At 42.1% G+C, this 72,089-nt stretch overlaps 1 protein-coding gene, 1 long non-coding RNA gene and 1 pseudogene across 7 annotated transcripts; 1 reads left to right on the top strand and 2 right to left on the bottom strand.

Moving 5' to 3' along the window:
- Positions 1 to 5,783: 5,783 nt before the first annotated feature.
- LOC311116160 (sodium channel regulatory subunit beta-1-like) lies at positions 5,784 to 15,812 on the top strand (the record flags this gene model as incomplete). The annotated part of the gene is made up of 5 exons (XM_084157385.1): positions 5,784 to 5,832; positions 5,996 to 6,162; positions 6,728 to 6,962; positions 7,108 to 7,249; positions 15,743 to 15,812. The coding sequence occupies 5 exons, from the start codon at positions 5,784 to 5,786 to the stop codon at positions 15,810 to 15,812; spliced, it is 663 nt and encodes a 220-aa protein (XP_084013511.1).
- On the bottom strand, positions 9,324 to 13,767 carry LOC311116170. Of its 5 annotated transcripts, none has more exons than XR_014611370.1 (6): positions 13,360 to 13,767; positions 13,061 to 13,161; positions 12,839 to 12,888; positions 12,140 to 12,233; positions 11,288 to 11,383; positions 9,324 to 10,372 (listed from the first exon to the last, which is right to left on the bottom strand). It is a non-coding gene; the product is annotated as an uncharacterized lncRNA (long non-coding RNA). The 5 variants fall into 5 exon arrangements; XR_014611371.1 differs by having other exon boundaries at positions 13,052 to 13,158; positions 13,360 to 13,765; XR_014611372.1 differs by having other exon boundaries at positions 13,052 to 13,161; positions 13,360 to 13,764.
- A 12,680-nt stretch (positions 15,813 to 28,492) lies between the features above and the next one.
- On the bottom strand, positions 28,493 to 61,602 carry LOC311107165 (NAD(P)H-hydrate epimerase-like; annotated as a pseudogene). The gene is made up of 5 exons: positions 61,594 to 61,602; positions 29,878 to 29,988; positions 29,536 to 29,646; positions 28,991 to 29,130; positions 28,493 to 28,697 (listed from the first exon to the last, which is right to left on the bottom strand). The product of its transcript is annotated as an NAD(P)H-hydrate epimerase-like (transcript).
- Positions 61,603 to 72,089: the final 10,487 nt, after the last annotated feature.

Genomic DNA, 72,089 nt, shown 5'->3' with positions numbered 1-72,089 from the left:
ACCCTTTTATGTAAGATGAGACTCTCACAAACACAAGAGACACACTTCAAAACAAGCTTCCTTTTGATTTATTTTTTGACTATCTGTTTTTCCATGTATGAATATGTTATTGAATGTGTTTGTATGGGATAATAGAAGTAAGTTTAATCAAATATACACTACCAGTCAAAAGTTTGGACACACCTACTCATTCAAGGGTTTTCTTTATTTTTACTATTTTTTACATTGTAGAATAATAGTGAAGACTTCAAAACTATGAAATAACACATATGGAATCATGTAGTAAGCAAAAGAGTGTTAAACAAATCAAAATATATTTTAAATTTGAGATTCTTCTAGGGGTGTAACGATTCGTTTTAACAACGATTCGATTTGTATCACGATTCGTGGTTGTCGATACGATTCAAGGATGATATTGGTTCATTTAGAACGATACGATCCGAAACGATTCAGTGACTTGAAATCGATTCAGTAACCTTTTAGCCAAAAATTCAACCAGTGTGACTGAAATAAATACCTGGATACTGGACAGTGCAGGTGAAGTTTCCTAGATTCCTGTTTCTTGTAAGGACCGCAATGGTGGCTTGATAATTTCTCGCTCGTCGGCTTCTCCTCTGTCGTCCGCCATGCTATGTTTTGTTGTCTTTGCGCCTTTGCGCTGCTGCTGGCGCGGGGCGATGACGTCACGGATAGGCAGACTGAATCGAGTAATGTTTAAAGCCTTTATCATTAAAAGTGCTAAGAAAAAACATCCATATAAAGTCTGACGTGCTTAAATCCAATGGGTTATTTCCTAGTATCGATACAATCGATTTTTTACATTTCAAAACGATGTTAGATTGATATATGTTGTCCAAAAGGCCAACTCGCCGAGCACAGATCGATGTAGTTGGATCATAGGAATATAAATCGATACATCGATGTAGTAGATGGATCGTTACACCCCTAGATTCTTCCCTTAATAGCCACCCTTTGCCTTGATGACAGCTTTGCACACTCTTGTTTTGATGTTTCTATGACAAAAGTTACTTTACCTCGGTTTGAGTTTGTAGCTGCTAGTTAGTACACTGTTGTAGTCAGACATGGTTTAGCTAGTACCACCATAGCTGCATCCAATATTTATTCGTGCCCTAGACATGGGTTGCACCTGGGAGGCGTGACTGTTTTGTCTAAATTACACTAACTGTGATATGGAAATACGATGACATTACTAAAGTAGGCAAATAATTATTAGGAAACAACTTTGTCTTTAGAGAGATGGCAATGTTGTCATTACTGTTGCTAGCTAGCAAAGTTAATCAAAAATAGCTAGTGATGTTAATGTTAGCTAAAATACGGTGCTCCCCTCAATCTTAGTTTGCTGGCTAAAGTTATACTGCATCTAAAGTCAATCTGGCGACATCGCAATCCTGACAAAAGGTTTTCGTACTAATTATTTGTCTTCTTTTGAAAGGTTATTGTATTTCCAATCCAAATCCAAGTTGTATTGAGGTAGGCTAATGTTCGGTAGCTGGCTAGCTCATTAGATAGCTAGCAAAAAAATTAATAAAAATAAAAAGAATATTAAAAAGCAAACATACGAAGACAGAAAAATGTAGCTAGCTAGTTAGGTAGCTAGCTAGCTCACGTCAGCTATGCCAGCGATGATAATGATTATCAAAATATACATAACCAGCAGTCTATGGTCTAGCTACCGGTATACTAACCCCCACATATATGGCTTTTCAGTCTCAAACGGCTGTGATCCTTTGATTTGAATGCTTTGGGGGTGGTCTAAGTGGCGCAGTGGTCTAAGGCACTGCATCGCAGTGCTAGCTGTGCCACTAGAGATCCTGGTTTGAATCCAGGCTCTGTCATACGGGGAGACCCATGGGGCGGTGCACAATTGGCCCAGGGTAGGGGAGGGAATGGCCGGCAGTGATGTAGCTCAGTTGGTAGAGCATGGCGTTTGCAACGCCAGGGTTGTGGGTTCGTTTCCCACGGGGGGCCAGTATGAAAAATTAAAAAATAATGTACGCACTCACTAACTGTAAGTCGCTCTGGATAAGAGCGTCTGCTAAATGACTAAAATGTAAAAATGATTAAACAACGGAGCCCTTTATGAAAAAAGATTGCTGTCAGAGTGCAGGCTGTAAATACTGCGTCCAAAACAACACCGTTTTTTTTACTGCAGTAATTTTGCAGTGTAACTGCAGTTAGAGTGCAATTACTCCTTCCAAAATACCACAGTTGACTGCAGTTACTGAACTTTTATTGTAGTTTCAAAGCCCGGGTTACCCCGGTGGGAGGACTTTGAACCGGGTGAAAAGTGATTGCATTGGTTTTGGAACCGGGCTGCCTCCCGGGCATGAGACAGGTGCCCCGCTCTGGCCGACGGCGATGTCGGCTGAAAACAAAAGTGACATAATGATGTGATGAGTAGGATTCTGTGTTTTCACATGCAAAAGTGATTGCTTTTGATAAAAACGCGTTATCTGCCTTCCCAAAATTCGATCCCGCTTTAAATGATGTGCAGCTTATAAAGGCTTCATAAAGCCTACAGAAAGCCTTCATATAAACTACATAAATGTGTCACAAATAATCTATAACCGTATGTCATGCTCTATAAAGGGTTCATAAATGTGGCAAAACTGTGTGACATAACCACCGATGTTAAATGTGACATAACCCACTATGTCACATATGACCTGTGTTTTATAAAGGGTGGCATAAGTACTGCTTAATAAAGGCTTTATAAATAATATTCAATTGAGGCTTCACAAAGCATTTATAACTTTGTCATGCATCTTGGTAGAGCATTGCAATGCCAGGATAGTGGGTTGTATTCCTGGGACCACCAATACGTAAAAATATATGCACGGATGACTGTAAGTAGCTTTGGATAAAAGCGTCCGCTAAATTGTATATATTATATTATATTACTCTAAAACATTTATAGGATGGCCCAACCTCTTTCCCTCTTGGGTGCATAGCCAACATTGGACCTGACGGACCTCAACTTTCCCCAAAATGCTGTGCTGCAGGATGACACACACTTTAAAGGGCAGAAATGCACAGCAAAAAACGTTGGTAGGGCCTTTTAAAATCAGTTTGTATTTTTGCCTAATTCAATTTTTTTGCCTAATTCCGTTTTCTCTGTTTTGTTTTTCCAGGTTTCGGATTCCATACACATTTCATAACAATAGTTCTACAGGCTCCGAGACACGCAAACTTCAAACACAGGACACTATGGAATATGGAAATAAAGAAACGTATTTGTTGTCAGTGTAGCAAGTGTTCATGTGCACCTGAACATCACATCCACTGGGAGGATTGCAAAATGGTAAATTATTGCATTTAAATATGAAACTGAAATGCTTCACAATGCAACTTCACCAAACATTTCCTGTACACAAAATTAGCCTTGCGCACAATAAATACCCATGATACTGGCAAAAGAGGAAAGGACAACAATATATACATTTAAGAGAAATCAATTACTAGTGTAGCTTGGAAAAAGTGGGCAGGATTTGTTTACATAATTGTAATCCAATCTCAATCTTCATTTACTCGCTGTGACGCACTGAGGTTCAAAACTCTGTTTAGATAAGACTGACTTTATGACCAAAATTATCCTATTTACACGTTGTATTCAATTTTGACAGTAGAATGTTTTCAGACTCATATCGATGCACATAGGCCTTTTTCAAAGGGATTAGTTGGTTTCTAGGGGCAGTCGCTCTTCAAAATTCCCTAATATGAGAAACGACGCTAATATTTGTGTAAACTCTTCACAGTTGTGTTCTGTGTGTGTCACTGAGTAGGCTGATACTCCATTTCATGAACCCAAGATCCATATGTAAGGCTGTACATTGCAATATGAATGTCAATACGCACAATAGGCTGTATAGTGAGGTAATTTCCCACAGTTAAAGTTCCCTAATATAATATTTGTGTAAACTCTTCAGAATTGTAATCTGTGGGTCACCAAGTAGGTTTATCTTGTCCAAATATGGCATGATTCCACTATTTGTATCCGTTTGAATCACTTCCAATTGGGAACTTTTATTCTGAAGGCGAACCTCATTCCACTATTGTGGCTCATCCTTATTGTGGCTACTTTCACACAGGTGTCATGTTTGGAGGACGCTGCAGTCAGATGCACTGCGGTAAAAAGAACGCCAGACAGGGAGCGAGAAGTGTGTATTATTCACAATGCAAGCCCGGGATAAACATCTCTTCTAGGCCTACATGTCCAGGGTCATTTGATGGGTGGAATAATTTTTGCAACTCAAAAGAACTTCGCTTCATTAAATAATTTGTTGATCCATCAGAAGGAAAGGATAGCCTACATTTTCCCCCAGAGAAAGGACAAATCGGCATAAGGAGGCTATTTTTTTTTACACAAGGGACAGCGTGAGGACAGTAAAATGTGAGACAATGCAAATGATGATTATTTAAACCAAATAGCGCAATAACACATTTACAGTGTCCCTAAAAAAAGAAAATATAATTGGTATGTTTCTTATTTAGCCTAGGCCTTCTTTCTTGTGGCATGCAATTCATTATTAATGTAGCCTATGCAGTGGCTTGCAATTTTACAGTAGCCTATTTAAACCATAGGCCTACAATGTCGATTATTCAAATAAGCATCATATATAACCATGTCAATATAATTTAGAACTAGGCCTATTATTGTAATAGAATATCAGATTACAGTTGGTATAAATAGCCTATAAAGATAATAGCCCAGTACATTTGATATTAAGACTTCAGGGAACTGATAATCCCAGGCCAGTGTTTAGATTTGTAAACACTGTGTGTCAACAAAGATCTGGAACAATAGGAAAAACTGACCATAATCATAGCTATAGTTTAGGGATGTGTAGGCTATCTTGTAGCAACAATAATCAGATCAATGTTGCAATAAACATTGTAACCAATGTTTAACTTGTTAATTTAAGCCAAAGAACTGAAGCACTTTTATTTGCTAGATTTAAATGTAAAAAAAAATGTAAAAAAAGAAGAAGTGTATATTGGCTGCAGTGATCTTTTTAAGGGAGGCTTTTAAATAGGCCTACTGTATATTAGATTAGCACTCTTAGCCTTTATTGTGTATTCTACTTGTTCTCTAGTAAGTCTCTCCTTGGCCTATTGGCCTTATCTTTGCACTTTATTGAATTGAAATTATCAAGCTCCAGAGTTTTCCTAAAACACTTGAATTTTAAACAAATATTCATGGTAATACTTGCATGTATCCTGCATGAAAAAGCATATCAAAACAGTAGCCTATGTAACATAATTAATTCATTAATGCAAAAGTCTTTGATAAAAAGATTGTTTCCATTTAAAGAGAAGTGCATGGCACTAAGAGCATGGCGCCTGCAACGCCAAGATGGTGGGTTCTATTCCCGGGAGCACCCGTGAGTAAAATGTATGCATGCATGACTGTAAGTTGCTTTGGATAAAAGCATCTGCCAAATGGCATATATTATTATTATTATTATTATTATTATTATTATTATTATTATATCAAGTGTTGTTTGAAGGAATTTAACACACGTCAAATGTATTATTGATGGTGTTGGGATTCCTATTTTTGTTATTTCTAAGGTCATTTCGGAGGAAGCAACTTCAGTCCCTACGATTTCTTACTTTGCTCAAACAACGTCTTTCTGGATAACATCTCAAACGAATATCTTACTCTCAAGTGTTCAAAGACACTGTTGGGATATTTTTTGATACCTTTTGAGGCTTCTCGGCCCTAGGATCTGTACTAACGTTGCTACATTACACCCGAGGACATGTCTGCTGTGCGGCTGCTGCTCCTGTCTCTGCTTTGTTCCCACTTTGGTAAGTGGAGATGACCACCTTTGTAGATTGACCATTTGTGGATAGACAACATCTTTCAATATATGGATATTCTTCTGTATACTGTTGAATTATGAAGCTACCCATTTCTAATATCAAAATATTAAGCACTAATAACATCTCTTCTCTTTCCTGTAAACAACAGTGTCCCTGTGCCATGGGGCCTGTTCAGAGGTGGACTCGGACACTGAGGCCGTTGCAGGCAAAGGGTTCAAACTGGGCTGCATCTCCTGTAAAATGAGGCCCGAGGTGGAAGCTTCTGCCACAGTCGACTGGTATTTCAAGGCCAAAGGGGAAGCTGACTTTGCACATGTGAGTATCTGAGATGGATTATGATTGCTATAGTATTCCAAATTACTACCAACTGTAGTAGATTGTAGGATTAGGGTTGGGGTTTTGTTTGTTCTGGTGCCACATAAAACATGCTGCCACTATAGTCCACAGTCTGTTTAGAGTATGCCAGCGGTAGTCCTCTAGACAATGCTGTCTTACGACACATGACCTAGAGCCCATCCCTAAGCACACAACCACAAGGCACAACACACAAAGTTATGCACGCACACATGCACACTCATGCACACACCACAATGCCCAACCATGATATGGCAGAGTGTTGCGTGTGGTTCAGATGGAATTAATCTGGATGACATTTTAGATCTCAGAGATCCACTGGGACAGCCGATAGGCAGATAGGCTCACAGCTACTTTATGAAACTTTGAGTATACTTTCCTACTCAAAGAACCTCTCTCAAAACACAGTTGTATCCTTTTGAGTCCATTATCTTGGATGTTGCCAGATACGGGTGGCGATCTAGGAAATGAAACCGGAGAGATTTTCAGTGCCAGGTAAACGACCCAGATGTCATTGTGTCATTAGATATATAATTACAATGAGGGCCCCCACATTGTGGATGAGCGCTTCGAGGACCGCGTGGACTGGAACGGCAGTAAGAGGAGCCAAGACATACAGGATGCGTCCATCTACCTCTTCAATGTCACCTTTAACGACTCAGGCACCTACAGTTGCCACTTCCACCGGCTCCTGACGTACGAGTTCTACGAATACCAGACCGTTGTCAGCAAGCTTGTGCACCTGAAAGTGGTGGCTAAAGGTTCAGTATTACTATACAGACAAATACTTTTGTATGCAATTTGAATTCCAATGTTATTTATCCCAATTGTTAAGTGCTTTGTAAGTGCTAAGAGCCTATGTGGTGCCTTTTGAGAGCTTTGACTCCCCGCTCTCTCTCTCTATAGCCACCAGAGGGACGGCCTCCATAGTCTCTGAGGTGATGATGTACGTGTCCATCATCGGGCTACAGGCTTGGCTCTACATAGAGATGGTATACTGCTTCAGAAAGATCTCAGCTGCAGGAGAGGAAGCAATACGAGAAAGCGCGTAAGTAACACTGTATCCCTACTTCCTCTCCTGCAGCTGTATCCTTTCGTTTTAGGTCCTCTATTACTGTCTCCCTCCATATAATCTCACTGTCCTTTTCTTGTCTGTTCTGTACCTGTCCATCCTGTTGATTTGTGTTCTCTCCTCTCTCTTCCAAAGTGCTGAGTAGTGCAATTCCTCTGTTCTTCCTTGTTCAATATTCTCTCCCTGTACTCAGTCTTTCTCTCTATCTTCGTCTTCCTTGCCACTCCCATTTTCTCTCACTCTTTCCTCCCTGTGTCCCGCAATCGTCACATTTGCCACTCTCTAGAAAAGCCAAAGAAGGTACAACATTTGTTTGCTTGCTTCAGCAGTCTAGAAGTATGTTTTCTAGTTGTGTAAAATGTTTAAATTGCTTAAAGGCTCATGTACAATTAAAGCTGAATAGAAGTTGAAGGAGTTAAATATAGTTGTGTCAGGAGGAAACTCATGTATTCCATTGACATCACATTTAATTGAACATATAAATGTGTATGATAATAGATTTGGCCTTGGTGTTTAGGCTGTGCTCCGCGGGGTAGTACCAACTTGGGGAAAGTACTCAGTCAATTTATATGATCAAAACCAAGCTATAGGTAGGGTTCTAGAAGAAACTAACCAAAAGCAGGTGGGGCTGGGGGGCTGGTTGGCAAAAGCGCAGCAGTTACAAGCGATGATGTTTGCTGAATGGCCAAACTGAATAAGCTGCCATTAAAATAAATGATGTTCAGTCTCTGATTGGATGTTAGCTCAGCTGACACTGCTTGCTTTGCATCGCTACATTAAAGCAATAAGTCTGGTTACTTAAGTTGGATGGATGGTTGCTTGATGGAAGGATAAAGGAAGCTATTATGGATGGATGGATGGATGAATGGAAAAAGGAGTACTGAATGAAGGTTAGAGGGGTTGTTGGATGGATATAGAGGTTAGAGGGCTAAGTGGATTGATAAAGAGAGGTTATGAATGAATAGATTAAGAGAGGTTGAAGTGGAATAGACGTAGGAATAGTAGGAGATATGCAGTGTAGTTATTACTGGTCACTTTAATCAAGTTTACAGTGCCTTCGGAAAGTATTCAGACCCCTTGACTTTTTCCACATTTTGATATGTTACAGCCTTAATCTAAAATGGATTAAATAAATAAAACTCCTCAGCAATCTACACAATATCCCATAATAAAAAACAGAAATACCTTTATTTACATAAGTATTCAGCCCCTTTGCTATGAGACTTGAAATTGTGCTCAGGTGCATCCTGTTTCCATTTTTCATCCTTGAGATGTTTCTACAACTTGATTGGAGTCCACCTCTGGTAAATTCAATTGATTGGACATTATTTGGAAAGGCGCACACACCTGTCTATATAAGGTCCCACAGTTGACAGTGCATGTCAGAGCAAAAACCAAGCCATGAGGCCGAAGGAATTGTCTGTAGAGCTCCGAGACAGGATTGTGTCGAGGCACAGATCTGGGGAAGGGTACCAAAACATTTCTGCAGCACACTGTAAACCCTAATAAGTTCACATAACTCAAAAATTATTTTGTAACAGATTACACAAAAATATTTTAGTGATGTTTTTAAATGTTTTAAGTTTACATAAAATAAAAATTATATTTACAGTTGCCTTAAATTATCTCAATGTTATATTATAAATATTGATATTCCTCAACTTATAATTATGGATTAATTCACTTAAAATTTTCAATATTTTTCAACTCATATAATGTGGGAAATACACTCAAAATTTTCAATATTTTTCAACTCATATAATGTGGGAAATACACTCAAAATTTTCAATATTTTTCAACTCATATAATGTGGGAAATACACTCAAAACTTTCAATATTCTTCAACTCATAAATGTGGGAAATACACTCAAAATATTAAATATTCTTCAACTCATATAATGTGTGAAATACACTCAAAATTTTCAATATTCTTCAACTCATAATGTGGGACATGCAATCAAAATTAATTCTAAACTGAAATACTGATGTCGGTCCATTACACAATTATAATCAGCGAATAATGTTAGAAAACATGAAAGTGACACCACAGTGACAATTTAACTTTTTTTTTATTCAACACAATGTGCTTTTAAAAAGGCACGAATCAAAAGGAGCTCAGTCAAAACAAAGTGCTTGTCATAAATTAAAACAAAAAAGGAAGTGACTCCATAAAAACAAAATGTGTTTTAAAGTACATTAAGTGTTAATAGTTCCATATTCTGATAGTGGTCATTGCTACAGAGGGTAGATTCAGTATTTTCGGTCTCCATATCACATTATTCAGAAAACATTATGATAAAAACTCACAAAGGCTTCATGTTAAAATTCAATAAGATTCTAATTATAATCCATCCTCAACAGCAATAACAACTATTAGAATGTGGAGCCATTTAAAACGTTTTGGCACTTACTGTACCTTGAAGGCTGCAACAAACTTTTTTAAAATAAAACATTCAAATAAAAGTACTGGTTTCTACTGTGCCGTACTTCAACTGGCAACATCAAGGTAAGCATTAGGTCACACAACATTAAACATGTATAGTGCATGAATTCAACAGTCGTTTCCCACAACTACAGTGCAAAAACTTGGGCTTGGCAATACGTCAATGTTGTGATATTTATCTATTAACAATCAATGTATTAAATCTGAGGTAGTAGAGGCAAACAGTGTAACATATTAAACATGAGGTAGAAGAGGCAAATTATTACATTTGTAAAGAGGGGAAAAAAACAAAAAACATCCTCAATACTCAGCTCAACAAATAGTCCATTCTGAGTGATTCACTCATTGAACAAATCATTCTTCAGTGTCAGTAGACGCCCTTTCAGTGGTTTGTTGTCCTCAAGACACATCACAACTTTTTGGATAAATGTGAATGTAAGCTCGAGATTCTTTGGGTACTGTAGGTCTAGTGCATAGACATACCCAAAGAGCAGGATAAATGAGTCAGCCAGGTTTGTGGGACCACTCACAAGTATTTCATCTTCCACGACAATACAGATGCTCTCAGGGCTGAAGAGGGCCGCATCAGTAGTATCATCAGTGACAACTGTCAGGAGAGCCACCGGAGTGTCAGTGAGGTCTGGACCATCTGCTGACTATAAAACACAAATAATACAAAAATGAGTTCAGCCCCTCAAGGATACAAATCATGCTAATGATGTCTAGACATTACGGTCACTTTGCACTTAGACTGCAGCTAAGCTACATGTTTAAACTATTTTCTTTACACATGCTTATTATTTTATGTTAGTTTCACACCTACCTGTAAGCATACTTTTTGTTTAGTGGAATTCTTTATACTTACCTTTTCATTTATGTAATTTCTACATGTCAGTTTGCAGAATAACAACTCAAGGAAACTTCATAAACAGGTTCTGGGGGCTATTCCAGAAAGGAGGTTCAACAAACTGAGCCTAACCCTGAACTCAGAGTTGACTTACCCTGTGAAGTGAAACTGAGTTTTCAGTTACAGAACAGCTGATCTGAGTTAGGTAAGTTGACTCAGAGTACGTTAACTCGGAGTTGAGCTTGTGCCTGACGACTAGTAAAAAGCCATCATCAATGGAGCTCCGATACGGTTATTCACCATGGCAACGGGAGAAAACAGGAAGCAGACATTTTCTGGCTGCGGCTGTTATATAAATCACTGACAGTTTCAGATGCAGTCGTCTTTTCATTTTGAATTTAACATCACTTTATTTTATATTAGCCTTTAAGGAAGTGGTTGAATGTTGTTCAATGTTTTATTTTAGGCTATTTTGTTTTATTTAAAATCGGCTGAAAATGAAATATAAAAACATTTTATCTCATACTCAATGCGGCGACAAACTAGAAACACGGACTTTGAAATTACGTTGTTGGAAAAAATACAATTGGCTATACTGATGGTTTTCACATAACCTGCTTTCTGGAATGCCCCTCTGGTTCTCCTATAGTTCTTTGAGTGATGTCATGTTTAAGCTGACTGAATAGCTAAGCAAAGGGATTGATAGTGAGGCCAGTACACTTACATTACAGGTCCTGAAAAACTTGGAGGCATCTTCACGCAGGTACACAGGAAGTGCACGAAGGACGAGGGCCCGTCTCATATTTACATCACGTTGTTCCTACATGGACAAAAAATATCCATTACAATAATAATTACACAAATATCAAAAACATTCATTGTACACTAATTATAGTAAAAATGAAAATGTTAAAAGATAAGCAAGTTAGTTATTAACAAGCAAAGCATCAAAGTTGTGTGCTTATAGATCTGCTATTTCTGTTGTTGTTCTTTGTATTTAACAAAGTATTAATAAAGGGTTCAAGTGATCAACTGTTGACCCCACAGTTGAGATAAAAACATTTAGAGAAATAGCAAAAGAATGACTGTGGAAACACATAAAATAAAACCAATTATTAGTGTAACCCTCTCACCAGGCTCGAATTTGACTCTCACGATATTACCTTATTTAGAATATCTGAACAGCATGGGATATTAGGTGAGAAGGACATCTCCAATAAGAATCCCTATTGTAAACTTGCTAGGGTGAATGACAAATAGGGTATTAACTTCAGATAGAATGATTATAGACTTGGTTATTGTTATAAGGATATGCTTTCCCATGCATTAAATGAAACTGAAACAGTAAATGACTCCACCAATACAACAGACATAAGGTTCAAGATCTATATTAATCAAATGTTCAATGTATCACATCAAAAGAAATACAAATTATAAACCCCAATGATTTTTCCACAACCCCATGTCCAAATTATTTGCAAGCTTGCTTAAACCCTGGGCGCGCGTTGGAGCTCATAAAAAAAAATGACGACATACATAAAGTCCCGAAGTCCACCCCACATTTGTAGTTACTCACTACTTGTAGATAATGCCTCAGCAAAATATAGTAGTTCTGTGCAGGTGTCCTCACAAGATCCACCGCGAACACAGCTATCAATGCAGCCAGTACTCTGTAGCAGAAACAGACATCCGTTGGAAACCCGAACTGATCGTCACAAGCAATTCTCTCCAAGTCTTGCACGATGCTAGGCTAACCTCTAGGATGTCGAATGTCTCCACAATGCGACGGCAGCTTCAGTCTCCACTTGGTCTTTCTTAACTAAATAATAAACACTCTCTTATAGAAATAAAATCAGGATTTACCTTAAAAAAAAACTCTGTAGGTATGGTTTTGTTCTCTCTTTATCGTTTCCTTTGGTCGTTTTTCCTTCACCAACCCCACTAACGTCTCTCCTCTCCCTTCTTTCAACTTTTCCCTCCCTTTTCTTTCCCGGCAACCAGTCCACTCTCCCATTGGCCACAACTTAACAAGTTAGCTCATTGGTCAAAACTTTAACGAGATACGTGGGAAATTTAAACTTAAAAGTAAACCAACCTATTCACTTGTAAAACATTTTTAAAACATTGCTTCAAAAGAAATGCATTAATGACATTACAAATCAGGAGCTATTCGATCACCTTTTAAATCTAATACCAATGAATTATAACAAATACACTCTATACTTGGTTTTAGGAATGTATTACATTAGTAACACTATTTCATAATACATCCTACCTGAACTGTTAAAAGGATTTCGAGATGATCTCACAACCACACACTTGAGCCTAGGAAGAAATACAAACACAGGCCTGGTTAGCATCATGATAAAACACTCACATTATGTTGTTTAGCATTGTTCGTTTCACGCTAGCACACACGTACACACAGCTCGATAACGTAAAATATTTACTGTGTAAGGCAGACACTTATTGAAATAAGGATACTCACAGTACGCACTTGCATTACCGGCGAACAGCGAAAACTCATGGACCTTGCTCCACCGTCAATATCCCGGGCAAACATGCATTATGGGAAATGTAGTTCATCCAGGAAACCTGCTGATAACGTTACGTTGTAAGATGAAGTAACGTAACGTATTTATCACATATTTAACAACTTCTAAAGTTACAATTACTTGGATTTTTACACTATTTACAACGAATATTCACTGTGCACATTGTACAAATGTATTCCCAGTTCCACATTTAAGACTATCGAAATTCAATTGAAAAAAAAAAAAAAACAGAGTTACTTACCAAATCAGAGGTGATGATAAGATGGCGCTTAAGAAAACGAGGGCAATAAGACTAATGATAAAAACGGAGGTGGTGGTGGTTTCAAGCGGGCAGCATAAAAGTGCGCATTGCAAACAAATTAAAACAAATTAAACTGTGTTCCACATCCACACGGGCGGCCCAAACATCCCCGCATCTCGGCTAAATTCAAGATGGCTGACTCAGCTTTCCTGAGAGAGAGATGACCCACCCACCAGAACGTCATGACGTCGATAACGTCATGACACTACCTAAACTTTTTGAGCGTTCCACACAAATTACCTATAAAATATTGAGCCCTCTTCAATTAAAGTGGCATAAATCTCAACAGAGCTCAAAACTTTATAGTTTGGTCAACTGCATAACGACATTTGACTGTTATGACCTTATTACTTATGAGCTAGTACAACTGTTTGGGAATACAGTGCATTGAAGGTCCCCAAGAACACAATGGCCTCCATCATTCTTAAATGGAAGATGTTTGGAACCACAAAGACTCTTCCTAGAGCTGGCCACCTAGCCAAACTGAGCAATTGGGGGAGAAGGGCCTTGGTCAGGGAGGTGACGAAGAACCTGATGGTCACTCTGACAGAGCTCTAGATTTGCTCTGTGGAGATGGAAGAACCTTCCAGAAGGACAACCATCTCTGCAGCACTCCACCAATCAGGCCTTAATGGTAGAGTGGCCAGACGGAAGCCACTCCTCAGTAAAAGCCACAAGATAGCCCGCTTTGAGTTTGCCAAGAGGCACCTAAAGACTCTCAGACCATTATCTGGTCATATGAAACCAAGATTGAACTCTTTGGCTTGAATGCCAAGCGTCACGTCTGGAGGAAACCTGCCACCATCCCTACGGAGAAGCATGGTGGTGGCAGCATCATGCTGTGAGGATGTTATTCAGTGGTAGGGACTGGGAGACTAGTCAGGATCGAGGGAAAGATGAACGGAGCAAACTACAGAGAGATTCTTGATGAAAACCTGCTCCAGAGTGCTCAGGATCTCAGACTGGGGTGAAGGTTCACCTTCCAACAGGACAACAACCCTAAGCACACAGCCAAGACAACGCAGGAGTGGCTTCAGGACAAGTCTCTGAACGTCCTTGAGTGGCCCAGCCAGAGCTCGGACTTGAACCCGATCGAACATCTCTGGAGAGACCTGAAAATAGCTGTGCAGCAACACTCCCCATCCAACCTGACAGAGCTTGAGAGGATCTGCAGAGAAGAATGGGAGAAACTCCCCAAATACAGGTGTGCCAAGCTTGTAGCATCATACCCAAGAAGACTCAAGACTGTAATCGCTGCCAAAGGTGCTTCAACAAAGTACTGAGTAAAGGGTCTGAATACTTATGTAAATGTCATATTTCAGTTGTTAATTTTTTTTATGAATTAGCAAAAATGTAAAACAAAAACGGTTTTAGCTTTTTCATTATGTCAACTATTTAATCAATTTTAGAATAAGGCTGTAACGTAACAAAATGTGGAAAAAGTCAATGGGGTCTGAATACTTTCCGAAGGCACTGTACATACTGTTTTACCCACTTCATATGTATATTCTGTATTCTAGTCTCATCCTATATACACTGTCACTACTGCTGTACACACCTTTTCTATTCATATACTGTCCATTCTGTCTATACACACCATCATATACATTACAGTATATTTATATTCTGGACTCAACATTGCTTGTTCTGATATTTCTTAATTTCTTTCTTTTGGGGGTGGGGTGGGGTGGGGTGTATTGTTTGGTATTACTGCACTGTTGGAGCTAGAAACATAAGCATTTCGCTGCATCTGCGATAACATCTGCAAAATATGTGTATGCGACCAATATAATTTTATTTGAAACGAGAGTGGTTAGAATGGTTATAGATGGATAGATAGATGAATAAAGGATGAATGGAGGGATGAATGATTAAGTTTAGGATGAAACATAGAGATAGTTAGAGGAAGCAACATTGTATCTGTCCCACTATGGCGTCTATGAGAGCATGGGCAGCGCCATTGGGGCCATCTCCATTTTGAAGTAGTCAATCTTCTTCTTCTAATACTTCTATGAGTTGGTAAAGAAACTGAAAGGGTGCATACTGCCACCTGGAGTGGGATGTTTGAACATGTATAAAGCCAAGGCACCTGCAGTTATGGAATGTTTGCTCACAAGTATAATTAATTGGCTGATCCCTCCTGATGGAAATATGTGATCCTTCCTTAACCAATGGTGAATGTCCTTAATGGCTCTGCCCATGCTAAAATTGTATTTTGGGCACTAAAGTCCTCTATCTATGTCTATGGGATGAAATCGCTCAGGTTTTTAGGTAATAAGCAGACGATATTCTAACCACTTATATCTTTCTCCTTTCTTTCCAGGAATGCAGAATATTTAGCTATAGCCTCGGAGAGTAAAGATAACTGTGCAGGAGTGCAAGTGGCAGAATAAACCAAGTATATCATGAAAAAAAACTGTTATCAGCAAGTAAAAGGATAAGTAAACTCAAAGCATAAACAATGTAAATGCAGTACAGTAGCCTACACAATTCAAGTATCGGAGTGAACATTGCTATGGGCACAGCCAAACAACGGACGTGATGGATTCGACTTCTGCTTTACATCCCTACTGCAGCGAGCTGGAGTCAAGTAAACAAGTATAAGTCAGTGCAAGTGTATAAGTGTCATTTAATTTTTATTTAATTCAAGTTCGCTAATGTTAGCTAGACCTACTAGTAGGCTACTTCTGTTGTGGTAGAGTTAACTAAGGCCCGGGCCATCCACCAAGCCAATAACTCTAACGATAACTATAATAATAAACTATAGGCTACATACCTATAAAACGTTGGTGAGCTTCCACCCTAGAGGAAAGTTTATAGTTTATCGTTCTAAAGTCCTACACCTGTTAATCAACTGATCAAAGCATCCTACTGCAGGCTGCCTATTAATAAGGTGGTAGTAACACAAGACCATTCATGAGGTCTCTAACGCACAGAGAGGCTACTGGTTCAGAGTGACCATTCAGTGCTTTCAGGGTGTGTTCATTGTGAACTGCAAATAATAGGCTACTTCAATGTACATGTAGGCATAATGAAAAATGATATAGTAAATTGTATTTAAATTTAGTGATTCAACAACAAACGCCATTAAGCCTGCACATATTTTACTGCATGCCATTGCCTTTTTGCTCAAGTGGTTTGCAAGTGATTTCCATTTTCCTAAAGGTTGTCAATTTCTTTGGGTCTTCTTTTTCACTGTGCTCATCTCCGTCTGTCCTGTGCAACTATTTGCAATGCTTCAGTGCAACAGTGTTATCATAACTGGCCAAAAGTGATCACACCAATGCACTTTCCCACCTCAACTTTCCTCGACATGCATATTCTATGCTGCTGTAGGCCTGTTTTACATTCAGCAATTAGCAAGAGCAAGCCTGCTTCTTTCCCCAAATAGGCTATTAGGCCTAATATAAAAAGGTAATCAAAATAGCTATAGCTTTTGTAGCCTATAGCTTTCACTGGGATTTCTCGCGAAGAGTAATGTCCTATTTCGGAGAGGCTTGCAGCATATAGCCTGTTGCGCACCGGAACAGCTGGAAGAGAGAGGCTAGTGATATGTAGCCGAAATAAGAAGCTAAATATTAGCTAGATATTAGGCCATTCACTAGCAAAATATTAAACTATAGGCTAAATATTGTTCTCAAGTGAATACGCAATTATTGTCCCTGAATAATTTGAATAACCGCTCACACATCCTGTTTTGTTTCATGCCGAACTAACTGCATAGGCCAACAGCATAGGCCTGATTATACAACCATTTGGATCTCCTTTCCAGTTTATGTCTATCCTCAACAGTGTAGAAGGTCCAGAAAGGTACATTATCAGGCCACTCATATGGTGTAGACCTATTTTGTCAGGATGTAGCCCGGTGTTAAGATAGGCCTAGGCATACTATAGGAAAATATGGACTTCTCCTTTCCAACCGCCCATTAATGCTGTAGCCTATTTTACATTCAGCAAGCATGCATCGCTCCACCAATAGGCTTTTTGTAGGCTAATGAAAATAAGTTGAAATACATGTCCAACAAGCTTTTGGCTTTTACTGGGACTCCACGAGATTTAAAAGGAATAGCCATGGCTGCGGAGAGGCCAGGTGCATAATTGCGCACCAGAACAATGAAGACAGACAGGCTTGACATGTAACCTAAAGCCTAAGTTAGAAGCGTATGCATATTCAACCATAATTCATAAGCTCAATGTTAGGCTTAATACTGCAGTAAATATATCCAGTCAAAGGAAAAAAAGTTGATCATTAAAATAAATAATAGGTAGCTTACACTATGTGCGCGCTCCCGAGGCTGCGCTGAGCGTGCTCCCTCCCAGTCCTCAGGTAAGCAGCTCGAAAATATACCCTATTGTTTAAGTTTTTTTGGGACAAGAAATGTATCCTACCTAGGCTACAACAACACAATGTAATGAAGAATGTTATTGTTTTCAAGTGAGTGCAAACTCTGGTCTAGGCTGTAAATTGCAGAATAGCCTGTCATTTGTGGTCCTCTGTAGCTCAGCTGGTAGAGCACGGCGCTTGTAACGCCAGGGTAGTGGGTTCAATCCCCGGGACCACCCATACACAAAAATGTATGCACGCATGACTGTAAGTCGCTTTGGATAAAAGCGTCTGCTAAATGGCAAATTATTATTTGAATAACCACTCAAAAGCCTGTCATTTAGAATGCATATTCATTTCGAAATAAGTGCATCTAGGTTGCCTGATTGGGCAACCATTTGGATCAGTTATGTTTTTTTTTCAAGGCAGTTTAGCCTATAAAAGTCCAGGACAGTAATATGGTGTGTTTTGTCATCATGTATCAGCTAACAGAAACCTGCTATTAAATACAGGGATTTCTAGTGGTGCACATATGAATTATGATAATGCATGAGCATGGAGGAAGTTGTATCCATAGTTTCTGCATTTGGCTTCTGTGTTTTAAAAGTGTTCGAAAATTAGGTGGATATCGGTCAGCTAATACAGGACTAGTAAAGGCCCAGTGCACTACTTTTGTGAGAGAAAAAAGTAATCTATAAAAAAAACATATATAAAAAAAATATTCTGGTTTTTCGGGGGGTGCTGCAGCACCCTCAGCACCCCTACTTCATGCGGCTATGCCTGCACCTCTGTATGTATTACACACAAAAGCATGTATCTAATTCAACTAATGAATCATTATGTGTATGAATCCTGCATCAAGGTATTTTTCGGTTGTAATGATATCCGTCTCTAAAATGTATGTACATTTATATTAAGAGGTATTGTGAGAGAATGAATCTGATTGAATGGCTATCAAGATAACTTTATCACATATTGTATTTAAGTTTTTTTTTTCAATAACTTTGGTGCAATTTTCACAAGTATGTGGTACATTTCCACAACTCTAATCACAAAAATCGCAACAGATCATCAAAATGTCATGTTTCAAAACTCTAAGCACATTTTCAATTGACTGAGTACAACAAACAAATTCAAAGTCACTCGTTCACTGCACCAAATCACTCTTTCAATTTGGATACATATTCAATCTAAGTATCCGTTTTTCAAAATGCAATATTCACTTTGCTTTTGATATGATTTTCTTGTCATTTGTTAACAACACAATTAACAATCACTTAATCATACTGCTCAAAACTGATATACTACTGAACCAAAATTATGTAGTGCCTAGTTAATGTATATAATTTGATAACTGCTTAACACTGAAAAATTATATATTTTTACCTCATAAATGTATCAATTTGACATCAATTTATGGTGGAAGGTAAAACCAAATCATATATGGATGTGGCTGTAAATACTACATCATAATTTTTCCATCAGCCAGTGTGCTTCAATTGGACAAAGTTGAAAAGAGTCACTCTACATGTATGTGCTACCATTTTGAATTATACTGTAGTGTACAATGCACTGCTGAAATACATAGGTCTGGTTTGTATATAACAATATATTCCACTCATTATCTGAATTTCAATGATACACTGAAAGCTGATGAATTTCAAGCAGAGAGATAGGCGATACAGTATCAGTTGACAAGTCACATAGAAAAGGTGATCTTGTGCAATGTTGCATGGGGCAGAAATGGCATACAACACAGTGCTATGTTTTTACAACAGCCAACTGCTTTACAATACCCTTATTTCTGATGATTTGTCCTACATACACTATCTATACAAACGTACGTGGACACCCCTTCAAATTAGTGGATTCGGCTATTTCAGCCACACCTTATGGTGACAGGTGTATAAAATCGAGCACACAGCCATGCGATCTCCATAGACAAACATTGGCAGTAGAATGGCCTTACTGAAGAGCATTGTCATAGGATGCCACCTTTCCAACAAGTCAGTTCGTCAAATTTCTGCCCTGCTAGAGCTGCCCCGGTCCACTGTAAGTGCTGTTATTCTAAAGTGGAAACGTCTAGGAGCAACAACGGCTCAGCCGCGAAGTGGTAGGCTTCACAAGCTCACAGAACGGGACCGCCGAGTGCTGAAGCACGTAGACATCGTCTGTCCTCGGCTGCTCACTCACTACCAGGTTCCAAACTGCCTCTGGAAGCAACGTCAGCACAATAACTGTTCGTCGGGAGCTTCATGAAAAGGGTTTCCATGGCCGATCAGCCACACACAAGCTTAAGATCACCATGCGTAATGCCAACCACCAGCTGGAGTGGTGTAAAGCTCGCTGCCATTGGACTCTGGAGCAGTGGAAACACGTTCTCTGGAGTGATGAACGATTCACCATCTGGCAGTCTGACGGATGAATCTGGGTTTGGCGGATGCCAGGAGAACTCTACCTGCACAAATGCAGAGTGCCAACTGTAAAGTTTGGTGGAGGAGGTATAATGGTCTGGGGCTGTTTTTCATGGTTCGGGCTAGGTCCCTTAGTTCCAGTGAAGGTAAATCTTAACGCTACAACATACAATGACATTCTAGACGATTCTGTGCTTCCAATTTTGTGGCAACAGTTTGGGGAAGGCCCTTTCCTGTTTCAGCATGACAATGCCCCTGTGCACAAAGCGAGGTCCATACAGAAATGGTTTGTTGAGATCAGTGTGAAAGAACTTGACTGGCCTGCACAGAGCCCTGACCTCAACCCCATCGAACACCTTTGGAATTAATTGGAACGTCGACTGCGAGCCAGGCCTAATCGCCCAACATCAGTGCCAGACCTCACTAGTGGAGGCTGTTATAGCAACAAAGGGGGGACCAACTCTATATTAATGCCCATGATTTTACAATGAGATGTTCGACAAGCAGGTGTCCACATACTTTTGGTCATGTAGTGTATGTATTGTATAAGGGTAATGAAACTAAGACTGACATATTTCTCAACATGCTCACAACCTGCCATTGGACACAAATTACTTAAAAAATTGTGCATGTCAAGTTATATTCAAACTGTATGGAAAATTATATTTACCATTTACTATTTCACTCTATTCAGCACCTTAAAAAGAACAGTTTTGATATTTGTATGTTATATTATTTGCTAATGGATTTTAATGGTAGTTAAAATGACTAAATAGTGAGCATTACCTGAGGTATTGCTGACTAAACTAAAATGTTCTCATGGTATTTCACAGAAAACTTAATATTTTGCATGAATGACTCAGGGGTGAAAGACCCCAATGAATGCATAATCAAAGGTTCTGAACATAACATAGGGGGTATTACAAGTGTTGTCAGTTTAGAGTTTTGCACTTAAGTTTTTAAAATTCACCACATGCTTGTGAAAACAGCACCAAAGCGATTGAAAAAACCCCGTAATGAATCCATCCACTCCACCTGTTTTATGTCTTACAAATTATGCACAATCATCATGAAATGTACTAAACTTCAAAAGGTATTTATAATATAATGTGATCGACTATGATGTCTTCTCAGTTCGATTGGTCTTGCTAAATGTAAATTGAATGGAGACATAGGCCTACAATGTACAATGTTATGTGATTATAATGACAAATAAAATCATACAATTAATTGAAGTGAAGATTGGCCGTTTTTAATATTGAACTTTTAATTTTCAATATTTAAATAACAATGAGTGCAATTACAGCTGTCCATAGAACTCTTTTTTTTTTTTATTTACAGACGCTCTTATCCAGAGCGACTTACAGTTAGTATAAGAAGCCAAAGCATTTCAATCAAACTGCTACAGCAAAAGACCCATCAATTTAGGTATAACCTTTCCTGCTAACAGTATATAAACATCTCACCAAATTCATAATGGATCCACTGAAGTTGATAACCTCTCAAACCCCAAGTGTACTTACACAGCCTCTTCTATACATTTGGCACCAATGGTTTAGCGGAGGGTAAACACAAGTAAATGGGAGCGTTACTTTACTCATCGCGAATAGCGATTAGCGTTTACCCACCATTTTTTTTTTAAACCACTACTGTACACTACCGGTCAAACGTTTTAGAACACCTACTCATTCAACGGTTGTTCTTTATTTTTAGCATTTTCTACATTGTAGAATAATAGTGAAGACATCAAAACGATGAAATAACACATATGGAATCATGTAGTAACCAGAAAAGTGTTAAACAAATCTAAAAAATATATATTTTATATTTACGATTCTTCAAAGTAGCCACTCTTTGCCTTGAAGACAGCTTTGCACACTCTTGGCATTCTCTCAACCAGCTTCACCTGGAATGCTTTTCCAACAGTCTTGAAGGAGTTCCCACATATGCTGAGCACTAGTTGGCTGCTTTTCCTTCACTCTGCGGTCCAACTCATCCCAAACCATCTGAATTTGGTTGAGGTCCGGGGTCTGATGCAGCACTCCATCACTCTCCTTCTTGGTAAAACAGCCCTTACACAGCTTGGAGGTGTGTTGGGTCATTGTCCTGTTGAAAAACAAATGATAGTCCCACTAAGCCCAAACCAGATGGGATCGCGTATCGCTGTAGAATGATGTGGTAGCCATGCTGGTTAAGTGTGCCTTGAATTCTAAATAAATCACAGACAGTGTCACCAGCAACGCACCCCCACACAGAACACCTCTTCCTCCATGCTTTACGGTGGGAAATACACATGCGGAGATCATCCATTCACCTACACCATGTCTCACAAAGACACGGCAGTTGGAAGCAAAAATCTCAAATTTGGACTCCAGACCACCGGTCTAATGTCCATTGCTCGTGTTTCTTGGCCCAAGCAATTCTCTTCTTCTCATTGGTGTCCTTTAGTAGTGGTTTCTTTGCAGCAAATCGACCATGAAGGCCTGATTCACACAGTCTCCTCTGAACAGTTGATGTTGTATTGTGTCTGTTACTTGAACTCCGTGAAACATTTATTTGGGCTGCAATTTCTGAGGCTGGTAACTCTAATGAACTTATCTTCTACAGCAGAGGTAACTCTGGGTCTTCCATTCCTGTGGCGGTCCTCATGAGAGCCAGTTTCATCATAGCGCTTGATGGTTTTTGCGACAGCACTTGAAGAAACTTTCAAAGTTCTTGACTGACCTTCATGTCTTAAAGTAATGATGGACTGTTGTTTCTCTTTGCTTATTTGAGCTGTTCTTGCCATAATATGGACTTGGTCTTTTACCAAATAGGGCTATCTTCTGTATACCCCCCCTACCTTGACAAAACACAACTGATTGGCTCAAACGCATTAAGAAGGAAATAAATTCCACAAATTAACTTTTAAGAAGGCACACCTGTTAATTGAAATGCATTCCAGATGACTACCTCATGAAGCTGGTTGAGAGAATGCCAAGAGTGTGCAAAGCTATCAAGGCAAACGGTGGTGTGATGAGTGTGATAGAAGGAGTCAGGCGCAGGAGGGTAAATCACAGAATACAGACTTTATTCCGTCGTACACAAATGCGCTGGATAACGACACACGGAAACAGGCACAGGGGAAACTATCTACCCTGGCAATACACGGTACGGGGGATACTCCAACAATATACAGGCACAGGGGAAATATCTACCCTGGCAATACTAAGGGAGAGTAGCTCCACCGAGCTACACTACTCTCACAAATAACAGTCACCCAACAAGGACAAGGGAGGCAGAGGGAACACTTATACACGGACTAATGAGGGGAAAAGAACTAGGTGTGTGTAATTGACAAGACAAGACAAATGGAATGATGATATATGGAGCGGCATTGGCTATTAAGCCGGTGACGACGAACGCCGAAGCCTGCCCGAACAAGGAGGGGAGGCAGCCTCGGCGGAAGTCGTGACAGTACCCCCCCCCCCCTTGATGCGCAGCTCCAACAGCGCGCCAACCCCGGCCTCGGGGACGGCCAGGAGGACGCGGAGCAGGGCGAGCCGGATGGCGACAGTGGAAATCCCGCAACAGGGAGGGATCGAGCACCATTCCTCCGGACCGTACCCCTCCCACTCCACAAGGTACTGAAGGCCCCCCACCCGACGCCTCAAATCCAGGATGGAACGGACAGAGTACGCCGGGGCCCCCTCGATGTCCAGAGGAGGTGGAGGAACCTCCCGCACCTCAGACTCCTGGAGCGGACCAACCACCACCGGCCCGAGGAGAGACACATGAAACGAGGGGTTATTACGGTAATCAGGGGGAAATAATAACCTATAAGTGACCTCGTTGATTCTCCTCAGGACTTTGAATGGCCCCACAAACCGCGGGCTCAGCATTCCGGCAGGGCAGGCGGAGGGGCAGATTCCGGGTCGAGAGCCAGACCCGATCCCCCGGTACGAAGACCGGGGCCTCACTGCGGTGGCGGTGAGCGTTGGCCTTCTGACGACGCACGGCGTGCTGGAGGTGAACGTAGGCAGCGTCCCACGTCTCCTCCGCGCGTCAAAACCAGTCATCCACCGCAGGAGCCTCGGTCTGGCTCTGGTGCCATGGTGCCTGAACCGGTTGGTAACCTAAAACACATTGGAATGGCGTTAGGTTAGTAGAGGAGTGGCGGAGGGAGTTCTGGGCATATTCTGCCCATGGCAAGAACACCGACCACTCCCCCGGCCCGTCCTGGCAGTAGGACCGTAGGAACCTACCCACATCCTGATTTACCCGTTCCACCTGCCCATTTGACTCGGGGTGGAACCCAGAGGTCAGGCTGACCGAGACCCCCAGAAGTTCCATGAACGCCTTCCAGACCTTGGACGTGAACTGGGGACCTCGGTCGGACACTATAACCTCTGGTACCCCGTAGTGCCGGAAGACGTGAGTAAACAGGGCCACCGCAGTTTGCAGGGCCGTGGGGAGACCGGGCAGAGGAAGGAAGCGGCAGGACTTGGAAAAGCGGTCCACAACGACCAGGATGGTGGTGTTACCTTGGGAGAGGCGAAGATCAGTCAAAAAATCAACACTTAGGTGAGACCATGGTCGTTGTGGAACTGGTAAAGGTTGCAACTTACCCGCTGGGAGGTGCCTAGGTGCCTTACTCTGGGCGCACACCGAGCAGGAGGAGACGTACACCCTCACGTCCTTAGCCAAGGTAGGCCACCAGTACTTTCCGGTCAGGCAGCGCACTGTCCGACCGATACCTGGGTGACCAGAGGAGGGTGATGTGTGTGCCCAGTAGACCAGACGATCACGGGTAAGAGCAGGCATGTACCGCAGCCCAGCTGGACACTGAGGTGGAGATGGATCTGTGCGTAATGCCTGCTCTATATCCGCGTCCATCGCCCAAACTACCGGCGCCACAATGCAGGAGGCCGGGAGTATGGGGGTGTTGTCTTTGGGCCTCTCCTCCGTGTCATACAGCCGGGACAGTGTGTCTGCCTTCACGTTCTTCGTACCTGGAATGTATGACAGTGTAAAATCAAACCAGGTGAAGAATAGGGCCCACCTGGCCTGGCGAGGATTCAGCCTCCTCGCTGCCCGGATGTACTCCAGGTTACGGTGGTCCGTCCAGATGAGGAAAGGGTGTTTCGCCCCTTCGAGCCAATGCCTCCACACGGTCAAAGCTCGGACAACAGCCAACAGCTCCCGATCACCAACATCGTAGTTCTGCTCCGCCGACCTGAGCTTCTTAGAGAAGAAGGCACAGGGGCGGAGCTTGGGTGGCGTGCCCGAGTGTTGCGATAGGACCGCGCCTATCCCTACCTCGGACGCATCCACCTCCACTACGAACGGTAGTGATGGATCGGGGTGGGCCAGTACCGGTGCTGAGGTGAACAGACCCTGCAGTTTGCTGAAGGCCAGGTCAGCCTTAGCAGACCAGCGGAGCCGGGACGGCCCACCCTTCAACAGGGATGTAATGGGAGCTGCGGCCTTGACAAAGCACCAGATAAACCTTCGATAGTAGTTGGCGAAGCCAAGGAAGCGCTGCACCTCCTTAACCGTGGTTGGATTTGGCCAATTACGCACGGCTGAAATGCGATCTCCCTCCATCTCCACACCTGAGGTGGTAATGCGGTATCCGAGGAAGGAGACGGACTGCTGGAAAAACATAAACTTATCTGCCTTGGCATAAAGGTCATTTTCCAACAGTCGGGCCAGCACTTTGCGAACCAGGGACACATGCTCAGCGCGCGTGGCGGAATACACCAGGATGTCATCGATGTAGACCACCACACCGCGACCAAGCATGTCCCGAAACACCTCATTCACAAAGGACTGGAAGACGGATGGAGCATTCATCAAACCGTAGGGCATTTTCAGGTATTCATAATGCCCCGTGGTTGTGCTGAATGCTGTCTTCCACTCATCCCCCTCCCGAACACGCACCAGGTTGTATGCACTCCTGAGATCTAATTTGGTGAAGAAGCGCACCCCATGCATTGACTCAATCACTGAAGGAATGAGGGAGAGAGGATAACTAAATCTTATCGTCTCCTTGTTCAGTGATCGATAATCAATGCACGGGCGCAGACCGCCGTCTTTCTTCTTCACAAAGAAGAATCTCGAGGAGGCGGGTGAAGTGGAGGGACGTATATACCCCTGGCCCAGGGACTCGGTGACGTATGTTTCCATAGCCACCGTTTCAGCCTGCGACAGGGGGTACACATGACTCCTGGGAGGTACTGCGTCTACCCGAAGGTTTATCGCCCAATCCCCCGCCCAATGAGTTGGTAATTTTGTCGCCTGCGTCTTTGAAAACGCGTGCGCCAGATCGAGGTAGTCGGGGGGAATGCGTACGGTGGAAGTACCGTCTGGACTTTCCACCGTGGTTGCACCAACGGAGACACCTACCCTGACACTCTCGCAACCACCCCGTGAGAACCCTCTGCGGCCGTGAGAAGGTGGGGTTGTGGATGGCTAGCCAAGGGATACCTAATACCACAGGGAAAGCAGGAGACTCAATAATCGAAAAAGTAACCTGCTCACAATGAGTCTCCTGGGTGATCATGGTGACTAGTACAGTAACTTCCTTAACAAACCCGGACCCTAATGGTCGACTATCAAGTGCTCTGATGGGGAGTGGAATGGATAGGGGAACCAATGAAATGACTTGACGGCGTGAGAATGCCCTGTCCATAAAGTTCCCAGCTGCGCCTGAATCAACTAGCGCCTTACACTGATGAACTACCATGTGATCGGGAAAGTAGATAGGTAGGGTACAGCGCGCAGCAGAGGGCTCTGAATGAGTGTGGGTGTTCGATACCTGGGGTGATGCGAGAGTGCCCTGCCTGCCACCTCCAGACCCCAAAAAGTGTTGACGACTACGTGTGGTGTACTGTCCCTTCGTGCCACCAGTGGCACTGTCGCTGTCATCCTCCACTCTCTCGGACGGCGGCTCCACCCAGCTCCATCAGCTCGGGATCCGAGTCGTCCGGGGTGGAAACGGGCAGACCCCTACCAGGACGTCCTTTGGCTGCCAGCAGGTTGTCCAAACGGATGACCATGTCCACCAGTTGCGTGAAAGACAACATGGTGTCCCGGCCGGCTAGCTCCCGTCGGACGTCCTCCCGCAGATGGCACCGGAAATGGTCGATCAGGGCCCGCTCGTTCCACCCGAACCCCGCTGCAAGCGTCCGAAACTTCAACGTGAAGTCTTGCGCGGTCCTCGTCCCCTCAGGTGGACCAGCCGCTCGCCCGCCTCTCGACCCTCGGGCGGGTGATCGAAGACCGCCCGAAAGAGACGAGAGAACTCCCCGTAGTTCTCCAACGCAGCTCCTCCTTCGTTCCAAACCGCGTTGGCCCACTCCAGGGCTTTTCCCGAGAGGCAGGAAACAAGGACGGACACCTTCTCCCGCTCCGATGGGGCCGGCCTGATGCTGGAGAAGTAGAGCTCCAGTTGGAGGAGGAATCCTTGGCAGAGCGCCGCCGTCCCGTCGAACACCCGTGGTCGGGATATCTGGATCCCTCCGGGTGCTGGGGTGTAGGTGGCTGGATCCGGTTGACCAGCTGGTCTCGACAGATCAGGTCCTCTCCTCTCCAGGCGTTGGACGACCTGAAGAACCTGATCCATCGCTTTCCCCAAGCTGGCCAGCATCGTGGAATGCTCCTGAACCCGTGCCACGACTCCAGGCATGCGCTCCTCTCCCGCTGACTCCATAGCGGGTGGGTGATTCTGTGATGAGTGTGATAGAAGGAGTCAGGCGCAGGAGGGTAAATCACAGAATACAGACTTTATTCCGTCGTACACACATGCGCTGGATAGCGACACACGGAAACAGGCACAGGGGAAACTATCTACCCTGGCAATACACGGTACGGGGGATCCTCCAACAATATACAGGCACAGGGGAAATATCTACCCCAGCAATACAAAGGGAGAGTAGCTCCCCCGAGCTACACTACTCTCACAAATAACAGTCACCCACAAGGACAAGGGGGGCAGAGGGAACACTTATACACAGACTAATGAGGGGATAAGAACCAGGTGTGTGTAATTGACAAGACAAGACAAATGGAATGATGATATATGGAGCGGCAGTGGCTAGTAAGCCGGTGACGACGAACGCCGAAGCCTGCCCGAACAAGGAGGGGAGGCAGCCTCGGCGGAAGTCGTGACAGGTGGCTATTTGGATTTGTTTAACGCTTTTTTTGTTACTATATGATTCCATATGTGTTGTTTCATAGTTTTGATGTCTTCACTATTATTCTACAATATAGAAAATAGTAAAAAGAAAGAAAGAACCTTGAATGAGTAGGTGTTCTAAAACTTTTGACCGGTAGTATACATCACTGGTTGGCACTACTGCAGCTGGTACACACAGTCAGTATTGGGGTACTGAGGTAGGTTGAGCTGGTGCTTCTTATCCATGGCAAGAGGCACAAAACGTCCCCCCAGATAGCGGTAGCGTCAATATGGAAGTGTGTTGCTGACTTCTTAGGGGCAGTCAGGGACATGAGCATGTCTGGCTGGAGTCCATCTGTGCTGCCCTGCTCCACATCCCAACCTGAAGAAGACATACATTATGTGAGGATATCACTATCACAAATAGAAACATTTTGGGCCAGCTAATAGACTTAAGGCACACTGTATTGAACCTATGGATTCAACAAATAACATTCCTTATGATTTCTGAACAAAATACTGCCCAAAATGTTGTTTTTATCAAGCCAAGGACAGTACCTTTTGCGATTGAGATATAGCATAGACTGGATCTTTTTACTCAACTAGCTTATCAGTGAAAAACACCAATATCTGCCCTCTAGATTTTAGTTTGAAGTGAGTTAGGTGCCCACCCACCTGAGGGGATGTCGGTACTAACTATGGGTCTTCTTCAGCACGTCCAGGATGGAGTCAAAATGCTCCCGAACTGCACCCTTGAAGCTAAAGCCAAAGATGGCGTCTATCACCAGGTTGTAAGCCTCGTCAATCACCATTGCCTAAGAGAAGCATCTCTGTCACTGTCAGCATTAACACAACCTGCACAGCATCACATATACACACACTCCGAGATAACTACATCAACAACCGGGGCGGCAGGTAGCTTAGTGGGTAAGAGCATTGTGCCAGTAACCGAAAGGTCGCTGGTTCTAATCCCCGAGCTGACTAGGTGAAAAATCTGTCTGTGCCCTTAAGCAAGGCACTTAACCCTAATTGCTCCTGTAAGTCGCTCTGGATAAGAGCGTCTGCTAAATGACTAAAATGTAAAATGTAAACAACCTTGCATACAACAACACTGGCACTCACAGATAAACTCATGTGAAATAGCCCAGGAGTCAGGACACACACCTAACAACCAAATAGACTGCTGTGAGATTAACACAGGAGCCATGGCCCAGTACTACCTCAGGCATCTCAGTCAAGAAAGGGATGTCTATCTTCTCACACTGGGTGGTCAGGCCCTGGAACAATGGTTTATTTGGCTTCTTTGGGTACAGAATAGTAGGTACAAAGCATAGTCAGTATACACTCAGAACCACAGACTGTAGGTATGTTACTTAGTAATAAATACTAATTGGCCTATTTGACAGTCACTATTACAGAAAAAGCACAACACAGCATTGATTCCAAAAGCAATAGATGCCTTTAAGAAGAATTGGTTCATTATAACATGAACCAATTCTCTAATCTCTACTGCATGCCTTGATTTTCAGAAACATATTGGATGAGAAGGATGAGACACTCACAAAGAATTTGAGATGTCTGGCACAGACCAGGCCATCTCCTCCATTGTTACTTGGGCCACAAATCACAAGCAACGAGGGTCTGGCTTTGACCAGAGAGCTGGTGGGGCAGGCCTGGAACAGAAGAAAGGCAACAGGTGAATAAAAAGGTTGCCAGAAAGCCACACTTAAAACACGTCAAGCCTAAAACCATTTAAACCAGCCTAAAGTAATAATAATAATAATAATAATAATAATAATAATAATATGCCATTTAGCAGACGCTTTTATCCAAAGCGACTTACAGTCATGCGTGCATACATTTTTGTGTATGGGTGGTCCCGGGGATTGAACCCACTACCCTGGCGTTACAAGCGCCGTGCTCTACCAGCTAGGGTAGGGCCCTCATGACTTGAAACTGTGACATTTCACCATTACACCATGCAGAGTCTAGACTAAATTAATAGGCTGAGAAAGGCTGGACTGATGGCTCGTAGGCCTTTTGTAAGGCAGGTCCTCACCAGACATCACCGGCAACAATGTCGCCTATGGGCACAAACCCTCCGTCGCTGGACCAGACAGGACTGGCAAAAAGTGCTCTTCACTGACGAGTCGCGGTTTTGTCTCACCAGGGGTGATGGTCGGATTCGCGTTTATCATCAAAGGAATAAGCGTTCCACCAAGGCCTGTACTCTGGAGCGGGATCGATTTGGAGGTGGAGGGTCCGTCATGGTCTGGGGCGGTGTGTCACAGCATCATCGGACTGAGCTTGTTGTCATTGCAAGACATCCTCCTCCCTCATGTGGTACCCTTCCTGCAGGCTCATCCTGACATGACCCTCCAGCATGACAATGCCACCAGCCATACTGCTCGTTCTGTGCGTGATTTCCTGCAAGACAGGAATGTCAGTGTTCTGCCATGGCCAGCGAAGAGCCCGGATCTCAATCCCATTGAGCACGTCTGGGACCTGTTGGATCAGAGGGTGAGAGCTAGGGCCATTCCCCCCAGAAATGTCCGGGAACTTGAAGGTGCCTTGGTGGAAGAGTTGGGTAACATCTCACAGCAAGAACTGGCAAATCTGGTGCAGTCCATGAGGAGGAGATGCACTGCAGTACTTAATGCAGCTGGTGGCCACACCAGACACTGACTGTTACTTTTGATTTGGACCCCCCCCTTTGTTCAGAGACACATTATTCAATTTCTGTTAGTCACATGTCTGTGGAACTTGTTCAGTTTATGTCTCAGTTGTTGAATCTTGTTATGTTCATACAGATATTTACACATGTTAAGTTTGCTGAAAATAAACGCTTTTGACAGTGAGAGGACGTTTCTTTTTTTTGCTGAGTTTATATACACACACAAAAAAAAAAATATATATATATATATATATATATATATATATATATATATATATATATATATATATATATATATATACATACAGTTGAAGTCTGAAGTTTACATACACCTTAGCCAAATACATTTAAACTCAGTTTTTCACAATTCCTGAAATGTAATCCTAGTAAAAATTCCCTGTCTTAGGTCAGTTAGGATCACCACTTTATTTTAAGAATGTGAAATGTCAGAATAATAGTAGAGAGAATTATTTATTTCAGCTTTTATTTCTTTCATCACATTCCCAGTGGGTCAGAAGTTTACAAACACTCAATTAGTATTTGGTAGCATTGCCTTTAAATTGTTTAACTTGGGTCAAACGTTTTGGGTAGCCTTCCACAAGCTTCCCACAATAAGGTGGGTGAATTTTGGCCCATTCCTCCTGACAGAGCTGGTGTAACTGAGTCAGGTTTGTAGGCCTCCTTCCTCGCACACGCTTTTTCAGTTCTGCCCAGAAATGTTCTATAGGATTGAGGTCAGGGCTTTGTGATGGCCACTCCAATACCTTGAATTTGTTGTCCTTAAGACATTTTGCCACAACTTTGGAAGTATGCTTGGGGTCATTGGCCATTTGGAAGACCCATTTGCGACCAAGCTTTAACTTCCTGACTGATGTCTTGAGATGTTGCTTCAATATATCCACAGAGTTTTCCTTCCTCATGATGCCATCTATTTTGTGAAGTGCACCAGTCCCTCCTGCAGCAAAGCACCCCCACAGCATGATGCTGCCACCCCCGTGCTTCAAGGTTGGGATGGTGTTCTTCGGCTTGCAAGCATCCCCCTTTTTCCTCCAAACATAACGATGGTCATTATGGCCAAACAGTTCTATTTTTGTTTCATCAGACCAGAGGACATTTCTCCAAAAAGTACGATCTTAGTCCCCATGTGCAGTTGCAAACCATAGTCTGGCTTTTTTTATGGCGGTTTTGGAGCAGTGGCTTCTTCCTTGTTGAGCGGCCTTTCAGGTTATGTCGATATAGGACTCGTTTTACTGTGGATATAGATACTTTTGTACCTGTTTCCTCCAGCATCTTCACAAGGTCCTTTGCTGTTGTTCTGGGATTGATTTGCACTTTTCGCACCAAAGTATGTTCATCTCTAGGAGACAGAGCGCGTCTCTTTCCTGAGCGGTATGACGGCTGCGTGGTCCCATGATGATTATACTTGCGTACTACTGTTTGAACAGATGAACGTGGTACCTTCAGGCGTTTGGAAATTGCTCCCAAGGATGAACCAGACTTGTAGAGGTCTACAATATTTTTTCTGAGGTCTTGGCTGATTTCCTTTGATTTTCCCATGATGTCAAGCAAAGAGGCACTGACTTTGAAGGTAGGCCTTGAAATACATCCACAGGTACACCTCCAATTGACTCAAATGATGTCAATTAGCCTATCAGAAGCTTCTAAAGCCATGACATCATTTTCTGGAATTTTCCAAGCTGTTTAAAGGCACAGTCAACTTAGTGTATGTAAACTTCTGACCCACTGGAATTGTGATACAGTGAATTATAAGTGAAATAATCTGTCTGTAAACAATTGTTGGAAAAATTACTTGTGTAATGCAAAAAGTAGATGTCCTAACCGACTTGCAAAAACAATAGTTTGTTAAAAAGAAATTTGTAGAGTGGTTGAAAAACTAGTTTTAATGACTGCAACCTAAGTGTATGGGCTGTCGCTGGGCAACACAGACTTTCAACTCTCTCCAAAGATTTTCTATGGGGTTGAGATCTGGAGACTGGCTAGGCCACTCCAGGACCTTGAAATGCTTCTTACGAAGCCACTCCTTCGTTGCCCGGGCGGTGTGTTTGGGATCACTGTCATACTGAAAGACCCAGCCACGTTTCATCTTCAATGCCCTTGCTGATTGAAGGAGGTTTTCACTCAAAATCTCACGATACATGGCCCCATTCATTCTTTCCTTTACACGGATCAGTCGTCCTGCTCCCTTTGCAGAAAAACAGCCCCAAAGCATGATGTTTCCACCCCCATGCTTCACAGTAGGTATGGTGTTCTTTGGATGCAACTCAGCATTCTTTGTCCTCCAAACACGACGAGTTGAGTTTTTACCAAAAAGTTATATTTTGGTTTCATCTGACCATATGACATTCTCCCAATCCTCTTCTGGATCATCCAAATGCACTCTAGCAAACTTCAGACGGGCCTGGACATGTACTGGCTTAAGCAGGGGGACACGTCTGGCACTGTAGGATTTGAGTCACTGGCGGCGTAGTGTGTTACTGATGGTAGGCTTTGTTACTTTGGTCCCAGCTCTCTGCAGGTCATTCACAAGGTCCCCCCGTGTGGTTCTGGGATTTTTGCTCACCGTTCTTGTGATCATTTTGACCCCACGGGGTGAGATCTTGCGTGGAGCCCCAGATCGAGGGAGATTATCAGTGATCTTGTATGTCTTCCATTTCCTAATAATTGCTCCCACAGTTGATTTCTTCAAACCAAGCTACTTACCTATTGCAGATTCAGTCTTCCCAGCCTGGTGCAGGTCTACAATTTTGTTTCTGGTGTCCTTTGACAGCTCTTTGGTCTTGGCCATAGTGGAGTTTGGAGTGTGACTGTTTGAGGTTGTGGACAGGTGTCTTTTATACTGATAACAAGTTCAAACAGGTGCCATTAATACAGGTAACGAGTGGAGGACAGAGGAGCCTCTTAAAGAAGAAGTTACAGGTCTACCTCCCGAGTGGCGCAGTGGTCTAAGGCACTGCATCGCAGTGCTAGCTGTGCCACTAGGGATCCTGGTTCGAATCCAGGCTCTGTCATAGCCGGCCGCGACCGGGAGACCCATGGGACGGCGCACAATAGGCCCAGCGTCGTCCAGGGTAGGGGAGGGAATGGCCGGCAGGGATGTAGCTCAGTTGGTAGAGCATAGCGTTTGCAACGCCAGGGTTGTGGGTTCGATTCCCACGGGGTATGAAAAACAAAAACAAAAATAATGTATTCACTAACTGTAAGTCGCTCTGGATAAGAGTGTCTGCTAAATGACTAAAATTTAAATGTCTGTGAGAGCCAGAAATCTTGCTTGTTTGTAGGTGACCAAATACTTATTTTCCACCATAATTTGCAAATAAATGTATTAAAAATCCTACAATGTGATTTTCTGGAATTTTTTTTCTCAATTTGTCTGTCATAGTTGACGTGATGAAAAGTACAGGCCTCTCATCTTTTTAAGTGGGAGAACTTGCACAATTGGTGGCTGACTAAATACTTTTTTTCCCCACTGTACATACATACACACACACATATACACACACAACTTATTCGAATGTCACTCAACAACCGTAGGATGACATCAAGTGACCTACAAAAAGAATGGCAAACGGCAGCTGGGGTGAAGTGCACGGCGAGGACGGTTCGAAACAGGCTACTAGGGGCAGGGCTGAAGTCGTGCAAAGCTAGAAAAAAGCCCTTCATCAATGAGAAGCAAAGAAGAGCCAGGCTGAGGTTTGCAAAAGACCATCAGGATTGGACCGTAGAGGACTGGAGTAAGGTCATCTTCTCTGATGAGTCCAATTTTCAGCTTTGCCCAACACCTGGTCGTCTAATGGTTAGACGGAGACCTGGAGAGCCACAGTGTCTTGCACCCACTGTGAAATTTGGTGGAGGATCGGTGATGATCTGGGGGTGCTTCAGCAAGGCTGGAATTGGCCAGATTTGTCTTTGTGAAGGACGCATGAATCAAGCCACGTACAAGGTTGTCCTGGAAGAAAACTTGCTTCCTTTTGCTCTGACATTGTTCCCCAACTCTGAGAATTGTTTTTTCCAGCAGGACAATGCGCCATGCCACACAGCCAGGTCAATCAAGGTGTCGATGGAGGACCACCAGATCAAGACCCTGTCATGGCCAGCCCAATCTCTAGACCTAAACCCCATTGAAAACTTCTGGAATGTGATCAAGAGGAAGATGGATGGTCACAAGCCATCAAACAAAGCCAAGCTGCTTGAATTTTTGCGCCAGGAGTTGCATAAAGTCACCCAACATCAATGTGAAAGACTGGTGGAGAGCATGCCAAGACGCATGAAAGCTGTGATTGAAAATCAGGGTTATTCCACCAAATATTGATTTCTGAACTCTTCCTAAGTTAAAACATTAGTATTGTGTTGTTTAAAAATGAACATGAACTTATTTTCTTTGCATTATTCGAGGTCTGACAACACTGCACATTTTTTGTTATTTTGACCAGTTGTCATTTTCTGCAAATAAATGCTCTAAATGACAATATTGTTATTTGGAAATTGGGAGAAATAAATGTTATTTTTACCCAAACACATATAGTAAAATAGTAAACCAGAGAAACTGATAATTTTGCAGTCGTCTCTTAATTTTTTCCGCAGCTGTATATATATGGTATGTTCATTTGAACAGTGAGAGACAGAATAACAACAACAAAATCCAGAAAAACGCATGTCAAAAAACGTTATAAATTGATTTGCATTTTAAATGAGGGAAATAAGTATTTGACCCCGTCTCAATCAGAAAGATTTCTGGCTCCCAGGTGTCTTTTATACAGGTAACGAGCTGAGATTAGGAGCACACTCTTAAAGGGAGTGCTCCTAATCTCAGCTTGTTACCTGTATAAAAGACCTGTCCACAGAAGCAATCAATCAATCAGATTCCAAACTCTCCACCATGGCCAAGACCAAAGAGCTCTCCAAGGATGTCAGGGACAAGATTGTAGACCTTCACAAGGCTGGAATGGGCTACAAGACCATCGCCAAGCAGCTTGGTGAGAAGGTGACAACAGTTGGTGCGATTATTCGCAAATGGAAGAAACACAAAAGAACTGTCAATCTCCCTCGGCCTGGGGCTCCATGCAAGATCTCACCTCATGGAGTTGCAATGATCATGAGAACGGTGAGGAACCAGCCCAGAACAACACGGGAGGATCTTGTCAATGATCTCAAGGCAGCTGGGACCATAGTCACCAAGAAAACAATTGGTAACACACTACGCCGTGAAAGACTGAAATCCTGCAGCGCCCGCAAGGTCCCCCTGCTCAAGAAAGCACATATACAGGCCCGTCTGAAGTTTGCCAATGAACATCTGAATGATTCAGAGGAGAACTGGGTGAAAGTGTTGTGGTCAGATGAGACCAAAATCAAGCTCTTTGGCATCAACTCAACTCGCCGTGTTTGGAGGAGGAGGAATGCTGCCTATGACCCCAAGAACACCATCCCCACCGTCAAACATGGAGGTGGAAACATTATGCTTTGGGGGTGGCTCAAGAAGAAGCACATTAAGGTCCTGGAGTGGCAACAAAGGAGTGGCTCAAGAAGAAGCACATTAAGGTCCTGGAGTGGCCTAGCCAGTCTCCAGACCTTAATCCCATAGAAAATCTGTGGAGGGAGCTGAAGGTTTGAGTTGCTAAACGTCAGCCTCGAAACCTTAATGACTTGGAGAAGATCTGCAAAGAGGAGTGGGACAAAATCCCTCCTGAGATGTGTGCAAACCTGGTGGCCAACTACAAGAAACGTCTGACCTCTGTGATTGCCAACAATGGTTTTGCCACCAAGTACTAAGTCATGTTTTGCAGAGGGGTCAAATACTTATTTCCCTCATTAAAATGCAAATCAATTCATAACATTTTTGACATGCGTTTTTCTGGATTTTTTTGTTATTCTGTCTCTCACTGTTCAAATAAACCTACCATTAAAATTATAGACTGATCATGTCTTTGTCAGTGGGCAAACGTACAAAATCAGCAGGGGATCAAATACTTTTGTCCCCTCACTGTGTGTGTGTGTGTATATATATATATATATATATATATATATATATATATATATATATATATATATATATATATACACACACAGTTGAAGTTGGAAGTTTACATACACTTAGGTTGGAGTCATTAAAACTCGTTTTTCAACCACTCCACAAATTTCTTGTTAACAAACTATAGTTTTAGCAAGTCGGTTAGGCCATCTACTTTGTGCATGACACAAGTAATTTTTCCAACAATTGTTTACAGACAGATTATTTCACTTATAATTCACAATTCCAGTGGGTCAGAAGTTTACGTACACTAAGTTGACTGTGCCTTTAAACAGCTTGGAAAATTCCAGAAAATGATGTCATGACTTTAGAAGATTCTGATAGGCTAATTGACATAATTTGAGTCAATTGGAGGTGTATCTGTGGATGTATTTCAAGGCCTATCTTCAAACTCAGTGCCTCTTTGCTTGAAATCATGGGAAAATCAAAAGAAATCAGCCAAGACCTCAGAAAAGAAAATGTAGACCACCACAAGTCTGGTTCATCCTTGGGAGCAATTTCCAAATGATTGAAGGTACCACGTTAATCTGTACAAACAATAGTACGCAAGCATAAACACCATAGGACCACGCAGCCGTCATACCGCTCAGGGAGGAGAGGTGTTCTGTCTCCTAGAGATGAACGTACTTTGGTGCGAAAAGTGCAAATCAATCCCAGAACAACAGCAAAGGACCTTGTGAAGATGCTGGAGGAAACAGGTACAAAAGTATCTATGTCAACAGTAAAACGAGCCCTATATCGACATAACCTGGAAGGCCGCTCAGCAAGGAAGAAGCCACTGCTCCAAAACCGCCATACAAAATCCAGACTACGGCTGCCGTTTTACAGCCCTCTAACCAATTGTACTATTATGTGTGTTTTTCCGCGATATTTGTAATTTATTTTGTACATAATGTTTCTGCCATCGTCTCTTATAACCAAAAATTACTCACCTCGTATTGGACGAATAATTTTTCTTCAACGAGGCGGCCGCGAAGGATATCCTACAGACACCCGACAAGGCCCAAATCCCCGTCATTCGCATGAGGAAGAGACGGAGATATCGTGGACGTAGGTCGGGGTGCCTTGTAAGGATGCCGCTCCCATCAATCCTATTAGCCAATCTTCAATCATTGGAAAATAAATTGATGACCTAAGATTACGGTTATCCTACCAACGGGACATTAAAAACTGTAATATCTTATGTTTCAACGAGTCGTGGCTGAACGACGACATGGATAACATACAGCTAGCGGGCTATACGCTACATAGGCAGGATAGAACGGCTGACTCCGGTAACACAAGGGGTGGTGGTCTGTGTATATTTGTAAACAACAGCTGGTGCACAAAATCAAATACTAAGGAAGTCTCGAGGTTTTGCTCGCCTGAGGTAGAGTATCTTATGATAAGCTGTAGACCACACTATTTACCAAGAGAGTTTTCATCTATATTTTTCATAGCTTTCTATTTACCACCACAAACCAATGCTGGCATTAAGATTGCACTGAATGAGCTGTATAAGGCCATAAGTCAACAGGAAAACGCTCATCCAGAGGCAGCGCTCCTAGTGGCCGGGGACTTTAATGCAGGGAAACTTAAATCAATTCTACCTAATTTCTACCAGCATGTTAAATGTGCAACCAGAGGAAATAAAACTCTAGACCACCTTTACTCCACACACAGAGACGCATACAAAGCTCTCCCTCGCCCTCCATTTGGCAAATCTGACCATAACTCTATCCTCCTGATTCCTGCTTATAAGCAAAAACTAAAGCAGGAAGCACCAGTGACTTGGTTAATAAAAAAGTGGTCAGATGACGCAGATGCTAAGCTACAGGACTGTTTTGCTAGCACAGACTGGAACATGTTCTGGGATTCTCAGATAGCATTGAGGAGTACACCACATCAGTCACTGGCTTCATCAATAAGTGCATCGATGATGTTGTCCCCACAGTGACCGTACGTACATACCCCAACCAGAAGCCATGGATTACAGGAAACATCCGCACTGAGCTAAAGGGTAGAGCTGCCGCTTTCAAGGAGCGGGATTCTAACCCGGACGCTTATAAGAAATCCCGCTATGCCCTCCGACGAACCATCAAACAGGCAAAGAGTCAATACAGGACTAAGATTGAATCGTACTACACCGGCTCTGACGCTCGTCGGATGTGGCAGGGCTTGAAAACTATTACAGACTACAAAGAGAAGCACAGCCGCGAGCTTCCCAGTGACACAAGCCTACCAGACGAGCTAAACCACTTCTATGCTCGCTTCGAGACAAGCAACACTGAAGCATGCATGAGAGCACCAGCTGTTCCAGATGACTATGTGATCACGCTCTCCGTAGCCGATGTGAGTAAGACTTTTAAGCAGGTCAACATTCACAAGGCCGCAGGGCCAGACGGATTACCAGGACGTGTACTCCGAGCATGTGCTGACCAATTGGCAAGTGTCTTCACTGACATTTTCAATGTCCCTGACTGAGTCTGTAATACCAACATGTTTCAAGCAGACCACCATAGTCCCCGTGCCCAAGGACACTAAGATAACCTGCCTAAATGACTACTGACCCGTAGCACTGACGTCTGTAGCCATGAAGTGCTTTGAAAGGCTGGTCATGGCTCACATCAACACCATTATCCCAGAAACCCTAGACCCACTCCAATTTGCATACCGCCCCAACAGCTCCACAGATGATGCAATCTCTATTGCACTCCACACTGCCCTTTCCCACCTGGACAAGAGGAACACCTACGTGAGAATGCTATTCATTGACTACAGCTCAGCATTCAACACCATAGTGCCCTCAAAGCTCATCACTAAGCTAAGGATCCTGGGACTAAACACCACCCTCTGCAACTGGATCCTGGACTTCCTGACGGGCCGCCCCCAGGTGGTAAGGGTAGGTAACAACACATCTGCCACACTGATCCTCAACACGGGGGCCCCTCAGGGGTGCGTGCTCAGTCCCGTCCTGTACTCCCTGTTCACCCATGACTGCATGGCCAGGCACGACTCCAACACCATCATTAAGTTTGCCGACGACACAACAGTGGTAGGCCTGATCACAGACAACGATGAGACAGCCTATAGGGAGGAGGTCAGAGACCTGGCCGTGTGGTGCCAGGATAACAACCTCTCCCTCAACGTGACCAAGACAAATGAGATGATTGTGGACTACAGGAAAAAAAAAGAGGACTGAGCACGCCCCCATTCTCATCGACGGGGCTGTAGTGGAACAGGTTGAGAGCTTCAAGTTCCTTGCTGTCCACATCACCAACGAACTATCATGGTCCAAACACACCAAGACAGTCGTGAAGAGGGCACGACAAAGCCTATTCCCCCTCAGGAGACTGAAAAGATTTGGCATGGGTCCTCAGATCCTCAAAAAATTATACAGCTGCACCATCGAGAGCATCCTGACTGGTTGCATCACCGCCTGGTATGGCAACTGCTTGGCCTCCGACCGCAAGGCACTACAGAGGGTAGTGCGTATGGCCTAGTACATCACTGGGGCCAAGCTTCCTGCCATCCAGGACCTCTATACCAGGCGGTGTCAGAGGAAGGCCCTCAAAATTGTCAAAGACTCCAGCTACCCTAGTCATAGACTGTTCTCTCTGCTACCGCACGGCAAGCGGTACCGGAGTGCCAAGTCTAGGTCCAAAAGACTTCTCAACAGCTTCTACCCCCAAGCCATAAGACTCCTGAACAGCTAATCATGGCTACCCGGACTATTTGCACTGCCCCCCACCCCATCTTTTTACGCTGCTGCTACTCTGTTAATTATTTATGCATAGTCACTTTAACTCTACCCACATGTGCATATTACTTCAACTACCTCAACTAGCCGGTGCCCCCGCACATTGACTCTGCACCGGTACGCCCCTGTATATATAGCCTCCCTACTGTTATTTTATTTTACTTCTGCTCTTTTTTTCTCAACACTTTTTTTGTTGTTTTATTTTACTTTTTTAATAAAAATAAATGCACTGTTGGTTAAGAGCTGTAAGTAAACATTTCACTGTAATGTCTGCACCTGTTGTATTCGGCGCATGTGGCCAATAAAATTTAATTTGATTTGATTTGATGGGGACAAAGATCATACTTTTTGTAGAAATGTCCTCTGGTCTGATGAAACAAAAATAGAACGGTTTGGCCATAATGACCATCATTATATTTGGAGGAAAAAGGGAACGCTTGCAAGCCGAAGAACACCATCCCAACCGTGAAGCACGGGGGTGGCACCATCATGCTGTGGGGGTGCTTTGCTGCAGGAGGGACTGGTGCACTTCACAAAATAGATGGCATCATGAGGAAGGAAAATTATATGGATATATTGAAGCAACATCTCAAGACATCAGTCAGGAAATTAAAGCTTGGTCGCAAATGGGTCTTCCAAATGGACAATGACCCCAAGCAAACAAGTTTTAATGACTCCAACCTAAGTGTGTGTAAACTTCCGACTTCAACTGTATATATACACACACACACACACACACACACATATCTATCTATATACAGTGGGGAAAAAAGTATTTAGTCAGCCACCAATTGTGCAAGTTCTCCCACTTAAAAAGATGAGAGAGGCCTGTAATTTTCATCATAGGTACACATCAACTATGACAGACAAAATGAGAAAAAAATATCCAGAAAATCACATTGTAGGATTTTTAATGAATTTATTTGCAAATTATGGTGGAAAATAAGTATTTGGTCAATAACAAATGTTTCTCAATACTTTGTTATATACCCTTTGTTGGCAATGACACAGGTCAAACGTTTTCTGTAAGTCTTCACAAGGTTTTCACACACTGTTGCTGGTATTTTGGCCCATTCCTCCATGCAGATCTCCTCTAGAGCAGTGATGTTTTGGGGCTGTCGCTGGGCAACACAGACTTTCAACTCCCTCCAAAGATTGTCTATGGGGTTGAGATCAGGAGACTGGCTAGGCCACTCCAGGACCTTGAAATGCTTCTTACGAAGCCACTCCTTCATTGCCCGGGCGGTGTGTTTGGGATCATTGTCATGCTGAAAGACCCAGCCACGTTTCATCTTCAATGCCCTTGCTGATGGAAGGAGTTTTTCACTCAAAATCTCACGATACATGGCCCCATTCATTCGTTCCTTTACACGGATCAGTCGTCCTGGTCCCTTTGCAGAAAAACAGCCCCAAAGCATGATGTTTCCACCCCCATACTTCACAGTAGGTATGGTGTTCTTTGGATGCAACTCAGCATTCTTTGTCCTTCAAACACGACGAGTTGAGTTTTTACCAAAAAGTTCTATTTTGGTTTCATCTGACCATATGACATTCTCCCAATCCTCTTCTGGATCATCCAAATGCACTCTAGCAAACTTCAGACAGCCCTGGACATGTACTGGCTTAAGCAGGCGGACTTGCACTGCAGGATTTGAGTCCCTGGCGGCGTAGTGTGTTACTGATGGTAGGCTTTGTTACTTTGGTCCCAGCTCTCTGCAGGTCATTCACTAGGTCCCCCCGTGTGGTTCTGGGATTATTGCTCACCGTTCTTGTGATCATTTTGACCCTACGGGGTGAGATCTTGCGTGGAGCCCCAGATCGAGGGAGATTATCAGTGGTCTTGTATGTCTTCCATTTCCTAATAATTGCTCCCACAGTTGATTTCTTCAAACCAAGCTGCTTACCTATTGCAGATTCAGTCTTCCCAGCCTGGTGCAGGTCTACAATTTTGTTTCTGGTGTCCTTTGTCAGCTCTTTGGTCTTGGCCATAGTGGAGTTTGGAGTGTGACTGTTTGAGGTTGTGGACAGGTGTCTTTTATACTGATAACAAGTTCAAACAGATGCCATTAATACAGGTAACGAGTGGAGGACAGAGGAGCCTCTTAAAGAAGAAGTTACAAGTCTGTGAGAGCCAGAAATCTTGCTTGTTTGTAGGTGACCAAATACTTATTTTCCCCTATAATTTGCAAATAAATTCATAAAAAATCCTACAATGTGATTTTCTGGATTTTTTTTTCTCAATTTGTCTTTCATAGTTGACGTGTACCTATGATGAAAATTACAGGCCTCTCTCATCTTTTTAAGTGGGAGAACTTGCACAAATAGTGGCTGACTAAATACTTTTTCCCCCCACTGTATATATATATATATATATATACAGTGGGGAGAACAAGTATTTGATACACTGCCGATTTTGCAGGTTTCCCTACTTACAAAGCATGTAGAGGTCTGTAATTTTTATCATAGGTACACTTCAACTGTGAGAGACGGAATCAAAAATCCAGAAAATCACATTGTATGATTTTTAAGTAATTAATTTGCATTTTATTGCATGACATAAGTATTTGATACATCAGAAAAGCAGAACTTAATATTTGGTACAGAAACCTTTGTTTGCAATTACAGAGATCATACGTTTCCTGTAGGTCTTGACCAGGTTTGCACACACTGCAGCAGGGATTTTGGCCCACTCCTCCATACAGACCTTCTCCAGATCCTTCAGGTTTCGGGGCTGTCGCTGGGAAATATGGACTTTCAGCTCCCTCCAAAGATTTTCTATTGGGTTCAGGTCTGGAGACTGGCTAGGCCACTCCAGGACCTTGAGATGCTTCTTACGGAGCCACTCCTTAGTTGCCCTGGCTGTGTGTTTCGGGTCGTTGTCATGCTGGAAGACCCAGCCACGACCCATCTTCAATGCTCTTACTGAGGGAAGGAGGTTGTTGGCCAAGATCTCGCGATACATGGCCCCATCCATCCTCCCCTCAATACGGTGCAATCGTCCTGTCCCCTTTGCAGAAAAGCATCCCCAAATAATGATGTTTCCACCTCCATGCTTCATGGTTGGGATGGTGTTCTTGGGGTTGTACTCATCCTTCTTCTTCCTCCAAACACGGCGAGTGGAGTTTAGACCAAAAAGCTCTATTTACGTCTCATCAGACCACATGACCTTCTCCCATTCCTCCTCTGGATCATCCAGATGGTCATTGGCAAACTTCAGACGGGCCTGGACATGCGCTGGCTTGAGCAGGGGGACCTTGCATGCGCTGCAGGATTTTAATCCATGACGGCGTAGTGTGTTACTAATGGTTTTCTTTGAGACTGTGGTCCCAGCTCTCTTCAGGTCATTGAACAGGTCCTGCCGTGTAGTTCTGGGCTGATCCCTCACCTTCCTCATGATCATTGATGCCCCACGAGGTGAGGTCTTGCATGGAGCCCCAGACCGAGGGTGATTGACCGTCATCTTGAACTTCTTCCATTTTCTAATAATTGCGCCAACAGTTGTTGCCTTCTCACCAAGCTGCTTGCCTATTGTCCTGTAGCCCATCCCAGCCTTGTGCAGGTCTACAATTTTATCCCTGATGTCCTTACCCAGCTTTCTGGCCTTGGCCATTGTGGAGAGGTTGGAGTCTGTTTGATTGAGTGTGTGGACAGGTGTCTTTTATACAGGTAACAAGTTCAAACAGGTGCAGTTAATACAGGTAATGAGTGGAGAACAGGAGGGCTTAAAGAAAAACTAACAGGTCTGTGAGAGCCGTAATTCTTACTGGTTGGTAGGTGATCAAATACTTATGTCATGCAATAAAATGAAAATTAATTACTTAAAAATCATACAATGTGATTTTCTGGATTTTTGTGTACCTATGATAAAAATTACAGACCTCTACATGCTTTGTAAGTAGGAAAACCTGCAAAATCGGCAGTGTATCAAATACTTGTTCTCCCCACTGTGTGTGTGTGTATATATATATATATATATATATATATATATATATATATATATATATATCTGTTCTATTCACTTTGATTTAGTTCCTATTGCAACTCAAATGACAGAATGGATGACATACTGACTGACTGAACTGAATGAAGGATGAATTAAATATTCAAATATGTTGGAATGACGAGTTGCATGCATCATGCATGCTCTGCACTTTATTTGGCTAGGAGGCAAATAGGCCTAGATTAGACTATAATGACTATGGCTGTATGCCTCCAGAAGGGCATCTTCTGAGGCTGAAGGGTTCTTTCCCGAAGGCACATGGTGCTCACAAGCTCTTCAACTGGGCAACAGTGTCGTGATGGAGGGAACAGCCTATACAGAGACTACCTAAGACCACTGCAACAGAGTCATTGTAAAGTATGGGAATAAGCTTATCTCCCTTGTTCATTTCAAAGTCCATATGTTCATGAGTTATGACCCAATTCATGTACATAATGTCAAATTATTTTAAATTCATATTAACCCCTCCTACAGAATATGCTTTAGCAATATTTTGAGTGATGAAATACATTTCAAAATATTCTATAGAAAAATATTTTGAGTGGCAAAGACTCCAGTGGTCATACATTATTCATAGATTCACCAAACATCTATTATTATTCTGTTTCATTATTCCTTGTATATACTACTGGTTATGATTGCAGAAAATAGGGTAGTGCAATTCTGAATTAGTCATATTTTGATAAGGTGCATGCATGGGGATGTCCACGTCACCCAAATATATGCCCATGCTGTAGAGATACACCTAGCAGACTGAAACTTCACATAATACAGCTAGTGCTATCTAGACTTGCGCTGGCAAACAAATCCATTACATTAGCTACCTAAATGTGAAGTAAACTCAACTGAGGAGTAATAGAGAATGGAGACTTTTAACTTTAACCGGTTTCCCTGACTTCCGGGTTTTTTACACTATGTTATGCTTGTTCGTGTAGCACTCCTCACAGGCCATTTGAAGTATGTTTTTTTTGTGAGCCAGATAGCTGCCAAAAGGTTGAACATAGGTATCTTTGACCTTCTAGGCAGAGTTGCAAAGAAAAAGCCATATCTCAGACTGGCCATCTTGATCTTTTCTTTTTATTGGCCAGTCTGAGATATGGCTTTTTCTTTGCAACTCTGCCTCGAAGGTCAGCATCCCGGAGTCACCTCTTCACTGTTGACGTTGAGACTGGTGTTTTGCGGGTACTATTTAATGAAGCTGCCAGTTCAGGACCTGTGAGGCATCTGTTTCTCAAACTAGACACTCTAATGTATTTGTCCTCTTGCTCAGTTGTGCACCGGGGCCTCCCACTCCTCTTTCTAGTCTGGTTAGAGCCAGTTTGCGCTGTTCTGTGAAGGGAGTAGTACACAGCGTTGTACGAGATCTTCAGTTTCTTGGCAATTTCTCACATGGAATAGCCTTCATTTCTCAGAACAAGAATAGACTGACGAGTTTCAGAAGAAAGTAATTTTGTTTCTGGCCATTTTGAGCCTGTAATCAAACCCACAATTGCTGATGCTCCAGATACTCAACTAGTCTCAAGAAGGCCAGTTTTATTGCTTCTTTAATCAGCACAACAGTTTTCAGCTGTGCTAACATAATTGCAAAATGGTTTTCTAATGATCAATTAGCCTTTTAAAATGATAAACTTGGATTAGCAAACACAACGTGCCATTGGAACACAGGACTGATGGTTGCTGATAATGGGCCTCTGTATGCCTATGTAGATATTCCATTAAAAATCAGCCGTTTCCAGCTACAATAGCCATTTACAACATTAACAATGGCTACACTGTATTTCTGATCAATTTTATGTTATTTTAATGGACAAAAAAATTGCTTTTCTTTCCAAAACAAGTACATTTCTAAGTGACCGCAAACTTTTGAACGGTAGTGTATATTATAACTTACCTTCTTGGCTGGACGTAAGGTATCAAGAATGATAATATTTTCATGTATTTCCATTCTTTCTGATTGGTTCCCCCAGAACCGCTGGGTTGGGCCTTCCGTAGGTGCCTTACAAAAGTGTCACGGAGGGACTTCCATCTGGTTTTGCACAATTCAACATCTGTGAAGAGTAAAATAGAATTGATTGTTAACCAATAACAAAACATTTATTTTGTCATTACAGGTACTTTTGCAGCCTGGCCTTCACCTATCGTCTTGGAATCGAGACAGTGTTGCAGTGCATTATGGAGACCTGTGAGGCCTTAGAGAGGAGGATGCTGGCGACCCATCTGCCACGACCCACTGAGGAAACCTGGAGACAAACTTCTCAAGAGTTTAATGAAAAATGGGACTTTCCCTATTGTTTGGGATCGGTTGTGGAAAACATTATGACCACCAAACTCAGGGAGCCGTTTTTTTAATTATAAATGAACCATCTCCGTGGTGCTACTTGCCCTTGTGGATGCCAATTACTGTTTAATAGCTATTCAAGTGGGGGATTTTGGGAGAAACAGCGATGGCGGAGTCTATGCCAACTCACCACTTGGAAAGGCAATGGCTTCAAAAACCCTGCAGGTGCCCCAAGATGCCTTTCTGCCTGGGGGTGAAGATTTGGGAAAGATACCATACACAATGGTGGGGGACGCTGCCTTCCCACTAAAGCCCTACCTGATGCCGGGCACAACATCAACTATGAGAAATAAATCTTCAACTATTGTCTCTGTCGAGCTAGAATGACAGTGGAGAAAGTATTTGGGATCCTTGCGGCTAGAAGGAGGATCCTCTACAAAAAAGGTTGATACCCTAGTGGTTGCAATGTGCATCCTCCATAACTTCCTCACAAAGCCTTGTGATGTGGCTACAGCAGAGTGGGGCAGGGATGAGGCATGAGAGGCATAGCCATCTAGGCCAACAGAGCAGGTCAGGAGGCAGTTTCTGAAGTATTTCACCTCTGTGGCAGGCAGAATTTACTTACAGGATAGAATGGCTGTAGCTAGGCCTACTTAGATGCACTGTGTGTGAGTGTGTGTGTAGTTAAAAAAAAAAAAATTATACCTGATTAATTATCAACGTGGGACAGTAAGGTGAAAAATCTGTCGATGTGCCCTTGAGCAAGGCACTTAACCCTAATTGCTCCTGTAAGTCGCTCTGGATAAGAGCGTCTGCTAAATGACTAAAATGTAAATGTAAAAATGTAAGTTCAACTTTGACAACATCTTCATTTGTTTTGTGTATTCATTCTACACTTTAAAACTATTGTACAATTCCACCATTATTTCAACAATGAACAAAAAAAACATGAACATTAGAAAAATGGAAATACTAGTAATTTTCCAGCTAATTTTCTCACGACTGTTGGCTTCAGAGGATTTCTGTGTTTAAAGAAGCATACAGCACACATGCCATTCACATTCAGCTAGCTAAATGAGTTCGTTTTATAGCGGGGATGAACATTGCGTTGTTATACTTTACCTGAAGTGCGCATGGTCTTTGCAATCTCTCTCCAGAACGTATCTTTTTTAGTTGCATCCTTGTAGAATTTTGAAGACAGGTCATATAACAGTGAGTACTTCTCTACTTCCACGATACATCTCTCCTCATTCATCTTTCAAGCACCCAGGTTGGCTTTTGTTTACAGGAAGTACGGGAAGTATGTTCGTTGTGAGAACCAATGAATTGATGGGAGGCGGGACTTCCAGACTTGATATGGCGGTTGGCAACCAGCTTTACGGTGCATTACCTCCACCAACTGGACTGGAGTGTGGACCTCAGTTAATATTTCAATCACCCCACGTGGATATATGCTCCTAAAATCCAATGAGGAGATGGGAGAGGCAGGACTTGCAGTGCGTCAAGTGTCACAAATAGATCCAAATTCAATTTTAGCGCCTGGCTACGCAGACGCTCGTTGACGTGTCAGTGATGAGAAAGTGTATGATGTCGCTTTTGTTGTTGAGAAATGAATCCACATAAGACTCATAATAATATACTACTTCTATACACTACTTCCATACTTCTCAGTGTTACGTTAGTAAAAATGGGTACAAAATAAATGATTCTACTGTGATTTGTTTGTTTGCGACCCACAATGATGATATCATTATAGGTTACATGAAACTGGCTATATTTTGCGCGCGCTTGCATAATGCATTTGTTACAATGATTCCATTCTGATATCATTTTGCAATATTCCATTATGGGTTTGATGGTAATAATAATAATAATAATAATAATAATAATAATAATAATAAAAACAACAATTGAAAGCTTTTCTGAACAGCACGGTCTTGAGCTGTGTCTGAAAAGACAGAGACTGCAGCCATAAAAGTGTTTTAGCCTCTGTTTGAAGGATTACGGGGTCGTTACCAACTTGTCAATGTTTCCGAAGTGGAGGGAAAGTTGAAAGTCTAGTGTTGACCTGCTGATGCATGCAAGTTGTATTGTCTGATTACCCAAAAATTAAGTTAGTATACATTTTACTCATTCAGCTTTAGCAGACTAGTATGGTTACTAGTCCACTTTTCGAATGGCACATTTTCTTCCACGAATACAACGCCAGGGGGCACTCTTGCTACTTATATCAGTGTACAGTACACAGTCACTTATAGTCCAGCGGAGAGGTGAAAAATTGTTCAGTTTTAGGATACAAATATCAAACTTGGTACACTAATACTATATACCTTAAGGAACATTTTAAAGATTGGAGGCAGTCTGGGAAGCCTACCAGTCAATACAGATTTCCTGTTAGAAGAAAAATAGGGTAAAATCATTCCAAACAATATAAAAATGTCTTTGTAATGTTATTTACCCACTAAATAAACCCCACTGATAATATAGACAATATTTCTGATAACGAAATACTCTTAAGACCTTCATGGGGGTCACATTGAGGTCATTTTGACCATAGTCCAGCGGCTACAGGAAAACATTTGGACTTTGTAATAGAGCCACCAAATTTCACACACAGCTAGGGCATGTCTAAATAAGTAATGTTGGCTATATTGTCATCACAGATTTTGTCCATTAGCCCCCTGGCGGTCATTTCCAATATGGCCGATGAAAAATAGACTAAGAAACCCAAGATAGGTAACTGGTTGGATAGATGTCACCGGGGTACTCTGCTCCGGTCAGAGAGCTAGCAGACAACAGAGGCAGTGCCAAAGTTCAGATATTTATTTAGGACTTGTGGTTGGACATGGTAAAGTTGGATTTGTGTGTTGTTCTGCAACAAATGAGACATAGAGTACCACAGTATGAGTCATAATACCCATAAAACCTAGCGGTCAAACAGGGAAATGGTTCTAGGGCTGTCCCGACCCCCCAAAAAATCTTGGTCAACCTAGAGTCTTCTGTTCTTTCGACCAATTGCTTGGTCTAAATTTTAAAAATACAATTTTTCCCAATATAGCAACAACCTATGTGTTGAAATAAAATCACCTATAAGTAGGCTACTGAGCTTGTCTGATGCTTTAAGCATACTGTGATTAAATAATTAAGACACCCAAATGGCTTGAGGGAGCCAGAGATCAAGATACCTAGTTTCCCGCTCCAGCGAGCTCCGGACAGACATAGCTGTAGGCTATTTGTGCAAGGAATAAGAAGTAATCAGGTAGGCCTATTTTATGACATTTCCACCGGATCTGAGCATTACATTTTTTCCCTCCTTTCACGCTGAGTGGTTATTGAAAGAGACCTGGAACGATTTTTCAAATAAGCTACGTTGAGGAATTATTGTCATTCTCAATAGATGTAAAAACAGACTTTGTTTACTTGCTGTTTGAGGTGAAGAATTTTTTTATTTCAGAAGTTCCACAGTGGTGGTGAGTTAAGACAATCAGAAATACTATCAGATCCCCAAATGGGCACATTTATAGGCCTACATTTGTGCGCAGACCAGGTAGCCTAGGCCTACTTCTATGTATAATCAGGTGTGCGTCCTTACTCAACATTGACATGAGTGCTACAAACAAACTACAATTAATAAATTGACAACTCCTAAATGGAATGAAATAAACCAAAACTTGTTCCTCAAAAGTGTAGCCTATGTTGTGCGGTCCGCAAACAATGTGTCCACTCCGACAATGAGAACGGTAAAAGACTGTAATAATAATAATATATTGAATGCATAAACAGAAATTACCGCAACCAAACAAACATTGTAGATATAGAAAATATGGGAATTAACGGTAAATGTACTACTGGTGATCCCCGCGGCCTCCGCAATGGATTAGTCCACTGAGACAGGCGTCTTGTGCCATAAAAAAATATATATACAGTACCAGTCAAAGGTTTGGACACACCTACTCATTCCAGGGTTTTTCTTTATTTTTACTATTTTCTACATTGTAGAATAATAGTGAAGACTTCAGTACTATGAAATAACACATATGGAATCATGTAGTAACCAAAAAAGTGTTAAACAAATCAAAATATATTTTAAATTTGAGATTCTTCAAAGTAGCCACCCTTTGCCTTGATGACAGCCTTGCATATGCTTGGCATTCTCTCAACCAGCTTCATGTGGTAGTCACCTGGAATGCATTTCAATTAACAGGTGTGCCTTGTTAAAAGTTAATTTGTGGAACTTCTTTCCTCTTAATGCATTTGAGCCAATCAGTTGTGTTGTGACAAGGTAGGGGTGGTATACAGAAGATAGCCCTATTTGGTAAAAGGCCAAGTCCATATTATGGCAAGAACAGCTCAAATAAGCAAAGAGAAACGACAGTCCATCATTACTTTAAGACATGAAGGTCAGTCAATCTGGAAAATTTCAAGAACTTTGAAAGTTTCTTCAAGTGCAGTCACAAAAACCATCAAGCGCTATGATGAAACTGGCTGTCATGAGGACCGCCACAGGAAAGGAAGACACAGAGTTACCTCTGCTGCAGAGGATAAGTTAATTAGAGTTACCAGACTCAGAAATTGCAGCCCAAATAAATGCTTCACAGAGTTCAGGTAACAGATACATCTCAACATCAACTTTTCAGAGGAGACTGCGTGAATCAGGCCTTCATGGTCGAATTGCTGCAAAGAAACCACTGCTAAAGGACACCAATAATAAGAAGAGACTTGCTTGGGCCAAGAAACACGAGCAATGGACATTAGACCAGTGGAAATCTGTCCTTTGGTCTGATGAGTCCAAATCTGAGATTTTTGGTTCCAACCGCTGTGTGTTTGTGAGACGCAGAGTAGGTGAACGGATGATCTCCGCATGTGTGGTTCCCACCGTGAAGCAAGGAGGAGGTGTGATTGTGTGGGGGTGCTTTGCTGGTGACACTGTTGGTGATTTATTTAGGATTCAAGGCACACTTAACCAACATGGCTACCACAGCATTCTGCAGCGATACGCCATCCCATCTGGTTTGCGCTTAGTGGGACTATCATTTGTTTTTCAACAGGACAATGACCCAACACACATCCAGGCTGTGTAAGGGCTATTTGACCAATAAGGAGAGTGATGGAGTGCTGCATCAGATGACCTGGCCTCCACAGTCACCTGACCTCAACCCAATTGAGATGGTTTGGGATGAGTTGGACTGCAGAGTGAAGGAAAAGCAGCCAACAAGTGCTCAGCATATGAGGGAACTCCTTCAAGACTGTTGGAAAAGCATTCCAGGTGAAGCTGGTTGAGAGAATGCCAAGAGTGTGCAAAGCTGTCATCAAGGCAAAGGGTGGCTATTTGAAGAATCTCAAATATAAAATATATTTTGATTTGTTTAACACTTTTTTGGTTACTACATGATTCCATGTGTTATTTCTTAGTTTTGATGTCTTCACTATTATTCTACAATGTAGAAATAATAAAAATAAAGAAAAACCCTTGAATGAGTAGGTGTGTCCAAACTTTTGACTGGTACTGTATATATTTTAGACTGCTCGACAAAAAAAACGATTGACCAGTCAACTAAATGGGGTCAGCCCTAAATGATTCCAATAGTTTTTCCACCATTCATTTTACCCATAGGGGATTTTAGAAACACTTAAAATAAGGGCTGTGTTTCGTGTAGGCTTCCCCTGGAGTGACGTTTTGATAACCGTGTAAATCTCTCAAACAAGGTGACTTTTATCAATATATTTGCCTGTATTTACCCCCCAAAATGAAATGCTAATTAGCTGCTAGTGTGGCTATCATACAGAAATACACAACACCTGTTAGTAAAGGTGTCAGCTAATGATGACGTGCAGGATTATGCAGGAATTTGTAGTCTTGCATGATGTCTAATTTGATGCCAATTAGCATTTTCGAATCTGAGAGTAAATAGAGCCAAATATATTGATAAAAGTCACCTTGTCCGAAAGAGATTTACACAGTTATCAAAACACATCCATTATTTTAAGTGTTTCTAAAATCCCGTATGGGAAAAATTAATGGTGGAAAAACAATTGGAACCATTTCTCTGTTTGACCGCTAGGTTTTATAGGTATTATCACACATCCACTGTGGGGCTCTATTATAAGCAGGTTGCATAACATAAAAGGTAAAGGTGATAAGGATGAATCTATTAAACCAATACATCTCAAATAAGGAAATTACATGACATTTTAACGTTATGACTTAACCATTTATTTTTATGAGCCTATCAAGGCAGTCCTGATAATTAGTGACAAGTGTGTGCCATTTATATAGTCAGTCAACAGGTGAAATCAACTTGGTTAAACAAGTTCATCTCAGTAGCATGCTGCTCCACTCTGAGGGCTTTTGTACAGGCGCCAACCAGCTGCATAGGGCCATATTGGACACGATTCACATGGCCATATCTCATATATAATTGGTACATACAGCCCAATGATGTCTTAAAATGTTTGAGGGGGTCTGGAAAACAATAAAATGGCCCAAAGATGCCATATACGTATCCTTTAAAATCTTACTAGAAAAGTGGTGAAAACGTGTGCCAACTTAATGTTGTTTGTACATTGTTTCATAGCTAGTTCCAATAGTTTACATGTAAACACTAAAAAGTAATATGGTTGTTCCCTGAAGTCTACTGATTGCAATTATATATAATATGATATTCTGTTTTTTGTCAATTTTAAGACAAATTACAGGAAACCTGCTTACACATAACTATTTATCCCATGAATGTACACTAAAAGTATGTGAACACCTGCTCATCGAACATCTCATTCCAAACTCTTGGGCATTAAAATGGAGTAGAACCCCCCTTTGCTGCTATAACAGCCTCCACTCTTCTGGGAAGGCTTTCCACTAGATGTTGGAACATTGCTGCAGGGACTGATGTTGGGTGATTAGGCCTGGCGTTCCAATTCATCCCAAAAGTGTTCGATGGGGTTAAGGTCAGGGCTCTGTGCGGGCCAGTCAAGTTCTTCCACACCAATCTCGACAGACCATTTCTGTATGGACCTCGCTTTGTGCACGGGGCATTGTCATGCTGAAACAGGAAAGGTCCTGTTTCAGCATGAATCAGCTAGAATGTCATTGTATGCTGTAGCATTAAGATTTTCCTTCACTGGAACTAAGGGGCCTAGCCCGAACCATGAAAAACAGCCCCAGACCATTATTCCTCCTCCACCCAACTTTACAGTTGGCACTATGCATTGGGGCAGGTAGGGTTCTCCTGGCATCCGCCAAACCCAGATTCGTCCGTCGGACTGCCAGATGGTGAAGCATGATTCATCAATCCAGAGAATGTGTTTCCACTGCTCCAGAGTCCAATGGCACCACTCCAGCCGACACTTGGCATTGCGCATGGTGATCTTAGGCTTGTGTGTGGCTGCTCGGCCATGGAAACCCATTTCTTGAAGCTCCCGACGAACAGTTCTTGTGCAGATGTTGCTTCCAGAGGCAGTTTGGAACTCGGTAGTGAGTGTTGCAACCGAGGACACACGATTTTTATGCGCTACACACTTCAGCACTCGGCAGTCCCGTTCTGTAAACTTGTGTGGCCTACCACTTCGCGGCTGAGCCATTGTTGCTCCTAGACGTTTCTACTTCACAATAACAGCACTTACAGTTGACTGGGGCAGCTCTAGCAGGACAGAAATGTTATGAACTGACTTGTTGGAAAGGTGGCATCCTATGACGGTGCCACGCTGAAAGTCACTGAGCTCTTCAGTATAGGCCATTCTACTGCCAATGTTTGTCTATTGAGATTGCATGGCTGTGTGCTCGATTTTATACACCTGTCAGCAACGGATGTGGCTAAAATAGTAGAATCCGCTAATTTGAAGGGGTGTCCACCTACTTTTGGCCATGTAGTGTATTATGTCCAGCTGGTTGGTGGCCATAGCTGGCCATATTAGAAATGGCTGCCACGGGTGTAATGGACAAAATATATGATGGCTTGCCAAAAATATTTATTTAGACATGCTAAAAAAACATCCCGTAGTCGCTGGACTATGGTCAAAATGACCTCAATATGACCCCCATGAAGGTCTTAAGAGTATTTTATGATCAGAATTATTGTCTATATCATCTGAGGAGTTTATTTATAGATAACATAAAGTAATTTTGATATTGTTTGGAATGATTTTACCCTATTTTCTTCTAACAAGAAATCTGAATGTCAGCCATTTTATTAAATGGCCGCCCTGGTTGACTGACATGCTTCCCAGACTGCCTCCAATCTTTAAAATGTTCCTGAATGTATCTAGTATTAGTGTACCAAGTTTGATACTTGTATCCTAAAGTAGAACGATCTCGGGTTTATTTGGTTCTTATCCCCTGGACTATTATTAATTAGCCTATAGTACACCGCTGTTTCATTGAATATGAGTGTTCTAACAGAAAACTCCCTTCTCCCTCCATCAGTCACGAGAAACCGGAAACAGAGGAGGTTCTCCAACTGGAATGTAGGTATTGGGTGTGTGTGGGGGTGTGCAATTTCCTCTGTTCAAACGGGTAATTCTGGAATGTTCAAATGTGTGAGTGTGTGTGTGTGAGAGAGAGAGTGTGAAAGTGTGCTTATACATATACAATGATTATGAGGTTAAAGTGCAGACTGTCAGCTTTAATTTGAGGATATTTTCATCCATATCGGGTGAACAGTTTAGGAATTTCAGCACTTTTTGTACATAGTCCCCCCATTTTAGGGGACCAAAAGTATTGGGACAAATTCACTTTTATGTGTATTAAAGTAGTCAAAAGTTTAGTATTTGGTCCCATATTCCTAGCACGCAATGATTACATCAACCTTGTGACTATACAACACTTGTTCGATGCATAACCTCCCCTGTTATTGTAATGGTGAGAGGTTAGCATGTCTTGGGAGTATGTAACTTTCTCACTCATCATTATTCACGATTCATTCAGGACTATCCGTAATCATGGTAGCATCCACATTTATGTAGTAGTGTTTAGAAACATATTCTATTCTTATTTACAATAAAAATGACTCCAAAATGACACAATACATTATTTACCATTAATTTCAATTGGGCACAAAATAATCTGAAACACAACCAAAACAAACAGCAAATGCATCCAACAAGTTTGTAGTCACAAGCTTGATGTAATCATTGCATGCTAGGAATATGGGACCAAATACTAAACTTTTGACTACTTTAATACACAAACACAGTAAGTGAGTTTGTCCCAATACTTTTCGTCCCCTAAAAAATGGGTACTATGTACAAAAAGTGCTGTAATTTCTAAATGGTTTACCCGATATGGATGAAAATAACCTCAAATTAAAGCTGACAGACTGCACTTTAACCTCATATTCATTGTATCATTTGAAATCCAAAGTGCTGGAGTGCAGAGCCAAAAGAACAAAATGTGTCACTGTCACAATATTTAAGGAGGGCACTCTATATGTATTTACACTACCGTTAAAAAGTTTGGGGTCACTTAGAAATGTCCTTGTTTTCGAAAGAAAAGCAATTTTTTGGTCCATTAAAATAACATCAAATTGATCAGAAATACAGTGTAGACATTGTTAATGTTGTAAATGGCTATTGTAGCTAGAAACGGCTGATTTTTAATGGAATATCTACATAGGCGTACAGAGGCCCATTATCAGCAACCATCAGTCCTGTGTTCCAATGGCACATTGTGTTTGCTAATCCAAGTTTATCATTTTAAAATGCTAATTGATCATTAGAAAACCCTTTTGCAATTATGTTAGCACATCTGAAAACTGTTGTGCTGATTAAAGAAGCAATAAAACTGGCCTTCTTGAGACTAGTTAAGTATCTGGAGCATCAGCAATTGTGGGTTTGATTACAGACTCAAAATGGCCAGAAACAAATAACTTTCTTCTGAAACTCGTCAGTTTATTCTTGTTCTGAGAAATGAAGGTTATTCCATGCGAGAAATTGCCAAGAAACTGAAGATCTCGTACAACGCTGTGTACTACTCCCTTCACAGAACAGCGCAAACTGGCTCTAACCAGAATAGAAAGAGGAGTGGGAGGCCCCGGTGCACAGCTGAGCAAGAGGACAAATACATTAGAGTGTCTAGTTTGAGAAACAGATGCCTCACAGGTCCTCAACTGGCAGCTTCATTAAATAGTACCCGCAAAACACCAGTCTCAACGTCAACAGTGAAGAGGTGACTCCGGGATGCTGACCTTCTAGGCAGAGTTGCAAAGAAAAAGCCATATCTCAGACTGGCCAATAAAAAGAAAAGATTAAGATGGGCAAAAGAACACAGACACTGGACAGAGGAAGATTGGAAAAAAGTGTTATGGACAGACGAATCGATGTTTGAGGTGTTCAGATCACAAAGAAGAACATTTGTGAGATGCAGACCAAATGAAAAGATGCTGGAGGAGTGCTTGATGCTATCTGTCAAGCATGGTGGAGGCAATGTGATGGTCTGGGGGTGTTTTGGTGGTGGTAAAGTGGGAGATTTGTACAGGGTAAAAGGGATCTTGAAGAAGGAAGGCTATCACTCCATTTTGCAACGCCATGCCATACCCTGTGGACGGCGCATGATTGGAGCCAATTTCCTCCTACAACAGGACAATGACCCAAAGCACAGCTCCATACTATGCAAGAACTACAGTGGGGGAAAAAGTGTTTAGTCAGCCACCAATTGTGCAAGTTCTCCCACTTAAAAAGATGAGAGAGGCCTGTAATTTTCATCATAGGTACACGTCAACTATGACAGACAAATTGAGATTTTTTTTCTCCAGAAAATCACATTGTAGGATTTTTAATGAATTTATTTGCAAATTATGGTGGAAAATAAGTATTTGGTCACCTACAAACAAGCAAGATTTCTGGCTCTCACAGACCTGTAACTTCTTCTTTAAGAGGCTCCTCTGTCCTCCACTCGTTACCTGTATTAATGGCACCTGTTTGAACTTGTTATCAGTATAAAAGACACCTGTCCACAACCTCAAACAGTCACACTCCAAACTCCACTATGGCCAAGACCAAAGAGCTGTCAAAGGACACCAGAAACAAAATTGTAGACCTGCACCAGGCTGGGAAGACTGAATTTGCAATAGGTAAGCAGCTTGGTTTGAAGAAATCAACTGTGGGAGCAATTATTAGGAAATGGAAGACATACAAGACCACTGATAATCTCCCTCGATCTGGGGCTCCACGCAAGATCTCACCCCGTGGGGTCAAAATGATCACAAGAACGGTGAGCAAAAATCCCAGAACCACACGGGGGGACCTAGTGAATGACCTGCAGAGAGCTGGGACCAAAGTAACAAAGTCTACCATCAGTAACACACTACGCCGCCAGGGACTCAAATCCTGCAGTGCCAGACGTGTCCCCCTGCTTAAGCCAGTACATGTCCAGGCCCGTCTGAAGTTTTCTAGAGTGCATTTGGATGATCCAGAAGAGGATTGGGAGAATGTCATATGGTCAGATGAAACCAAAATATAACTTTTTGGTAAAAACTCAACTCGTTGTGTTTGGAGGACAAAGAATGCTGAGTTGCATCCAAAGAACACCATACCTACTGTGAAGCATGGGGGTGGAAACATCATGCTTTGGGGCTGTTTTTCTGCAAAGGGACAAGGACGACTGATCCGTGTAAAGGAAAGAATGAATGGGGCCATGTATCGTGAGATTTTGAGTGAAAACCTCCTTCCATCAGCAAAGGCATTGAAGATGAAACGTGGCTGGGTCTTTCAGCATGACAATGATCCCAAACACACCGCCCGGGCAACGAAGGAGTGGCTTCGTAAGAAGCATTTCAAGGTCCTGGAGTGGCCTAGCCAGTCTCCAGATCTCAACCCCATAGAAAATCTTTGAAGGGAGTTGAAAGTCCGTGTTGCCCAGCGACAGCCCCAAAACATCACTGCTCTAGAGGAGATCTGCATGGAGGAATGGGCCAAAATACCAGCAACAGTGTGTGAAAACCTTGTGAAGACTTACAGAAAACGTTTGACCTGTGTCATTGCCAACAAAGGGTATATTACAAAGTATTGAGAAACTTTTGTTATTGACCAAATACTTATTTTCCACCATAATTTGCAAATAAATTCATTAAAAATCCTACAATGTGATTTTCTGGATATTTTTTTCTCATTTTGTCTGTCATAGTTGACGTGTACCTATGATGAAAATTACAGGCCTCTCTCATCTTTTTAAGTGGGAGAACTTGCACAATTGGTGGCTGACTTACGCACGACAAAGCCTATTCCCCCTCAGGAGACTGAAAAGATTTGGCATGGGTCCTCAGATCCTCAAAAAATTCTACAGCTGCACCATCGAGAGAATCCTGACTGGTTGCATCACCGCCTGGTATGGCAACTGCTTGGCCTCCGACCGCAAGGCACTACAGAGGGTAGTGCGTACGGCCCAGTACATCACTGGGGCCAAGCTTCCTGCCATCCAGGACCTCTATACCAGGCGGTGTCAGAGGAAGGCCCTCAAAATTGTCAAAGACTCCAGCCACCCTAGTCATAGACTGTTCTCCCTGCTACCGCACGGCAAGCGGTACCGGAGTGCCAAGTCTAGGTCCAAAAGACTTCTCAACAGCTTCTACCCCCAAGCCATAAGACTCCTGAACAGCTAATCATGGCTACCCGGACTATTTGCACTGCCCCCCCACCCCATCCTTTTTACGCTGCTGCTACTCTGTTAATTATTTATGCATAGTCACTTTAACTCTACCCACATGTACATATTACTTCAACTATCTCAACTAGCCGGTGCCCCCGCACATTGACTCTGCACCGGTACCCCCCTGTATATATAGCCTCCCTACTGTTATTTTATTTTACTTCTGCTCTTTTTTTCTCAACACTTTTTTTGTTGTTGTTTTATTTTTACTTTTTTCGTTTAAAATAAATGCACTGTTGGTTAAGGGCTGTAAGTAAGCATTTCACTGTAATGTCTGCACCTGTTGTATTCGGCGCATGTGACCAATAAAATTTGATTTGATTTGATTTGACTAAATACTTTTTTTCACCACTGTATTTAGGGAAGAAGCAGTCAGCTGGTATTCTGTCTATAATGGAGTGGCCAGCACAGTCACCAGATCTCAACCCTATTGAGCTGTTGTGGGAGCAGCTTGACCGTATGGTACGTAAGAAGTGCCAATCAAGCCAATCCAACTTGTGGGAGGTGCTTCAGGAAGCATGGGGTGAACTCTCTTCAGATTACCTCAACAAATTGACAACTAGAATGCCAAAGGTCTGCAAGGCTGTAATTGCTGCAAATGGAGGATTCTTTGACGATAGCAAATTTTGAAGGACACAATTATTATTTCAATTACAAATCATTATTTCCTATGCATTTTGCTATATTTCCTATTCAAACTCATTTCATGTATGTTTTCATGGAAAACAAGGAAAATTCTAAGTGACCCCAAACTTTTGAAAGTTAGTGTATATTTATTATTATTATTATTATTATTATTATTATTATTATTATTATATATTTATTATCATATTTTTATTTTTATTTTTTATAAATTCCGTTTTTAACCCTGTCTTCTGAGGGACCTGAGTTCCAATCAGTTTTGACCTAGTATCTAGGTGTGGCAGTATGTGGTCTATAAATAGTTAGCATGGTGTGTGGATCGCCACACTTCTCACTTATCCCTCCCAACTCCACATTGGAATGGACTTTCCCTAGCTAAACCCTCAGGAAATGATCACCTCTTTGTATTTACCCTCCTATTTTGGCATGATTGGTTTGTGATTGTGTTTATCATGACAAAACATTAGAACGAGAGAAAACAAAACAAAAACTGTCCCACTTACCTGCCAGCCCCAGAGACCTTGGTGAACAGGAGATTCTACAGCATGGCAGTTCAAATTGGACTACTTTCGCTCAAATCCCCTAAAACTGACCCCCTCCCATCTTTGGTAGACAGACGTGTGGTGAATCCACTAGTCGTGATGAATCATACGTCTTAGTGTCCCTGTCAGGTGAACATGATGTATGGTATATTTAGATTTAGGTTATAGGATGACCGAAGGAGTCCTCTTCAATGGGGCAAGGAAACGTCTCGGTAACACGAAACGTCTCGGTAACACTTTATTTGGATAGTCCATCTGTACATGCTCTACAGACTATCAGTAACATTTCAACTAACCCTAGCCCTTACCTTTATCCTAACCCTAAACTTAACCCTTACCCTAGCCCTAACCCTAACCTTAGCAAGCAGTTGCTTATCAACATATGGTCATACTATCAACAAACTATCTGTAGAGCATCTACAGATGGACTATCTGGACTATGACTATATAATATATTATATAATATATAATATGACTACTATAAATGTTTATCATTCTAATTTGGATTTGTGCACAATGTATTTGAATACACTGTCAATTTGTTTGTTTTATGAGCGTAGGTTTTACAATGGGTAACGGTGACATTAAATTCGACCATTTATTTGTCTTGGTCTCTCTACGCAGGAAGATGGATGGCCCACGGGCACCTAGGGAGAGAGGAGAAGAGCAAAAATAATTTATCTGGCAAATCGAGACTTAAAAGTAGAAGTTCAGACTTACCATGGGCATAAAGAGAAAAAGGAGGAGCCTTACTAAATGTTTTCGTGTAATTTCCAAAATTACTTTAAGTATATTGTGTAAATAGTATTGACTAGCCTCCGAATGGGAGGATGGCTCATGCTGTAGCTTTGACAACTAAGCTATGGGATTTTTGTATTTGCAGTGGAGAGGCGGAGAAGAGACAAGATCAACAACTGGATCATCACTCTCACAAAGATCATCCCAGACTGCAACATAGACAGTACTAAGACTGGAACAGTGAGTGTGGTAAATTATTCTATCGAGATTTAGTCCCATAGAACCCACTATATAATGTAAGACACTTACAGACTTTATGGGACGGTTTCCTGGACACAAATTAAGCCTAGTCCTGGACTAGAAAGCAATCGAAACTCTCCATTGAAACTCTCAATCGAAACTCTCCATTGAAATACGTTTTTAGTCCAGAACTAGGTTTAATCTGTGTCCGAGAAACTGACCCACAATGGAAGATAGTGCAAAATCATGTTTTCTTATAATAGAAGTCATGTGCAACCTCTTCTCTCTAGAGTAAAGGAGGGATCCTGTTGAAAGCGTGTGACTACATCTGGGAGCTGAGACAGAACAAACAGAGACTGCAGGACCACTTCAGAGGTGTTGAGAGTTCAGGCGGACAACGAGCTACTCAAACAACAGGTACACATTTATACAGTGCATTCAAAAAGTATTCAGACCCATTCCCTTTTGTTACGTTACAACCTTATTCTAAAATGTATTAAATAAAAAATTGTCCTCATCAATCTACACATAATGAAAAAGCAAAAAAAAAATAATAATATATATATATATATATATATATATTGTTTTGCACATTTATTAAAAAACAGAATTACCTTATTTACATAAGTATTCAAACCCTTTGCTATGAGACTCGAAATTGAGCTCAGGTACATCCTGTTTCCATTGATCATCCTTGAGATATTCCTACAACCTGTGGTAAATTCAATTGATTGTACATGATTTGGAAAGACACACACTGTCTATATAAGGTCCCACAGTTGACAGTGCATGTCAGAGCAAAAACCAAGCCGTGAGGTCGAAGTAATTGTCCGTAGAGCTCCGAGACAGTATTGTGTCGAGCCACAGATCTAGGGAAGGGAACCAAAAAATGTCTGCAGAATTGAAGGTCCCGAAGAACACAGTGGCCTCCATCATTCTTAAATGGAAGAAGTTTGGAACCACCAAGACTCTTCCTAGAGCTGGCAGCCCAGCCAAACTGAGCAATCAGGGGAGAAGGGCCTTGGTCAGGGAGGTGACCAAGAATCCGATGGTCACTCTGACAGAGCTCCAGAGTTCCTCTGTGGAGATAGGAGAATCTTCCATAAGGACAACCATCTCTGCAGCACTCCACCAATCAGGCCTTTATGGTAGAGTGGCCAGACGGAAGCCACTCCTCAGTAAAAAATGTATAACTGCCTTAATTTTGCTGGACCCCAGGAAGGGTAGCTGCTGCCTTGTCAGCAGCTAATGGGGATCCATAATAAATACAAAAGGCACATGACAGCCCGCTTGGAGTTTGCCGAAAGGCAGCTAAAGGACTCTCAGCCATGAGAAACAAGATTCTCTGGTCTGATGAAACCAAGATTGAACTCTTTGGCCTGAATGCCAAGCGTCACATCCGGAGGAAACCAGGCAGCATCCCTACGGTGAAGCATGGTGGTGGCAGCATCATGCTTTGGGGATGTTTTTTCAGCGGCGGTGACTGGGAGACTAGTTAGAATCGAGGGAAAGATAAACGGAGCAAAGTACAGAGAGATCCTTGATGAAAACCTTCTCCAGAGAGCTCCGGACCTCAGACTGGGACGAAGGTTCACCTTCCAACTGGACAACAACCCTAAGCACACAGCCAAGACAATGCAGTAGTGGCTTCGGGACAAGTCTCTGAATGTCCTTAAATGGCCCAGCCAGAGCCCGGAATTGAACCCGATCGAACATCTCTGGAGAGACCTGAAAATAGCTGTGCAGCAACGCTCCCCATCCAACCTGACAGAGCTTGAGAGGATCTGCAGAGAAGAATGGGAGAAACTCCCCAAATACAGGTGTGCCAAGCTTGTAGTGTCATACCCAAGATGCCTCGAAGCTGTAATCGCTGCCAAAGGTGCTTCAACAAAGTACTGAGTAAAGGGTCTGAATACTTACGTAAATGTGATTTTTCCGTTTTTATTTTTAAATGAGCAAATATTTCTAAAAACCTGTTTTTGCTTTGTCATTATGGGGTATTGTGTGTAAATTGGTGAGGGGGAAAAACAATTTAGAATAAGGCTGTAACATAACAAAATGTGGAAAAGGTCAAGGGGTCTGAACACTTTCTGAATGCATTGTATGTGTAACTCACACCTTGCACTCACCTTGCTGTCTGTGTCAACAATACGTCATGGGGGAATTCATTAGTACAAAAACATTTTGCAATGAAAAGATTCATTGCTTATTGGACACTTTTTTGTTGTTGTTTTTTGTCCCTCCACGTTTCAGCCTGTTTGCATTTGTTTGGTTCCTAGTGAATACACCACAGTTGATTTTAAAGATTTTTTTTTATGTCTATATATGAAGGGGTTTCAAAAGGCCCACATTAAAGAGTATTTTCTCATATTTGGTAGTGTTGGCATTTGGTTGTTAACGTTGTTTAATTGCAATGTTCTGTCATGTTATAGATTGAGGAGCTAAAGAATGACAACACAGTGCTTCAAGCTCAGCTACAAAGGCACGGCATAGAGATCAATGGAGATACGACACCACAGTGATGGACTGGACACACACACACTCTCTCTTACTCACTGGAACACTGGTAAGTTACAAATACTCATAGAAAACATGAAAATGCACATGCTCGTATGCATCATCAGAAATTCACACACATACACACAGAACAGAGGGCTTGAGAGGAAGAAGTGATGGACTGCAGACTGATCAAGCCCCCTCCGATCCCAACACACACTCTTCCAAGGCTGAAAGCTGAAGTTCATGACTCTGTAGCTTAATGAGTTCCCCACCTCTGCTCAAAGAATAACCAACTCTTAAAATGTAGTGCTTTCTCGTGATTCTCTTTTAGTTGGAATTATGGATAATGACAATTTGCATTAATAGAATAATGTATTTTATTCTGTTTTAACCTACTGCAGTTTTTTTCTGGCATTTGTTGTGAGTAATACTACCGTGTCTGATATGAATGAATCCTTATGTTTGTCATTTAATTTATTAGTTTACAATGAATGTGTATACAGAACGAAAAGACAGTTGCAGTAGGGATCATTGTGTAAATATATGGCTGAACTTTGCTGTGCCTTTCTCCCTTAGAGAAATGTAGACAAATCAGGTACCTTCATCCATTGATGCACACCATTTCAAAGGGTTTTTTCATTGTCAAGTAGAGGTAGATAAGATAATACTGATTTAAGCTGTTTTAAAGTGCCGTAATATAAAGGTATGGTTGTTGTATTGGCACCAGGCCTGACATTGCAGACTGTCAGGGCAGTATGTGATAGCATAGCTCAGGTCATTAGGACATAGTATGATATACACTGAGAGTACAAACCATTAAGAACACCTGCTCTTTCAATGAAATAGACTGACCAGGTGAATCCAGGTGAAAGCTATAATCCCTTATTGATGTCAGTTGTTAAATCCACTTCAATCAGTGTCGATGAAGGGGAGGAGACAGGTTAAATAAAGATTTTTAAGCTTTGAGACAATTGAGACATGTATTGTGATGTGTGCCATTCAGAGGGTGAATGGGCAAGACAAAATATTTAAGTGCCTTTGAATGGGGTATGGTAGTAGGCAGTGTTGTAGTACTTGAGACCAGTCTCAATCTCAAGTCTGGTTGAGACCACATATTGAGTGTCTCAGTCTTGACTCTGTCTCGGACAGTGAGGACTCGTAATTTCTTCCCGAGACCAGCGGAGTAAAAAACTCTGAATTATCAGTTTCCATTCAGTCAGCGCATAAAACCGCTTCGCCAGGCCAAATATATACACTCCTTTCTTTAAACTTGAATACAGTATTTTAACAGCCTTTATATCTATTATGAGCAGTGGCGAACCTATAGGCCTTCAGTGTGTGACTGGTTCGTGATTCTGAAAGGAAAGCAACCGTAATACCAGCGCATCCATGTAAGAGAGTGCACTTTTTGTAAAACAAAAGGGCCAGTGGTGTAGTGGAGGCTATATGCAGGTATAAGCCGTATACCCATTTTTTTTCAGTGGGCATTGCGTATAGGTACTCACTTCTTAATCCCTATTGATGCGTATAAAAGTAGTGTAGTGGCAGTATACGACTTAGCAATTATTTAGTACAATAGAGAAGTCATGCACAATCGCAAAGCACGGGAAATATATTCACATGCGCGCCACACACACAGCCTAGTTTCAGCAGAATATAATCAGTAGCCCTTACAACATTTACATTTTAGTCATTTAGCAGACGCTCTTATCCAGAGCGACTTACAGTTAGTGAATGTATACATTATTTTATTTTTCCTACCCCCTGTGGGAATCGAACCCACAACCCTGGCGTTGCAAACGCCATGCTCTATCAACTGAGCTACATCCCTGCCGGCCATTCCCTCCCTTACCCTGGACGACGCTGGGCCAATTGCGCGCCGCCCCATGGGTCTCCTGGTCGCGGCCGGCTACGACAGAGCCTGGATTTGAACCAGGATCTCTAGTGGCACAGCTAGTACTGCGATGCAGTGCCTTAGACCACTGCGCCACTCGGGAGACCTTACAACAAAAGATTGCAGTAAAAGTGCAGTTACTGCAGTCCACTGTGATATTTTAGACGCAGTAATTGCAGAACTGCAGTTATACTGCACTGTAACTGCAGTTACACTGCAAAGTTACTGCAGTAAAAAACAGTGTTATTTTGGACGCAGTATTTACAGCATACTGCAGTGCTACTGCGGTGTACTGCAGTTATACTGTACTCTGACTACAATCTTTTTTAATAAGGGAGGCAGTAAGAGTGTGCAGCTCTCAACTAGTTTTGACATGGAGCAGCTCACAGAAGGATGACATCGGTAGCCAGTAGGGTATAAAAATATATATTTTTTCTATTTATGATATCTACCAGGAAATGCAAACTAAGGCAACAATAGGTATGCAAACCAGGTATTGAAAAAGTTTCTTCCGAAGTGTTGGTTAGTAGGCTATTTGTGATGCGCAAGGGCGTAGACATAGATTGGCTTGGGTGAACAGAGGCCCACCCCCTGGGGAGCCAGGCCCTGACAGGCCCCCCAATCAGATTGATGTGGTTTAAGCATTGTTGTGGACTTAGACCATCAATTTTTGTATTTTTTGTATAAAAAGAAAAGTGTGATTTTGAGAGTGAAAATTTGAAAATATAGGACAACTCATAACAAAACATAGGAAAACATAGGATCTTTCACACAGGGTGCCTTTTCTTCACTGGACGGGCCATTTGGGAAGTCTTTGGCAAAATTTGAGTATACCCACTTCTGCAGGCACCACTACACCACTGTATAGGGCTGATGGAAAGACAGCAGTCACACATAGCATGATGTTAAAGGATAAACAGTCCATAAACTCGGACATAATAAGCCAGTAGGTCCCAATCATAAGAATACAAAAACACAGCCATTAAGCATTTCCCAATCGAAATGTATAACTATTACTTCCCATTGCAAAAAACATTTCATGTTTAGCACACAAAGTAAACAGTGACCTAAAGTTTAAAGTGGAACTGACAGCGTTTTAACTACTTTGCAGATATGAAACAAACAGACAATCATAATATCAGTCAGAAATATCAAATTCCCAGTTTATGCTACAAAACCAACTTTATAAGAGGTTTTAAATATAGATTATATTTGACTCAACGTTCCATGATGTACACTAAGACATTGTTGGCAGAATAGATGGATGCAGTTCAATGCATGATTAATATAATTCACCAGTACATTTCTTGGTAGTCCCAAAAATATTGCTATCAGGTTGAAAATCACAGCTGGCCTGGTACATTGTTTGCTGCCTCCATTCGGGATGCACCGTTTCAGTTTCAATGAGTCAGTATTCTGGACAAAAATGTATGAATGTAACTAAGGCTGGGAATGTCAATACAATCAAACTAGCAAGGATCACAAGTCAGTCATAATGTGGCTAATAGGCTAGCATATCTATTTACATTTTAGTCATTTAGCAGATGCTCTTATCCAGAGCGACTTACAGGAGCAATTAGGGTTAAGTGCCTTGCTCAAGGGCACATCAACAGATTTTTCACCTAGTCAGCTCAGAGATTAGAACCAGCGACCTTTCGGTTACTGGCACAATGCTCTTAACCACTAAGCTACCTGCTATTTATGTAGCAAGCTAAAAACACAGAGCCTAATGTTAGCTAGACAGGATGTCATACCATTGGAGGAGTGGGTGAGTGACTTACTTTTTCCCCTCATATCGTTTTTTGGTGGCTATACCCAGCTAGAGATGCAGGGGTCATTTGGTTAGCTAGCAAGAACTTGAACGACTGTTATCCAGTTAGCATATCTCTTGCGTTTGCAAATTCACTCTGGCTATCTACTCCGATTTCAGAGCACTCTTGTCTGAGTGTGCCAGAGAGCAGACAACTGATTCATTTACGAATGCGCAACACCCGCTGAATATGACAGGTGTCAGTAAAAGTAATAGTTAGTCAAGAATGCTCTAGATAAAATGTAAACAGCCTAACCAGCTCTGCTACGGCGAGTAAAATGGCCAGAGTGAGGTGTTCTCTCATTTGTGTCTGGAAGTAGCTAGCTAGCAAGCTAGCCAACTTTAGCCAGTTAGCTAGGGTGCTTGGTTGGGACAAGCATGCATTGGCAGGCAAGCTGCAGAAGGACGAGGAGGCTACAATTCCCCATCGTTTTCAGTGCAATTTTGACGGCCAACTAGCCGAAAAAGTTTGACAGGGTTTATCTAATGTTCCTTCGTTAGATTTTAGCTCATCTTGCTCTGGCTAGCATTAGTTGTTGATCTTGTTGTTATTGATGTACATAACTGAGGGAGAGAGAGCCTACCTTTTCATGGTTGTTTGATCAATAGGACTGTAAAGTTTCCAAATGTAAGAGGACTCCCGTGGTGTTTACATATTTGCAGAAATCCATTCAGGTGTATTTTGTGGCTTTTGGCGAATGCGTTCTAATGATCTAAAGTCGCGCTGTTGCAACTGCCTGTAAGCACACAGTCCAGTTCAAAGTGAATGATGGCCGGCCCGTGTGGAAAATGGCTTGTTTGTATAAAGGCCTACTGTAGCTCTGATTGGCTATAGCGCATCGGTCTGTGTAGACTGTGGTCCTGGACAAGACAGATGTTTTTATTCGGTTTTATTTACTGCAGTGTCTATTAATTGCCCAAATGCACAGCCACTTTCCCACTATATTTCTATAGAATTTTCACAAATTCCTTAGTATACATAATTCCCAAACATTCTAAGAATTTATGTAAATGTTAAAATGACTACAGTGAGGGAAAAAAGTATTTGATCCCCTGCTGATTTTGTAAGTTTGCCCACTGACAAAGAAATGATCAGTCTATAATTTTAATGGTAGGTTTATTTGAACAGTGAGAGACAGAATAACAACAACAAAATCCAGAAAAACGCATGTCAAAAATGTTATGAATTGATTTGCATTTTAATGAGGGAAATAAGTATTTGACCCCTCTGCAAAACATGACTTAGTACTTGGTGGCAAAACCCTTGTTGGCAATCACAGAGGTCAGACGTTTCTTGTAGTTGGCCACCAGGTTTGCACACATCTCAGGAGGGATTTTGTCCCACTCCTCTTTGCAGATCTTCTCCAAGTCATTAAGGTTTCGAGCCTGACGTTTGGCAACTCGAACCTTCAGCTCCCTCCACAGATTTTCTATGGGAATAAGGTCTGGAGACTGGCTATTTCACACTCATAAGTTCTTTTCAAAGAGATGGCTAACAACAGCAAGCGCACTGGAATAAAAACACAGTTCCACTCACCAGATGATGATAATTTGAAACGTAACTTCTTGTTGAAAGTTATTCTTGAAAAGGGAGAAGCTAACAAATTAGCAACAACATCCTATTTGATAACAGCAGCTGCTGTAAACTAGCCTACAAAAAAAGCTAGCTAGCTAGACCACGGGAGAACTACTGCTCGCTATTGCGTAGTGACCTGTTGTCCTTCAAGAAGGCAAAAGTTGCCATATGTTTTTGTAAAAACTCTCCCACCCATTAAGTCAAAATGTGATTGGTTGATTCCACTGTCACTCCAAAATGTTGCCCTAATACAGATGAATGGCAGATGCCTTTATCTGGCTTCTGATGGCCTAGCCAATGGCTGACTTAGCTAGCTAGATTTATCTCCCTAGAGACCAGCAAAGAAAAATCCTGAATGGATCTTTTTTTCTCTTCAGTGTTAACTAGGTAGTTTTATAAGATCAAATGAAACGGAATAGAGCTACGCACAGGCAAAATATATAAGGAAAACTTGGTTCAGTCTGCTTTCCAACAGAAACTGGGAGACAAATTCCCCTTTCAGCAGGACAATTATCTAAAACACAAGGCCAAATACAGTCCATTCGGGAAAAGTATTCAAGTATTTTGTTACGTTACAGCCTTATTCTAAAATGGATTAAATAAATAAAAATCCTCATCAATCAACACACAAATACCCCATAATGACAAAGCGAAAACAGGTTTTTAGAAATGTTTGCAAATTTATTACAAATAAAAAACAAATTCCTTATTTACGTAAGTATTCAGACCCTTTGCTATGAGACTCGAAATTGAACTCTTGTGTGTCCTGTTTCCATTGATCATCCATGAGATGTTTTTACAACTTGGAGTCCACCTGTGGTAAAATAAATTAATTGGACATGATTAGGGCAGGCACACACCTGTCTATATAAGGTCCCACAGTTGACAGTGCATGTCAGAGCAAAAACCAAGCCGTGAGGTCGAAGGAATTGTCCGTAGAGCTCCGAGACAGGATTGCACAGACCTGGGGAAGGGTAACAAAAAATGTCTGCATTATTGAAGGTCCCCAAGAACACAGTGCCCTCCATCATTTTTAAATAGAAGAAGTTTGGAACAACCAAGACTCTTCCTAGGGCTGGCCGCCCGGCCAAACTGAGCAATCGGGGGAGAAGGGCCTTGGTCAGGGAGGTGACCAAGAACCCGATGGTGACTCTGACAGAGCTCCAGAGTTCCTCTGTGGAGATGGGAGAACCTTCCAGAACGACAACCATCTCTGCTGCGCTCCACCAATCAGGCCTTTATTGTAGAGTGGCCAGACGGAAGCCACTCCTCAGTAAAAGGCACATGACAGCCCGCTTGGAGTTTGCCAAAAGGCACCTAGAGGACTCGCATACCATGAGAAACAATATTCTCTGGTATGACGAAACGAAGATTGAACTCTTTGGCCTGAATGCCAAGCGTCACGTCTGGAGGAAACCAGGCACCATCCCTACGGTGAAACATGGTGGTGGCAGCATCATGCTGTGGGGATGTTTTTCAGCGGCAGGGACTGGGAGACTAGTCAGGATCGAAGGAAAGATGAACGGAGCAAAGTACAGAGGTATCCTTGATAAAAACCTGCTCCAGGATCTCAGACTGGGGCGAAGGTTCACCTTCCAACAGGACAACAACCCTAAGCACACAGCCAAGACAACGCAAGAGGGGCTTCGGGACAAGACTCTGAATGTCCTTGAGTGGCCCAGCCAGAGCACAGAGACCTGAAAATAGCTGTGCAGCAACGCTTCCCATCCAACCTGACAGAGGTTGAGAGGCTCTGCAGAGAGGAATGGGAAACTCCTCAAATATAAGCTTGTAGCGTCATACCCAAGAATATTCTAGGCTGTAATCACTGCCAAAGGTGCTTCAACAAAGTACTGAGTAAAGGGTCTGAATACTTATGGAAATACGATAGTTCGTTATACATTTCCTTATAGAAATTTGCAAAAACTTATATAAACCTGTTTTTGCTTTGTCATTATGGGGTATTGTGTGTAGATTGAGGGGGGATTTTTTTTTTTTCATCAATTTTAGAATAAGGCCGTAACGTAACAAAATGTGGAAAAAGTCAAGGGGTCTGAATACTTTCAGAATGCACTTGGTTTCTTACCAAGACAACATTGAATGTTCCTGAGTGGCCTAGTTACAGTTTTGACTTAAATCGTCTTGAAAATCTATGGCAAGACTTGAAAATGGCTGGCTAGCAATGATCGACAACCAACTTGACAGAGCTTTATGAATTTTTAAAAGAATAATGGGCAAATATTGTATAATCCAGGTGTGCAAAGCTCTTAGAAACTTACCCAGAACGACTCACAGCTGTAATCACTGCCAAATGTGATTTCTAACATGTATTGACTAAGGGGGTTGAATACTTATCTAATGAAGTTATATTAGTGTTATATTTTTATTATTGTTATATTTTTTGAAGTTTTCTTCCATTATGACATTACAGAGTATTTTGTGTAGATCGTTGACACTTT

This window comes from Coregonus lavaretus (assembly GCF_964263955.1).
Source record: "Coregonus lavaretus genome assembly, chromosome: 3".
Classification (NCBI taxonomy): domain Eukaryota; kingdom Metazoa; phylum Chordata; class Actinopteri; order Salmoniformes; family Salmonidae; genus Coregonus; species Coregonus lavaretus.
The sequence above is the reverse complement of the archived record's forward strand: the minus strand, read 5'-3'. Positions and strand labels throughout refer to the sequence as shown.